The sequence below is a fragment of the Aplidium turbinatum genome, chromosome 12 (assembly GCF_918807975.1).
Source record: "Aplidium turbinatum chromosome 12, kaAplTurb1.1, whole genome shotgun sequence".
NCBI lineage: Eukaryota > Metazoa > Chordata > Ascidiacea > Aplousobranchia > Polyclinidae > Aplidium > Aplidium turbinatum.
Window position 1 is genome coordinate 19,372,378 of NC_137483.1, and position 72,089 is coordinate 19,444,466.

At 38.8% G+C, this 72,089-nt stretch overlaps 1 protein-coding gene across 1 annotated transcript; it reads right to left on the reverse strand.

Annotated features, from left to right (window-relative positions):
• Positions 1-35,007: 35,007 nt before the first annotated feature.
• Positions 35,008-38,139, reverse strand: LOC145780654 (toll-like receptor 8). The gene is made up of 2 exons (XM_082592278.1): positions 36,669-38,139; positions 35,008-35,762 (listed from the first exon to the last, which is right to left on the reverse strand). The coding sequence occupies exons 1-2, from the start codon at positions 38,137-38,139 to the stop codon at positions 35,008-35,010; spliced, it is 2,226 nt and encodes a 741-aa protein (XP_082448404.1).
• Between the last annotated feature and the right edge of the window lie 33,950 nt (positions 38,140-72,089).

Sequence of the window (72,089 nt, forward strand, 5' to 3'; positions counted from 1 at the left end):
AATTTCAACTTCTTGAAGGTAAAATTACATAAGGAAAAGGCAACTAAACTTACATAAATAAAAATAACTACAACAAATTGCACCACAGGGAACGTAATACATCAAGTAAATGCAGTGACGTTCGGTGGCTTAATAAGCACGAAGGGCGTAACCGTCAGGCGAAGCCCGAAGGTGTGTTGCCGAAGGCAACACTTCCAGCGGGGGGTCTGGAGGGCCTCCCCCAGAAATTTTTGAAAAACACTTCCAATTTGGTGCGCTCTGAGAGCATTTCCAAAACAAATCAAAAATAAAAATCTGTCAAATTGTGCTTCGCCTATGTCGTGATGATACATCCATTTAATGTTTAGAAGTCATGAACAATCTTAATTTTAACGTTGCAGGACCAAATCCAGTGTTAGACATGGAATAATAGTTGTCTAAATATTTAATTCGTCATGAATGTTCATTCTCAGATATTCAGTTAGGCCTACACTACAAAAACTAACACTTAGGCTTAAACATTACAACCGCAAGCAATTTGTACAAAAAGCTGGATAAGTTTGCCTCCTGCGTATAGAAGCTTAAGGAACTAAATATTGCATCCGCACCTGAACGTTCATTGGCGAAGTAACGTTATATCAACGCTGTAAAAAGGGCAAAGGCATGACTATGAAAGCTAGTAGGCTAAAGTACATGGCGAGGAGACATCAAAAAACAGCAACAATTATTTCGGCATTATGATGCTGTGCTCTGCACCGTGACGAGAGACCTTTCTGACGAGTTAGTCTATCCGCTCTAGCGAATGTTCGCATTGACGTCACTGGGAAAGCACAACTAACCTAACCATAACCATAACACATCTGATTGGCTAAGCAGCTGGTGACGTTTTGCAAAACAAGTGATAATTGGATAAAACGAAGGCGTTTTTTGACATTTTTGAATCTGAAAAAGCAAGTTTGATAGTTGCTTACCTGGAGCCTCAGTGATTGTTTCTGACAGAAGCGTTTGCGTTAATTGGCATTTATAGGCAAGACATGCGGTTTGGCGAGGACTTAGACTACTCACAAGCGTTACGAGTAAGTCTAGTCACGAATACACTAATTTTCAAGTTAAAATAGACGTGATAAAACTAATAAGAAGTTAAACCTAGAATTCAGTCATTATATTTTGCATAGTTTTCGCTCAGGTAAGCACTGCTTTCCTTGCTTTCCCTCACCGATCGTCACTGAGTAAATGTTGAGGAGAATGGACGCGCCTCAGCAAATAATTGTTTTTTTAAATTTGGGTTGTAGCGTTTGATTATCACTGCTTCCTGAATTTTAGTGTTAAATTGGGATTCTCCTTTGCGTAAAATTTTAAATGAGTAAGCAGAGAATTTTCGATCTGTGCAAAAAGAACACTCCATCATATGATCTTTGATGGCACTTTTCTTTAACTCCCTGAAGTTCAGATGCTCCCGTACTCTCGTGGTCAAATGTCTAGTGAACATAACCGATGTACCGTACGTCAATGCCAAATCACACGGACGTGTAAAACCAGGACCGTATTTAGCTGATAGGGGGCCCGGGGTGCTTTTAGATCGGCGGGCTCCCAAGCAGAAAATTTTTTCGCACCTATACGGCGCGAAAAACCACCTTTACGTCTACAGTAGCATTAATCTAGCACTGCACAGCATTTTGCAGAAACTTCAAAGGTTGAAAGAAAGAAAAATAATAACACAAAATCACATTTTTTCCACGTCGGATGGCCCTTCAAAAGAGAGGCCGGGGCACTTGCGTCCTGCACCCTTTTCCCCCTTAAATTCGGGCCTGTGTAAAACTTTATACGACATTGAAGCAGAGAGACAAATGCGTCCGGGACTTTAGTTGAAAATACGAACTAATTTTAAATGTTTTATAAGTAGGAAAATGTCCACATCAAATTTACTGTTCACAAAATTAGTGTTTCGCTACAAACTGTTTTCGTGCTAGTTATTGTTTTCGCCTTGATTTGTGTTTGCAAACAAAAAGCTAATTCGATTTTGTCATACATGACAAAAAAGTCGAGATCTATAGAAGATTGAGAGAGTGGACGTAGGGATGAGGATGCATGAGGTTCACTAGGCCAACTTTTAATCTGATTGAGAGAACGAATCCTGATGTATTGGCATTTGGCAACCAGTGGGTTGTGGGCCGTGAGTGCCTTTAATATTAATCAAAGGGATGGGCGTTGGCCTATTGTCACAAATCACTTGGCCGACATTTCTGAATTAGCCCCCCCCTTAAATTTTTTTCTGGGTGCGCTACTGCCTAACATAGAACTGATAACACCCAAGCAGGTGCACCCATTTTACTGACGTGTGCATTTTAAATTGCATGTAACAAATAAATTATTATTTATTGTTTTTGCGTTTAATTTACCTAGTTTTAGGGGCCGTGAGTCGTTGAAAAATCGCAAATGGACCGTTCAATAATTTTTTTGAAAACGTTTGAGAACCACTGCTTTAAATCGAAGGGTTCTTCCATGTCTGGAAAGCTTGTGACGCCGGCTCAGTCGTAAAAGACCGATGTCATAAAAAAAGACGACCCCAGCGATCAGAAGCTCATGCCTCAAACATTATAGGAGCTTTGCAGTAGTATCCAAGCACGCGAGACAGCAAAAGTTATAATCCTGTAATTTGTTATGTCGACATCATAGTTTTATTCATTCATCTACTATTTGGCCTCCATCGACTGTCTTAGATGTATCCACAAGTTCTGAAAAACTAATAAAATAATCCCTTTGCAAACTTCATGATATCATAACACAAGATCTGCATATGTTGTAAATATTTTTTATGCTCTCCTCTATAAATCAATTTTTTTTTGGTAAATTCCAACGTTATTTATGCCTCGCCATGCTGCTCTTGCCTGTCCGATCAAACTTGCGTTACTTTCAACGTGTCGAGAAACACGATCCTCCAATTATCTTGATGTAACTCAGAAGTATCGTCCTACTATTTTTCCTCTTGGTAACGCAGCCTAGTCATGTCTCCACTTTGATCGCTAGTCTTCCCATCTAGATCTAGAATCGAGGGTTTGACTCTCGGGGTGTGCGAGGTGTGCTTAACGCACTTCGAAGACAGATTTCGTTTTAGCGGCACCTAGTAGATAGAATACTTGTAGACAACAACATTTCAACAAGCGGAACTATTACTCCATCAATCTCGATAAGTTTCTACAAGTATAATAAACTGCTAAATAAGGCTTCTTAAGAGGCTTTTTTGACCAAAAATATAAATTCTCTCATTAAATCTTTTTCGAAGTAATCTATTTAGGGATTGATCTTGTTTCATACTCATTGATTTTGACAGCAGAATCCTAAAGATGGAAAATTGAAAGTAAGCCTCAAATTTAACGCCCATGTTTAATGTTTATTTTTCTCTGCATTTTCAAAAATCATCAGTCCAGTCACTTTTAATTTTGAAACAGTCGGCTTACATTTTTGTTGAGTTTAAATTTTTAACTTTTTTGCTTCCAATAAAAGTGCACACGTGCAAAACATTTAAAAGCAGCGTAATAAAGCTTTACAAACCTATAGTCAGGTAAAAGATTTTATTCAACCATCCTGGTAAAGCCCTCCAGGTGACAAAACACTTTGAATGTTGGGAGTCCGCACATATTGAAGGGGTTTGACTGGTTTAGATTGAGTAAAACAGAAGTGGGAAACGTACAACTCTTGTCCACTTTTGTGTGACCTCTTCTCTTCTTCCAGCTATTTTCATGTTTGACACTCATATGTTGAACAGTTACATGAGTAGCCTATATATTTGCAATAATTTTTTATATCGACGTGGCCGAGTGGTTATGAATGGCATACTGACCATAGTTATACAATCTCGACGGAAGTTCGGTTCCCACACAAGTCAAGGTCATCCAAATATTCATTAAGTTGGAGATTCAATTGCCGCTCAAGACACATGGACATGCATCCGTGATGATCCCAAACAAGAATAAAACTCGAGTAAGGCGTTTTCCATTTTCTTTCGATCCGAGCATCAATGATATTTTATATCTAATTGCACCTCATAGAATTGCTGGGTAGTGGACCGCAATATTCAGTTAAGCTACCTTTCCAAATTTGCCGAGGCATTTTCTCTCTCCTATACAAACCGTACAATTTTCGGGTTTTTCTATTGGGAATGCACTGGCCGTATAATAGCCTACTATTCAAGTTTTATTAACAACATCAGATCAAAGTATTGAAAATATTTTTGTATGCTTTGAATGCATTATATTGTCCAATAACTTCCTAAATCAATTTTTTAAAGCATTGACAAGCAGGCTTGATTCAGCTGAGAAGCTCCTACAAAAGGCTATTGATTGTGAGAACTTTTATGTTCAAACAGAGAAAGCTTCTTTGAGAGCTCACTCCTGTCAGTGTCGCATACTTGTAAAGACTTTGAACCACTAACGCATGCCCTGTCACTGAGTTTGACCTTTACAACCGAGTTTGGTAACGGTTTGACAGAGTTGAGTTTACGCTTGAAGTGTTTTCTGTAAATTATTCCGTTCATTATGTGCCACCTGGTGCCACTGAATGTAAGCAGTGCGTGAAATGCGTTGCTCAAGCGCACACCACGAGAGTCGAACCAGCGCTACTTGATCTTGCAGTTTCTTCGTGTGACAGTTGGACGTTTAAAATGATATCGACCTGGCCTATAATTAAATCTGAAGATAAAAGCTATACAAAATATGAAATTAAAAATACGTTATGAAATGCCCTGAGTCAGAGATGTTTAAGGTTCAAAAATCAGTGAAAAAAAAAAACGATTCAAAAGTAGGCCGATGCTTTTACATCAGAATATCACGTGTCGAGTCACATGACTGAAATCAGCTGAATCGCGAGTTAACATGTCACGCATGATTGCGTACCTCTTCGACGAGTGGGTAATGTTAAAGTGCCTACCTTTAGCCTGCTACTTTGAAAAGGTTGCCAACCACTGTCCAAGAAGCAAAGCCTACATATTTTGTACAAGACAATTTAGTTAAACCTCCGCTTTATCATCATCGAATTACTTCTCTTTCATGAAAATTTTGTACGCAATCACTGTAAACTCGCAAGCATATTTACTGCACGATATATTGTTTATATCTTCAGCTCATTATTATTCTTTCTCATCCTATAGCTTTCTAATGGTTTGGGCATTTATTCTTGTAACATTATTTGGTATATCAAGCAAGTGTCGAAAAATTGCAAAGTACTATGTTTACGGTCACAACGCTACAATGGAATATACTGTAGTCAAACTCCAGACAACCATTTTATCAGGTTCAAGTCTGGTAAAGATCTGGTCAGACCCGTACACAATCTGTTAAGATAAAGTGGTTGTCTGGGACACAATAAGAAAATTGAGTCGTGTCCTGGCTTACGCCTAGTTGTTGTCAGGCATGCGTTTAAGTGTCTAGGGAAAGATACAGCTACATGGTCTCAAGCGGTTTGGAACCAACGTTATTTCAAACATCGAACCAAGACTCTAACTTCTGGGCTGTTCAGCTGACGGATCGGGAAATAAATCGAAAAAAAAATTATTTGCTATTTTCTCACTTTTTTATTTATTTATGAGTTTTTAAAACTGGAATTTGTTCTGAAGCAACAGTGGAATAAGATAATAATGATCTATGTACTACGTTGTTAGTAGCAAGAAAAATTGAAAATGCTTCAAGCACAACATTAACATTATTTTCTATGTAGAGAAAATGATTTACGCTAAAATTGGTTACCCAGTCATCACAATCAATAGCCACTTCAAAACGATAATCTTTTTCAGATCGTCGCTGTACCGTTGAAAAATGGCAAGTAAAATCTTTTGTATGTATGTATTTCTCATGTACTTGAGACGTGTCTGCTTTACTACTGTCAATGATCCTTGCGACATTATGGAGCGGGCAATCTTATCAAAAGGTTATTTTCTGTCCAAAGATCAAAAAAAATATTTTCAAAGACATCGGATTTCCTTCTTGGATGACTGTTCCACTGAATTGCATCAACTGTGCAAACAGAGGACTAACAGAAGTTCCAAAGACCCTTCAGCAAAACATTTAGGTTCTTGATTTGAGATTAAACGCAATTTCGGAATTTACAATACGAGATTTCAGTATGTTGACAAACTTAACTGTCGTTGTTGCTACTTATAACAAAAACAATTTATCAAATATTTTTTTTCCAGGACATTCCGGATATCTTAATATAGAGCCTGGAACATTCAAGCAATTAAATCAGTTGAAGGCGTTAATTTTATCTGGTAATACTTTACATAGTTTTCCAACAAAACTTCCAAAATCTATACAATACATTGATATATGTTATACATCTATAAAAATACTAAGAAGATTGAACTTTGCAAATTTATCGAAACTAGAAGTGTTGCTAGCCAGAAGCGTGAGTGTCAAGCTTGACCTCAATTCGTATGATACCAATTTATTAATACAGCTTCGGTAGAGAGTTTGTCTTGTTGAACCATAGGCATACGAAGCCGAGCAACGTTATCAGGTTTAACATATTGAAGATTATTTATTTACAAAAAACACAAAACTACGCAACAATTAAATATCGAACGTTTTCGACATCACAAGATGTCCTCTTCAGGAATAATATACATAACTTAACTACATCTGAATAAAATACAATGGTTTACTAAATCTATAAACAGGAAAAGACAAAACTGCACAGTACTTCTGACTAGCTCAAACTCAAAGATAGGCTCCACAAGAATTAAAGGTAACTGCATCAAAAAGCGTTAAACAGATCACAGGATATGGTAGAAAGGCAAGGTGCGAAAAAACTAATTTTAAAATACAGAGAGCAAGAAAGATGAGCCGCAAGCATACAATTGTCTGTTCAAAAGTGGATTGTGACGTTTTATGTACAAGGCTTCCAAGATCTTAGTTTGATACTCAGACCTGCCTCTGGACATGATCTCAAATTGCTTGATAGAAACGTTGTTTTGACATTCTGTGCATGAGAAAATGTGATCTTTAATGGCGCTTTTCTGTACAGAATTCAAATTGAGGTGTTCCCCAGCTCTAGTCGATAAATGTCTTGTTGACATACCGATGTATGTCAGGCTTGCATCACGCAAACAACTGAATTTATAAAGGTCTGAGTATCAAACTAAGATCTTGGAAGCCTTGTACATAAAACGTCACAATCCACTTTTGAACAGACAATTGTATGCTTGCGGCTCATCTTTCTTGCTCTCTGTATTTTAAAATTAGTTTTTTCGCACCTTGCCTTTCTACCATATCATGTGATCTGTTTAACGCTTTTTGATGCAGTTACCTTTAATTCTTGTGGAGCCTATCTTTGAGTTTGAGCTAGTCAGAAGTACTGTGCAGTTTTGTCTTTTCCTGTTTATAGATTTAGTTAACCATTGTATTTTATTCAGATGTAGTTAAGTTATGTATATTATTCCTGAAGAGGACATCTTGTGATGTCGAAAACGTTCGATATTTAATTGTTGCGTAGTTTTGTGTTTTTTGTAAATTTATTAATACTTGAGCAAAATAGTAGGCCTACTCAGTTTATGAATTAAAACTTTTAAATTCTAAATTCTGGTGCACGAAATGAAGCTTTATCTATGCTGTCGGGCAGAGCACGTAAAGAGCGTCTGCCTCTAAACCAGACTCGTTGAGTAGCAATTAATCAATGAAAAATAAAAAAGCATCTACAATATGGGTGAACAGGATGCTAATCACATCATCTTTGGTTGCTTGATCTATTTTCCTCCTAACAAATAATTGACCTCCTCGCCCTTTAAGATTTTACAAGAAATTGGCTTCAAACCTTTCCATTGTGCTGATCACAAACTGCTTTGCCTTATTAGAACGACTACCGTGGTGATGGATAGAACTTTGCCAAATTGAAACTCCAACACAAAAATTTGTTCAGCGTTTAGCTTTATTTGAGTATGCAAGATAATTAATCAGAAGATAACGGTATACATAGCAATCGGTTACAACTGACATCACCTTCTAGTGACTTGCATTGGTTGCTCTATACTTACATGATTCAAGATTGTCCTCTAGGTTAATGTAAAACAATAAAAGTCTTTCGTTGACTTATCTTTCTTATAAAGGTTGGTTAAGTACATTATTCTCCAATTTAAGTACGTATCCCAGATAAGTACGCATTCTAACTGCTAAAAAGTCCGAATCCAAGTTTATCAGATATTTTTTATCTGTAAATTTTTGTTAAAGTGAACAACAGTGTATTATTGATCTGTATTTTTCAACAACTTACAGTCGCAAGTATGGAAATCATAAACTCTGCAATTTCAAAGTCTTACAAATTTGTGATAAGCAAAGTAAACTTTAAGTTATACAACTGTAATTTATGGAATGGACAGCTTAAAGGTGTTTTCTATTTCTAAAATCTGTAAAGAAAGAAATCTTCTCTGTAACGATATTTTCAAGACCAATCATGGGATATAAGTCTCTATCATATCAAACATACGAGACATAGCAATTTATTCATAGTGCCCAACTTCGTTATGGACCGTTGAAACGTATCGCCAAGATGCAACAGTATGCTTTCAATTAAGAGTCGAACTGATGGCCTTTATCAGCCAGACGCTCTTACTAAAATCAACATACACTATTTAGGATGCAAAAGCCTGAAAGTGGTTGATTGTGTTCTGCCTTCTGGAACAAGTCGTGTTACATTTACATTGTTTATACATCTGGTGATATTGTTCATACAATTCAAAACACATGAACAGAAATTCAACATTTAATTTACAGCATATGACATATAAGATAATGTCCAAGTTAAGTTCCAACAGTTTAGGGGACACAGCATTGTCTGGTCCGTGCACCAGAGCATTTCCCAACCAAATAAGGCCCAGAACATCCCGAAGAAGTAAATTGGCATCTACCTCCTTCTCGAGTGCATGCAGAATCCCCTGGTGGAAAAATACAGAGTTGCTGTTTTCTGTTATCTTTTGATTACTCGAATTATATTTTTAAGTTATGAGAAGGTGTTTGTATAATCTTGTAGGTCTATAACAAAAATGAATTTAACATTATAGAATAACGAAACAATAAGAAGATGCGCATTATCACTTTTTAACTCTCATCTAAATTGTATTCATTATAATTTTTATTCTCTGTCGTGTCACTTCGTCTCTCTAGTCCAGTGGTTTTCAACCTTTTTGCTGGAACGGAACCCAATGAAACACTCCAAAAGCTCGAAGAAACCCTGTTCAATAATTTAATTGCCTTATGCAAAAAACATCATTTGATTAATTAAATTAAAATACTCATGTTCAGATTTATTTATGGCAATAAAAATACAAACTGTAAAAAACCTAATACTGGCAAAACAAAATGATCTCTAACACGTTCATGGCGATTTGACCCACCGGTGTGCAAACAATTAAACTCTCTGAAAGAACTCCTTTGAAGCGAAGAAAACATGTCGACGAAATTTGGCGGGAAAGCAGAAAGTTAAAGGTAATCGTACTACCAGAAAACAACGAAAATTCGGGATCGCAGCGAACGTGTCAAAGTGTAGAAAATTTATTAATAGTGGTAAACCTAATCAATATTTGATTATATTTAAACAATATGCATATAATAATAAAATAGACTCTCGGATTTGAATGTAAACTTGCGGAACCCCTTGACTTACTGGCAGAGTGGCGGAACCTTAGGGTTCCGCGGAACCCTGATTGAAAACCACTGCAGTCAAATGGTGAGTGTGAACAGTTTTATTCTCTTTCACCTTTTTTTCTATTTAGAACACCTTAGATGGAAAAACACAAAATCTTTAGGAAATGACGTAGCTTATGGGTTAAAATCAGGGATGCCAGTGACAAATTTCCTATAAACTTATATCGTGTGTTCAAAAAAACCCAGATGAGGCAAAGAAAACCCAGATCCAGAAAAGATGTAATAAAGCGGTTAAAAGTACCTGCATGTGCTTTTAACACCACTTTATATCATTACACAGAAGCCTCATAAAGCTGCCAATTGTAACACGTATATATAATTAGGCCTAGACCATACAAATATACATGCTTCTGTTGGTAGTTATTATGGCATATAACTATACAAAAACAAATGGGGTTCCTGTTCCAACAGGGCCGTTGTTCGCCCACCAAGGTGCACAGCTGACATGTTCCTATGATTTTCAGCATTGCTTGGATCTATTTCTCCTAATTTTCTGTGCATGATGTAATCTTCTGTCGTCGTCGTCGTCGTCGTCTGAGCTTCTGGGGCCGAGGGTCTATCCTTTTACCACCCCAGATTCACGATGTTCCCGGACTACACTGGAAGGCTGCTAGAGAGCAGCCAGTCTTTAGTTTCATTATCCATGACGCGCAGACCTTCCACTCCGTTAGGTGGTTTGAAGATGGTACAGTCATTGATGATGTGGTCTGCGGTCTGTTCCTCGGCACCACATTCACAGGAGGAGGAAGAAGCCATTCCCCATTGGTGTATGGTTGAGCGGAAAAGCCCGACGCCCGTACGGAGACGGTTGAGGCGCACCCATGCCTGTCTCTGTAGTGTCAGGCCGATGGGGCGTGTGTCGGCGTCGGGGATGAATGAATGGAGTCTGGTGGTGCTTGACTTCCATTCAGAATTCCATTTATGGTCCGCCCAAGTAGCCGCAGAGATGTCTTGTTCATCAGCTTCGTTGATCAGAAGCTGAGCGGCTGGCACGAATGGGATCTTCTGTGATGAATGGGATCTTCTGTGAATGGGCACGAATGGGATCTTCTGTGAATCAATGTAATCTTCTGTGATGAAGAGACTCAAAACATAATAATCTATATTCTGTAGAAACCATAAAATACAACTTGTGCAGACGAAAATGCTCACAATGGAAGTTCAGGTTGACACTATTTACCGTACCTTTTTAAGAACATATTGCACAAAACGAGCATATGCTTTGTTCCACGATTAACAAGTGTACCTATCATAAAGCCATTTTGCATCATCAACCTTGTCAGTCTTACATTGAGACTGAAAATACAAAACCAGCGCTTCTTAATGCTCTAATATGCTGCTGATGACCTGTTCTCGAGAAAGCCATCGTGTTTGTTCTAGTTTTGGAATTTTATGTTGAGCTGTAGCCTATAGGCAAGTTGCTGACAGCAACTTTTTGAATCAAAGAAAAGTTACAAACCGAAAAACCTAGATTTACCCAAATTTAAGAAAAAATAACTTAAAACCCAGATGTGGTTAAAAAAAACCCAGATCTAGGTGGAAAAACCTAGCCCTGGCATCCTTGGTTAAAATGGTTCACTTGTTAGGAAGGAAAACGTGTTTGACATGATATTGGATTGCTACACTGGTAGTGAAATGAATTGGCAATGACCGAGAGAAGCAAGCTAAAAGTGTTTTACAACAGTGATTCTCAACGTGGTCCAGGTGGACCACTGGTGGTCCACCTGGAATTTCTGTTGGTCCACAGAGAGTTCTATAAATCCTTGATAAAACGTTCTGCAAAATTGTATCATTTTAATACAGTAAATTATGTAATGCATAGGCCTACAGGTGTAAGAAAATTATGTAGCTTGTATGTCAGCGTGACGTAATAACCATGCCTACTTCCTGATTTTCTGGAAATGCTACATAAGCATAAGCTCAGCAGTTTTTGAACTTATTTTACTAGTTGATGAGTAGGCTATTGAACTGTTCAAGGCATAGTTAGTGAAGTGCTGGCAGGCCTAATCAATAAATCATATGTTGCTGTAATTGTTGTGGTGTTGTCGGTGCACGAAGATTGCGTTTCTTCATGGTACAAAGTTTCTTTAGGGAGAGTAGAGCTATTCGCTGTTTCACTGAATGTTAATTAAATTATTTTACGAATGTCACATGTCATATTTTTTCAGACGCTAAATTAAGTAGCCTACTGTATTCTGCAGTGCTTTCAAATTAACAAAATGTTAGAAGCTCCTGTTGATAAGGCAAAACTGAGACATTACCATTCTAATGAAGCAATATGTGCATGATGTTTTCAAGTAGTAAAGGTTGAGTATGCAAATTAAGAGGGTTTGCTTCATCAGTTAACTAATTATTATTTTATTAAGGACTAAGATTGAACACGCCCTTGAGTTTTCTGACCTATATGCAATACAGTTTCGACCAGTGGCGTACATGAGGTGTCAACATAGCAAAGTGGTCCATCGGATATTTTTTTTAAAAATATGGTCGATGGGCCAAAAAAGGTTTAGAATCACTGTTTTATAACATCGCGAAAACATTTCATATTTTTTCTTGATTTTCAAGAAGCACGTGACCAAGTGTACCTGGGATCAGCGTCTGTGAGGAAGCAATAGCCTACCAGTTTAGAGGCTAGCAAGGTAGCGATGAGATTCAGAGTGAAGTTGGGATATTGCTCAAAGTGCCTACAATCAATTGCTGGAACTCTGTATTTGATGCTGTAGCACATTTGCTCACAGTATTTGACAGCCGAGAAAAAACGTGATGGGCTTCAGCGAGCATGCAACAATCTTGGTATAATAGCTTTTGCCAAAAGTGAGTGATGAATATTCGTTACTGATATTGCTACTGTATTTGCAAAAAAATTTATCGCTAAGTGCAATGTTAGTGGCGTATCTCAGTAGCTTGGCTATAAGTGAAAATTTGTTTGGTCTACGGTTCACCTCCGAGTGAGCGTCATGTGTTTGGTGCCCTGGCCCCCGTGGAAAGGCATGTTGTGGTAGCTACCTCTGGTTGGCAACAGGAATTTCAAATTTAGTTACGGCTATAACCATAAAATAGTTAATAAACAAGTCAAGCAGACTGTACTGTAATTATCTTAATTTCTACGAAAGTGAGTTCGGGTAATTGCTCGACAGTTTCACTACAACTCTTTTGTCTGTTATTTCAGTTGATGCGGCTTTCCTGAAAGAACACCATTTGGTAATGCGACTAATATGCCAATATCTGGACATTCTGCAATCAGAAGAGAAAGGTATACTACTACCAACCTTGGGCATGACGCGGAAAAGACTACAAGAACTTCGGGACAGCAACAGGGTAGCTGTTTGCTTGCCATTACTTGCCCGATTGTTGGAGTCTTTGGAAAACAGATTTGGTCATGTTTTTCGTGATAGTGGCTGCCAGCTAGCTGCTGCGTTTCACCCACAATTCAGACTTTCTTGGCTTGACAAAGGTGAAGAAATTAAGACGGCTCTGTATCTCAGAATGGTTAACCTATTACAGAACCACAGAGGTGTATGCTCTTGCAATACATTACCCCTACCCCCTCCAGTGCTGCTGTTGAAAGACTGTTCTCCCTTGGAAAGGACATTTTCAAACCAAAGCGAGCTGGACTTAGCGATCAACATTTCGAAATGGGAATGTTTCTGAAAAAAATTGATGTTGTGCCTCTTCGTTCATTTTAGATACCCGTATAAACATATTGACACGCCCTACTGCTTATATGCGGAGTGTCCTGTGCATGTCGTTTTTTCAATTTTTTATATTCGGTAGGCGGACGTTTTGAGCTTAGATTATGGATTTTTAGAAGCATTATAGTAAGTGGACACTGGACAGCTAGCAGAGTGGTCGCTGTTTTGTAGTTAGGCAATAGCTACGAACAAAGTATCATCTTGCCTTTTATCATGTATTTTTCAACTTGTACTTCATGCGAAGAAGAGTAGTTGTAGGTCAGTCCACACCCACTTTCTTTGAAAAGTAACTGTAACCAGTTACTTTTTAAAATACGTTAGCTGTAACTAGCTACTTTTTGAGCAAAGTAACTGGTGCCCACCACTGAATAGCTGTTTATTTGGTGATAAATTTCATACAAATATTGTCCTAAATGTGTCTCCACAAAGCATTATAATCCATTATTTGAGTGTAATTTTGCAAAAAATTTCCAGGGAGGCATGCCCCCGGACCCCCCTAGAATACGCGTGCCTTCGGCACGCTCTAGCCCCCCACGAGTTCTATTGCTTCCCTTGCTCAACCGACCAGGATACGCCACTGCCTCGTCAGGTCGCGGTTTTCCTCTGGGGAAAATAACCCTGGCTTTACGAATACGAACCGGATAATAATAAACAGTTACAACAAATATAGACATCATACGTTTGGTATGTTGAATTTCACATGAGATTTACAGCTGGTTAACAAATGAGACAAACTATGAAAGAAATGAAAATCATATTTAGCCTACCGGTTGTTGACAACCCTTTTTCCAGAATTCATTTACAAGGTGATACGCCTAAGCATTATATCACGACTTATTCGAATAGAATTGTAATTAACAAATACTCCAGAAAATCTAACATAACCTTTCATAAATTACGATCAAGAGTTCATTTCAACAGCTCAGCAAATGCAGTAATCCATTGCTAAACTGCTAAACAATTCTATCCATTAATACTTGTGAAACTGACACAAAGGAATGTTTGCGTACCTGAGCTCTTATTGCTGAATTTGAGAAATAATGCGAAGTTCTTCTATTTGAAGCCATGAATTAGGAAAAAGGCTACTCCTGATGCTGAATATAAAAAGCCGTTCGTTAACGTTAATGCAGAGTATTTCACAATACAACAAATCTTTAAGAAATTGACACGAAGAAATACGTTTACAAACAAGCGAGCCCATTTAGCGTAAAATCAACGTCAAACTGTGCTATGCCAATGTACTGTATACACAAATGTAATCTCACAATAATTAATCAACTGGAAAGAACCCGACAACACAGGCTATTTTCGATGCCTTGAAAGTTAAAATAACACAATTTCAAAACTATGGGCGCCACTATGACTAAAAGAGGCATTGACTCCTTTTGAGTCTGAAAACTGTCAGAATCTGAGATAGTTAACACACTTGTTTTTTCCGGACGCTGCAGACAAAGGGAGAATGTAAATATTCTCTGTAAACCAACAGACAACCTAATTTCCAGAGAGGAAAGTTTTGATTTTGCTTACACAACTTTTATTTTCACAAAAGTGATGTTACATCAAGATTCATGCAAATTTCACTTCGTGTGGATCTACATGCACTTGAGAGGTTACTGTTATTTTTTAATCACTTGTTGATTTATGCATATCAGTTTGACTCCTCGGGGGATCCTTCTCTTGTATCATGAGCCAACCCAACCCTATGGATGTTTGCTGGTACACCTCTTTATTTTCTTTGATTACATGTTCAAGAATTAAGGTAGTTTTGTAATTTGGATAATGAGCTACGTTTTCCAAGTATTTTGCAGTTAACGTTATTGCTTTCAGAAGCATCCAGCCGACAACTTCCACTGCTGCCAGGTCTAACTATCCGCTTAGAATACATACTGTATTTGCAAGTGCAGCCTGTCTTTCTTATAATTTAAAGCTCTTCCATTTGTTGAATACGGCTGCGTGGCCAAGTGCGAAAACATATCTGTACGAAGTTCGAAAGGACGCGGATTCAACACCGCTCTAGAGCACGCGGTTGTGTCTTGGCAAAGACACTCAATGACATGCCAAAATAAGAGGAGCAGCAGATTTGACCAATACGTTCCTTCACTGCTTCATGTTGTATCGCATCCGCGATCGCAGTGTACTGTATGTTGTCACAATGGGCATATATTAAAAACATGTTTATTTGTGATAAATTTATCTCGAATTAAAAGCAACTGTAAACGATGTATGTCCGGTTTGCTAGTAGGCCTAGATGTAAATGTCTTAATTAAACCATCAAACTGCAATGCGGTTCCTCATAAACAAAACCGTGGTGGCAGCATCGCTGTTGTCAACTGCAGCTTTATTTTCTTAGAACATTAACTTTATTTTTAGTGCATTAAACTTTATTTTCTTAGTGTATTAACGTCAACTCTAATTGTGCTTCAACAAATGCCAAGGAATATGAACTTTTTCTCAAACTACACTCTGTTAATTTCAGGGTTGCTAATAGGTAAGTGAAGTAATTTATCCTGTTGTGAGTAACTTTTGACAACTAGGCTACACGATTAATTTATTGAAGTGCTGTAGCTGACCATAGATCAAAAACTTAAAAAGATACAGTAACTGACTAAAGATAACAGCAAACAGCATCTCTGTATATTTCCAGCAAAATTAAAAAAAATCAACGCCTTTGTGTTTCTTTTTGCTCATTATTCTCAATGTCGTTCTGTTATGTTAACCCACAGGAGGTACTTGCAGATGCGGCCAGATCTGTCATATTTTGAACAGGTTGCTTGCTTGTTGGTAACAGCCTGTAGCGCACCCAGCATGGGGCTAAGGGGGAACAAGCCCCCCCCAAACTCGCCACCAAAAATGAAGTTTTTGTATGTTCTGCAGAATATCTAAACCGGACTTCATATTTTCTCTCCTGATACCGAAAGAAATATTTTCGTTCAGCAAAAGTAAACAATTGGATATGGGTATGGCAAGTGTAACTACACACGTGAAAGCTCTTGAGAAAGTTTTAAATGACGCGAGGCTGGATGCTGTCGAAAAGTTTAACGCAATTTACACGAAAGGTGCAAAATTATTTCTGATTTGTTTCAAGACAGCATTGCACTGAGAAGAATTGCTGAACATCAAATTCATCGGAAGAATGTTGTTGCGGAAACTCCTTAAGATTTTTCAGGACCGGTTACCGAGATTGACAGAGTGAAGTTACCAATTGTTGAAGTGTTGTTGCCGGGGAATTATTCCATTCACTAAGGTGCCGCTGAACGGAGAGTAGTTCTTAGAATACGTTGCTTAAGCGCACACCCCAAGAGTCGAACCAGCGCTAAAGCTTCTTCATTTACGAAGTCATGCACTAGCCAATTGAGGTTGGCTATAGGGTAGGGGGGTATCCTTAATGGAAGCAAGGGAAGCATTGCAGTGATATTTTTCAGTAAAACGATTTCGTAATTTCTTTACCTGAATACGAATTAAAACAGCTTCTAACTCCTGTCCCGGTATGATTTCAGCTCAGTTTTAATTTTAAAAAAGTTGGAGCTTACGGAAGCAAAGATTAGTATCGCATCCCTTGCTCTCGTTTTTGCAATACAAAGAAACAAGTGAGAAACAAAGGAAAAAAGCAGCGAAAAGTTTGTGCGATTTACGTTTCTTTTAACTAATCTGCGGAAGTAATTTTTGAACTGCTTACTCTGTCGCAAGGTTGCCAGATTGGCCAAATTCCTCGAAGTTGGCTTTTTTTAGAGTCTGTTGGCCTTAGAAATTATACATTTGGCCTTTTTCTATATTTGGCCTTGAATATGGCTTTTTTTAAAGTTAACTCTTCAAAATGCATAATAATCAATATTTCTCTTATATCGTAACCTTACCAGATGACACCATTTTCACCATTGTTCAATACATGTTTTATACTTGTTAACCCTATCTTAATACGACACGGGGTCAAATGAGGACGCCCCACTCTAGTAGTGAAATATTTCACAGAAGGAAATGTGCTAGAAATGTGAAATTTCTTGACTTTTAGTTTTTATTCTTTGCGAATTTTTTAAACCTACACTGGTCTTTTTTCTACCTTCCTGCCCTTCGCAATAAGCATTTTGTCCCAGGTGGCTAGACATTTTCATGAAACTGCCTACATTACAGCAGTTAATTGTCGTGGGAAGTTTTTTTCCCGCTGTGTGATCCAATTATCCAATATATCGTTTCAGGACATTCGTTCTAATCCTACCCCGAGGCATTGCTTTGCCGCAAAAGCGTAAAATAGGATTGTGGGTTTTAATTACAATCTTGTGTGTGTTCGAACAATGCCCTTAGAATTGCGACTGCTTTCCACATTTCGCTGCTTTCTAGATAGAATGAACAAGTTTTATTCCGTTCAAGAATGTCTGTCCCTGATATTTCGTCAACGCATTTCTACGTTGAATCAACGTGAAATGCTTGATCATTATTGTAACAATATGTTGCTTACTTGGTTGTAGCCTATCGCACAAACTCCAAATCAAACATTACGATTTTTCTTTTTATGTGCTCTACCCTTGTTCGACGACATTGCCGAAGTCATAAATACGCTTGTTTCTTAGAAGATGCTGAAGCCCAAATTTAATTATTTTTGATTTGATTCTTTTTGATGCATGTTGTATTCCCATAATCATAACAAAATTGCCCGATTATTGATTTCACAACGCCTTATCGTACCTTAGATTCTTGTAAGTATATTCACTTATATTTATCTCGTAGAGCGTCGATACAATATAATATAACCTTTATCATGCTACATACATAACGTGTTTTGTCAGCACCACGGTGTAATGAATTCTAGGTCATTGATTTTCGTTATGAGTTCATAGCGTCCCTACAATGAAGAATGAGAGGTACTTCAAGCGGTTCCATCATTGCTAAAATCATTATACGTTTCACATATTTGTGTAATCTGTTGTAAACGTCAAATTATGCCAATTTACTGTCATTCAACTTATTTAGACAAATATAGATGAGTTTATATCGGACAGAAAACAAAGTATCCTGGCTCATTTTAATTTCTTTGCGCAAAACTTATAAACTTTACAGCTATTCTACGTCATTTTGATGTCTCATGGCACTTTGTTATTTATGAGATGAAGAATACTTTGAATAAGACACAAAGCATTCCTGATTATTGAGGCAAACTCTTGAATTATGTAAAATCGTAATGATGAATTCCTCTAAAGGTGCGATATAGATTATCTGGCAGTATATTTAGCTCTGAGAGTACTATGAGCAACTGTCCAAATAAAACGACATCTACGATATGTTAGTATGCTAAAGACCAACGTTGCGTACATGAGTAATGCAGAAATGCACATAATACCATGGCGATATTACAAGTCAGGTTACATCATTAGGCTACATGAAAAAAATATGTTTTATGGCCCAATTAATTTGATAGTAAAAAGGCCAGAAGTAAAGTAATATACTGCGGAGCATAACCGTAGGATTTAGAGGAAATTCGGACTATGAATATCAAAGCTAACACATTAGCGAACATTTTATTCAAACGTTTCGAAAACTGCCTTTTTCATCGTCAGTCAAAAGTAAAAATGAAGCTATGTTTTCACAATGGCAAAATCGAGCGAAAAATGCGATACAGTAGTTGAGTCACCTCGGCTATCAAAATCAGTCACTCAACAACGATTCAACATCTGCCAACATCTGCCAACAACAACATCTGCCAACGTTGAATCAATGCAAATGGCTGACTCTGCCAGCAAGGGATAGTATAGCGTCTGAATAATAATTGTAACGAATGTGTGCTCTTTCCTCCAATTATTGTATTATTAAATTTAACTTCTTAATTGCTCAAAACACGAACAGTTGAAGAAAACAATCTTCTCACATCCTATGTTGGATTTATTTTTCTTGAAAAATGAAGTCATTTTGTTTCAGCAAGTGGCCCGTGTGCCTTATACCACAGTTCAAAATTATGGTTTCGAATGTGTATTATGATGCAAGGCAAACGGCAGATTTATTAGCAACCGAAGATAAAAGAGATGCAAATTTTTCGGATAGTGATGTTGATTTGCCTTTATCTGATGGTGAAGGTGGTCCGCTAACATCTGACAAGAGTAACGAAGATGAGGTCGTGACCGTCAGACATAGGCAGTCCCAACGTCGTAGGAGCCATGCCGTCAATTCATTAGATAGCGCCTTGGTTGAGGAAAATTACCATACATTGTTTGACCGGGAAGAGGAGGGAATGTCGGTGGTTGTTGACCAAAGAAGTAGAGTGAAAGTTGTTTGGAGTACCAAGCAACCATCAATAAGAGGAAGACAAAACTCTGCTAATGTGGTGCACAGTTTACCAGGAGTAAAGCGCGATTATCAATATGCAACGACGTCGTATGATGCATGGCATTTCTTATTTACAGCAGAGATGATCTACATCATTATTTCAAGCACCAGCACATGTATACGAGAGAGGCTATCGCGAATATCGGAGGCTCAACGAACTTCTTGGCATGCTTCACATTTTCAGCAAACTGATGCCACGAAACTAGACACATTCATTGGATTGTGGTATATTAGTGGACTACTCAAGCGAACATTTCAGCGAATTAACACCGCTTTTCCCATTTATATGGACATCCTTTAGTGCGACAATGTCGTTGAACCGATTCAAATTTCTGTCTGCAAATATTCGTTTTGATGATAAAAGCACAAGGGCCAATCGCTGGCAAAGTGACCGATTTACAGCAATCAGAGAACTTTTCCAATATTTTACTGGAAATTGTGAAACGATTTTAATAGTACCAGAAGACTTCCTTTCACTGGATGAGACTTTGTTTCCATCCCGCGTTGGTGTGTCCTTCAGACAATAAGCTTCAGGCAAAAAATAAGCCTGCTAAATATGATTTGTTACTAAGAAGCATAAATAGTGCGCGTATGTCATTCACCTATAGGTTACCGCCACAGCTTATGCGGGTAAGCCAGTAGGTGTACCAGGACCACACTATTTGACTTCCACTATGGAATATGTGGAAACGTTGGTACACAATTTGGACAGAGTTTCTTCGCTTCAAGGACGAAACATATCCCTTGATCGATTTTACACTTCACTTGATTAGGCAGAAGGGCTTTGGAACAAAAACATAACTTTAGTTGGAAAATGGCAAAGCAAGAGAAAAGGGGTTAGCGAGTTAAAATCTCTCACTGATTGTGAAGCCTTCAGTACCAAAATTTACTGGGATGAGTCGATAAACCACATTACCGTTACATCGTACGCAGTCAAACCAAAATCTACCGGTAAACGCAATGTTCTGGTCTTATCAACTATGCAGCCAATCCTTGGAGTAACCAAAGATGACGGAAAGAAAAAACCTGCAATAATCAAGCTCTACGATTTTACCAAGGGTGAGACTGATGTCGTCGACCAGAAGATGCCATATTATAGCGTCAAGCCGAAGTCAGCAAAATGGACTGTGTCTGCATTTTCTTACATTTTAGACGTTGCGCGGGTCAATGCGATGACCATTAGTTACTTGAACCGCGAGTTGTCCTTTTCACAAGCCAATGGAGACGAAAGTTTTGTGGAGGGGTGGCAGCTAACCATGTCATTAGTCAAACCACACATGTCTAGACGATTGGATGATGTACCTATTCTACGTGGGTCACTCCGCCATACAATGTCAAAATTTTTGGAACGAAACCATAGATTAACAGCAAACTCAAATTTGCTATTACCAGTGGTTTTCATAATGAAATAGCGGGCTATCATAAAATTTGTTCTTATCATGTTATCGTTGATTATGAGATGATATATTTTAATCACAGTATTTGGTCATCACCGTTTTATTCAAAAGCGGGGTATTTTTCTATCTATAAATTGATCGAAATATTACTTATAAAGCTGTGCGGTTCAATTTCATTACCATTATACTTGACGATGCTAATTTACTACACTTGCAATACGGTCTGTTTTGTACAACATTTCGCACAAGTTATACTTTTTTTGTGACTGAAATTTCTTGTCTTCGAAGAATTTTGATAAGTCAGTTTTTCTCAATGCAATGACGAGCTGCATGTCTTCATTTTCAATAAACAGTGCCTGGATGACATTATGTGTTTCCATTTTCGCTGATAGGCATTACTTTCGCAGATCAAATGTTTGTACTGTTTCAACGTCTAACGACGGTGAACCGTTGTAAAGCGGCCGATATTTCCTGCGAAAGTTTTGCGTAACAAAAAAGCATTCATTCAAGAGGAATGCAATTTGAAACAAAAGCATGACTTTCTTAGGTTGTATCGCAACACCGCTGAACGTTGTATCGACATAAGCAAAGTATCTATAAGCTGTTAGCACTCACAATGACACGATAAGACATATCAAGCTGTGCTTATTTCTCTACGATGAGAATTGGGTCAGGACAAGAGCGGTAAACCAGAGTTGACCTTTCGCTGCTTGATATTTGAGCAAACAAATTATATGGTAGATTATAAATATTAGTGCAATTGCTTTGTAATGTAAAAACGCCCAAAAATTCTTTATATTTATGAGGAAAAGTAAATTTTTGTTTAGTTTAGCATTACTCCATGTTGTAATTCAAAAATATGCGTTCGAACGGTCAATTTTGAAGCTATTTTCTGGAAATTAGAATAAAAACCGACTTTCTATCGGTTTTTCATCTCAAACACTTTATTTCAATAATTTTGTTGGGTAAAATTTTAATTTCTATACGCACAATACACATGGCTATTATCTTGCAAAATATTGTGGTTCTGTGATTTTCATAGCTCCCGTTATTAGCGATTAATTAGCACGGAGCTAAAATAGCCCGTGTCGAACTTTCCGCGTACGAAAAAGGGTTAAATACTCCTAATGTGGCGGATTAAAACTCATCCGCTACAGTCCTTTTATACTTGCTATTTTTCGGCTTAGGTTACTTTCAGAATTATTTTTGGTACAATTTATTAAAATCCGCTACAAGTCATAAAATGTATGTACATTTTATTATTTTTAATAAAAACAGGTAAATATCCATTTAGCCATTTTTGTCTAATATTTTCCTTGTTTTGGCCTTTTTTGTATTATTTTAGCTTTGAGACCTTTTCATAGTCTGGCAACTCTGCTCTGTTGGGTATTGTGCCAGTGGGCTCAACGAAAGGCGCTGTTAGAGTTATAATATCGGCCTCGTAAGCAAAATGTTGAGCCTAATGTTGGCTTTACACTGTTATCCTGGATGGATAGACTTTGGCATGCATGAGACAGGATATTTGAGGTCTAGGCTAAACTTGACTGAAATGAATACTGGCTTAAGCTAAGCTACTACAACAGTAGGCATAGCTGTAACTGAGTTTTTGATGTTCTTTATTTTAGCCGCATTTTTTTCCCGTTCGTGTCTAAGAGCTGCCTTTAATAAGTTAATAGCTGTTTATCTGCTAATAAATTTCATACAAATATTACCCTAAAAGTGTTTCCAGAAAGCACTATAATCCGTTATTTGAGTGTAATTTTACAAAAATTTTCCTGAGGGAGCATGCCCCCGGACCCCTTAAAAAACACGTGCCTTCGGCACGCTCTAATCCCCCACGAGCTTTATTGCTTCCCTTGCTCAACCCACCAGGATACGCTTCTGCTATAGGGCTATTCGTTATATGATTTCACTGAATTACTCGGGTTTCGTTAGCAGGGCCTCCGAGAGAAATCACGACTGGTCGGGAAACGATACTAAAAGTGGGCCCCAAAAAAACATTTTTCAACGAAAATGCAAGTGACGAAGCATTCAATCCATTCCGAACCTTTTGCAATGCAAAGTTGCGGATCACAGCATCAAATAATAAAGATTTTGCAAGGGTATTTGATGCACAACATACATAAACTGTTCACTCGGTTTTGAGTCGTGGTGGTGCGTAAACAAATCTTACAAATTTCTGTGTGCTTTTTCGTCGTATGACCTGTTCTTCTGGACTATATGTTTGGGCATGATGTCATCAGCCACTCGACAGTCTCGTCATCCAGGGCCTTCAGTACTGTGTAGGAGGTGGTCGGGGTCCAGTGCGCGACGAGCAAGGAAAATCATGGCTTCTTTACGGCGAAGCTCAGCAGGTTGGATGCCTGCAAGGATGGGAAGGCAGTCCGTTGGAGTGGGACGCAGGCATCCAGTCACAGTGCGTAGTGCGTCATTGATAGCGGTGTCAATGTGGCGGGTGTGAGAGCTGCGGCACCACACTGGTGCGCAGTACTCAGCGGTAGAATGGACGAGGGCCAAGGTAGCTGTGCGAAGGGTTTTCGCATCAGCTCCCCAGCCGGAACCCGCCAGCCGCCTTAAAAGTGCAACGCGCGCAGATAGTTTTTTGCGCCGTGACTCCAGGTGTCGTCGGTACGTGAGTGACCTGTCCAGGGTTACGCCGAGGTAGGTGGGTTCGGCGCAGTAGGGGAGGTGTTCGTCATCGGTGGTAATGTTGATCTCACGTTTTGCTTCCTTGTTGTTTAGGTGGAAGGCCGCCGACACTGTCTTTGCCTTGCTGAGCTGTAGCTTCCATTTCTGGAGATATGTTGATATAGTTGACATGTCCTGGCTTAGGTTCCTCTCCATTGACTGCCAATCTCCGGCTGGATGCAGGAGAGCCAGATCGTCTGCGTAAGCATACTTCCTGGAGATGGTGTCAGGCAGGTCATAGATGTAAGTGTTAAAGAGGAAGGGAGCCAGGACAGAGCCCTGTGGGAGGCCGTTCCTGAGTCGACGTAGTCTACTTCGTCGGCCGCTACCGGTGGAAAGGGCAAAGCTGCGGTTTTGCACAAGTTCCATAATCATATGGACCATGTTCCTGTCAGGAAGGAGACGGAGTAGTTTGCAGGTAAGGCCGCTGTGCCATACAGTGTCGTAGGCAGCCGTGAGATCGACAAACACAGCGCCAGCCTTCTTTTTTGCCGAGAAGCTGTCCTCGATGTTTTGGGTCATCAGAGTGACCTGGTCTACAGTTGATCTTTCGTGGCGAAAGCCGGCTTGTTCCCGAGGGAGCTGAGGGTATATTATCGGTTCGACACGGGCGTAGATAAGTCTTTCGAGTATCTTGAAGGGGATACAGAGCAGAGAGATGGGGCGGTAGCTCTTCGGATCCCCTGGGGGCTTCTTCGGCTTCGGGACTGCAACCACTAGGGCTCTTCTCCAGATTCTTGGGATGCGCAGGTGACGCAAGCAACAGGAAAGGAATTCTTTTAACCAGGACCTCATAGAGGGGGCAGCTTGGAGTATTAGATCCGGGCATAGGTGGTCAAGGCCCGGGGATTTGCCTGGCTTTAGGTGCTGGAGGGCGGAAGCAAATTCTTCTGGGGTAAACTCACCAGAGATGTTGCCCTCGACAGGTGTTGGGACCTTCCAGAGGTCCGTCATTTCCTTGGGGACGGACTTGTCTGATTCACGGTCTCTCGTTCTGTGCACTCCATTTTTCACAAGTTGTGAGGCGATGGCATTTGCTGAAATGGGGCATTGGCGACGAGAGGCACGTGATCTGCCAGTGAGGTTGTTGAGTGTACTCCATGCTGTGCGGCTGGAGTGCGTGAAGTCGATTGAGTCTATGGCTTCTGTCCAGCGCTTCTTCCTCTTTGAATCCAATCTTGCCAGCAGGGCTGTTGCTGAGTTGGTGGTGGCGGTACCCTGGGGGGAACGGAGGAAGTCGCGGTAAAGCCTGTCGCACTCCACATCCCAGCAAGGTATGTAGTTTTTCCGTCGACCTCGCGGGATGGAGTCTTTTGCCGCAGATATGATTGCATCACAGAAGTCCTGGTAGGCTTCATCCACTTTGATGGTGTGTGGGGATGGGAGGTACTGCGTAGCTTCGTTTGTGAGGAAGCTGTAGTATTCCCAATCGGCCTTTCTGAAGTTCCATCGCTTGACAGGCTTGCTCGGAATAGGTGTGGCAAGCAAGGGGGCAGTGATTAGCGAGGGTCGATGTTGAGACCTTGGGAACTTCTCTAGCACACGTCTGTCCGACTGGCGATCATCGGGGTCATCACTTGCGAAAGCCAGGTCTGGGTTCGTGCCAGTGTTCCAACGACCGGAGTGGAAGCTCGGTGCGCCCTTAGGATCGTATAAGAGGGCGAGGTTGTTGTTGGTTGCCCAAGCGGCCAGACTTTCTCCGTCGTTGTTGATGGAGTTGTAGCCCCAGTCAGTGTGGTGGCAGTTAAAATCGCCAGCGTAGAGGCTGGGGTGGGGGAACACTGTGATGGCTGTTGATGTTATCCGCGAAGGTGGGGGCTTGTAGACATTGACGATGTTGTAGCCTGCTACATCTACACAAAGCCACTCGATCTCCGATTGAGCTTGGAATTGGTCAACCAAGGACCAGCTCAGCCGGTCATGGACAAACGTGGCGAGGCCGTGTTTTCCTGCTTCAGGTTGCGCCTGCGAGTGTGAAGTTGGTTATTACCAACTTATCCACAGATGTACAGTGAGTCTCCTGGAGGAGGATGATGAGGGCTTGATGCTTGGTGGCCAGGTGCTCGATGATGTTGAGCTTGCTGGCCGTGATGCCCTCGGTGTTCAGCTGCAGTACGGTGGGTCGTCGGTACTTTTCGACAGTGCGAGCACTGTCGTGCCCTGAAAAGGGCATTTTCCTACCCACTCTGCGCTGAACAGTCTCATTAGCTCTTGTTTGACAAGCTTCGTTTCGCATACGTATTTTGTATAATTTCGTATGTTACTGACGGGGAGGACCACGTGAAGGTGCTTGTCTTCCTCTGTGTGCTAAAACCACGTTTTCAACTCGCTACTGTTAGAGGTAGGCCTACTGGTTTAGGTAACAAATTTTCAAAGTAACAAACATATTTAGAAAAGTGTTTCGAAAGTTGCAATCAATGATTTTCTTGAGTAGATATCATGGGGTGATGCGTTCCGATTTGCAGCTCAAGTTTGCTGGGTAGCCTTCTTTCAAAAGTAGCCTACCAACCTATCCAAAATGTCATTGTTCTGAAACTTGTTTAAATTTGTTCCACATGCCTACAACCAGGCTAGACATCAGACATACAATGATATTTCCATAGGACTTCAAACTTATCGATATCTTTGAGTTTGTTGATACATTTGTGAATAAACTACCAACAGCTAGCGAATCCCTTGCAACATAGCGTAAAGTAGAATAAATTTCGTTTGTAAGATTGAGCTGGTGAAGCGGAATTGTTGGAGCGTTCCTTCCCCAGAAAAACATTTTTTTTTAATTCGTAGTTCCTATAACAATTTAAGCTTGCGAGTAGCCTACTTTCCAGCTTTTTGTAACTTTGATTACATCTTCCTTTAACTTCATTAAATTCATCAGCTTATTGTCCATTCGTCGTCGTCGTGTGAGCCTCCTCTGGGGCCAAAAAACATTGAACAGTTCTTTATTGCTGCATAAATAGGTTAGTAGAGTGAATCTCGCTTAGGACTGTAATCTACATAATGCAGAGAAGCAGAGGTTTGAAACTGCTCAAGTAGGCTGCTAGAAAATGGTAGGCCGATAGCTTTCTTTAGAATTTCCTATCTGGCTTGGCTGCAATTGAAAATGACATAAGCTTAGTCGATCAATTACACTACTCAAAAATGGTAGAATATTTGGACAACACTACACACCATGAACTCCAAGTCTAGTGCATTTAAGCAATGACATCTATAAGCAGAAAATAGGCAAGAAGGGTTTACTTCCTTCAATCTTGCTTGGACACTTTTCCAAATATGTTGGATCCATTATCATATGCCTGGCAAACGCAGTTTTTCATGTCAAGGTACAGTTGGTCAAGCAAACATAATACACGTTTATTAGAACAACATAACAATGATCGAAAAATACTTGTAAAGTTGTAACTACGCATTTCATTCAAAAATTTGTTTATTTTTAAGTTGATAAATTTTTTTTTTAGTAGTAAAAATGTGCTCCCTTCAAAAGTGACAAAACGAAAAACTACTCGTTTTTCCTTTACAATGTTATGCTAGGGGGTAAAGTAGCCCGACTTCCCCCCTCTCGGAGCCCCTGTTCGTTAGAAGTTGTGGGAATCGGTTAGTCATAAATACCATCTTGATTCAACTTAAAATATACAAGTGAGCCATGAAATCTACATTTTTGAAAATATTTCCGTGAGAGCTATATATTGTAAAGCTTTAACTCTTAATGCAGACATGTGCAACGAGTGGCCCGCGGGCCGCACTGCGGCCCACCAGGTGGTTCCGTGCTGCCCGCGTGGTGCTCAGCAAAATCTTATAAGTTCATACTAGCCATTACCATTTGATGCAGTTTACATCAAAGCAATGGAAATTTTCGTACGCTGTGTACAAAAATATTACGCTTTGTGACGCAAGAATGCTGCGTTGCATAATTTCGTAATGGCATTGTGCTGTACCGTAGTTGACACTTGATGGAGTTGTTGGTGCAACATAGATAGTCTACTGTTGAAAACGATTTGGTGAACTTTTATGAAAACTGTTAGGGGGAAGCATCAGAATCTTGGTGCAGTGGGGCTACGACACGGGGCCAGTTGCATGTATCTGTGGCACCGAGCCCCAAACAACGCACCACCTTCTTGCTTGCCCTCGGCTTGCCACCCGGTGCAGTAGGTGGGACCTGTCAGTGTATAACTCCGTTGCGAAAGAATGTGTCGATCTGTGGTGTGCCAAGGAAATTTAGAAGACTCGATAGAAGAAGATCAGAATCTTGTCGACCATGCCTTAAAAACCATTTCGCTTTATGGAAGCACATATTGCGGCGAGCAATTTATCTCTAGGATGAAATATTGCAAAGGAAAGCAAAGAGGCCAAATATCGGACTAACCTTTGAAAAGTCAACTTCGAGTTGCTTGTAGTTCTGTAAAAGCAAATATTCCAAAAGTTTGCAAAGATCTGCAACAGCAAAAATCACATTAGTCTGTGATTAAATACGCTTGACTAAATTTAGTTTCTTCATCTTCCATCGACAATTATTCACAGTTTTTCAATAAACTGTCGCACAAGTGTGTCGTGGACTGCATTAAATCTATTTCTTAACTACATAAACTACTTTCATGGGAAAGTACTTTTATGATACTAATTTTTTCTGACAAAATGATGTGGTCCGCGTAATCATTCAAAATTTTGTACTTGGCCCTCCAGTGAAAAAGGTTACACATGCCTGTCTTAATGGAACTAACATGTAATGGCAGCTGATAGGTTGTAAAAGTTGGGTCACGTGTTTACTGAAGATAAGAAAACAGCAGGGGAACTGGGGAGCCTCGTTCAGAACATTTTGAAAGATTGCATTTAATTTAGTGCATTCGGAGCGTATTTTCAGCTCTAAATTGTCATGAAAAGTTTCAATAAGACTTTCTTCGAGCCAGATTCCGTCACGAAAAGAGCCTTATGCGGCTCTCGAGCGATGTGTTTCCGACCCCTGGCTTAAAAGAACCGGTTTTGAAATTCTGATCTCCGCTTCCCCAGAATTTTTCCCACAATTTTCACCCTCCGGGCATCATATTTCTCCATCAGTAATCCCTCGTCCTTCGCTGGTGGACCGAACTATTCCATGCCCAAGTTGCCGGTTTCCTCATGCTATCCCCTGGCGATGACGGGTGTTATATAAGGCGATTATTTGAGGTTTTTAAAATCTTGCTTATTTTGTTTAGTGCGATTGGTTACTCATACGATGGCGCTACTGATGCGACTAAAACTTCAAGCATACAGTAGATTGAGTTCAAAATTACATCAGGTTCATCTGCTTGTAATATTCATGTTCTTGAATATTACAAGCAGATGAACCTGATGTAATATTCATAATATTCATATTCATGTTCAACACAATGTTACATTAAAATTCCTTGTAGTCTTTTCTTGGAATGTCTATAAAAAGTATTTTATATTTATGCCTCGTTTTGGGAGGTAAATGAGCTATCAATCAAAATATCCACATCAGTTAACGGGACAGAAAAATTGTGCCAGCTGTAGGTATTGGTATTGTAGATATCATTTCACCGCTTGACGGCGATAGCAATCAAAACTTGAATGATGACATTATCAGTTATCTTCAAAACTTGCAGGAGGAGTTTGAACGATATTTTCCCGAGATTAATACTGGCAGCATTTTGATGAAAGTAGCGAGAAATCCTTTTGTATGTAAAGTGAAAGATGTTCCTGAAGCCATCCAAGAAGAATTTATAGAATTAACAAACAATTCTTTTGCAAAGGAGGAGTTTCACTCTTGCAACCTGGATAAGTTTTGGGTTAAAATATAGCATTGCTATCCAAGGATAGGCATTCAAGCTCTGAATGTTCTGGTCATATTTTATTCAACTTATCTATGCGAATGCGGCTTCTCTGCATTGCTTACTATCAAATCTAAAGCACAAAACCAACTTCATATTGAATACGATATTTGCTGTGTATTATCTACTACTTTACCAGACATTGAACAACTCGTTGCCAAAAAGCAAGGGCAGCCGTCGCATTGAATATAACTGATGGAATTTGTTACTTTCGTTTTTTAATAAATGAGTACCATTTTATATATTGGGGGTAAATCTGATATTCATCTTTGTTAAAAGGGTAAAACATATAAAAAGTATTAAGAACCACTGCTCTAAAACAACCTACATTTTAATAAACAAAGTGCCAAAGCGTACTGTTGAAACTAGTTTCAGGTTGTGTATAAACCAAACAGCGATAGAAAGAGTGAAAACAATTAAGTATCTGGGAATCCATGTCGATGAAAATCTAACCTGGTCGTCACACATTAAACATTTGTCGCTGCAGATGGCTCGATATTCTGGAATTTTTTATCACCTTTGTAGCTATGCATTGGAGGAAACATTGCTCATGTTATATTATAGTTTAGTATACTGTATAGTCGTGTTCAATACGGTATTGATATATGGGGAACTGCAAATAAAACGCTAATCAAGGAACTAGACATCAGACACAATAATATTATTCGCGCAATCACTAGAAGTACAACATTCAGTCACGTCACTAACTTATACAAATCTTTGAATATTTTACAACATGAAGATTCTGGAGTGGAAGGTCTGCGTGTCATGGATAATGAAACCAAAGACTGGCTGCTCTCTAGTAGCCTTCCAGTGTAGTCCGGGAGCATCGTGAATCTGGGGTGGTAAAAAGATAAACCCTCGGTCCCAAAGGCTCACACGACGACGACGTCGAAAGTGAAGATATTTACAAACTCAAAACTGCCAAATTTATGCATTAAGTTTCCAATAAAAATCTACCACCTGTATTCCAAGATCGTTTTATAAAGCTTGATAATATTCACTCGCACAACACTCGACAACTAAATAAAATGAAGTATTTTCTTCGACAAATAAACAAATCCGTGCCACACAATCTTTTGGCACATCAGGGTACTACATTGTGGAGTGAATTGGATGAATGTATGCAAAGCAAACACCTTGCTTTGTTTAAAAAACCTTTATAAATTACCTTGTTAAATTCGCATTAAGTACACTTTGTCAGTTTAATCAGTTTAATCGTATCTACATGTAGGCTATCCTTGTATTTGTGTAATTTGTGTTCTTACACGATATGATTCATTATATGCTCATGTTTTCCAAGCTGATCTTGATTCAATTTCCTACAAAACCTTATATATTTCATTTCGATTTCAAAGCTACTGTTCAATCATGTTGTTTATTGATTCAGATAAAGAAAAATTTGTAATGTCTGACGCTGCAATGTATGATGCCTGATGTCAGGCAGCACCTTGACTGGTTAACCACAAGGTTGTTCGGTGCTGCCAGACCTTTCTATTGCTATATTTTAAATTTAATGTAATTCTGTTTCTTTTTCTCGACTCGTATTAGAAAGGCGAATAAAGAAACATCTCTCTCTCTAAAGTCTCAGCTGCTAGCTTGTACTATTGTAGCAAACCAAACAAGAAAATCGAAAGCTGAATTTGTTTGCAAAAAGATTTGAATCTAAAGAAGGTAAAAATGAAATAAAACACAAACTTTTTTACAGATAGACAGCAAGGCGGCAAATAAAGGATAATTTTTACTTCCTTGTAGACAGGCCCAGGGTATATTTGACTTGTTTACATCACGTTTAATTGCAGACTTTCCTATTCCGATGTTTTGAAATGATATAATGCAGTTGATCTCTTCTTTCTTCTTACAGAGAGGTTCAAGACAAAAATGGCCTCGACTGGCCACCGAAACTGTTTGACGAATTAGAGCCTGTATTTGGATATTGATTTGAACGCCTTTCACCCTACAAGTGACTTTTTGTACACATCATTCAAATGAAAGTTCGGTGTGGTTTATATTGATGGAAAGTATTGTTTAAACTTGTTGACAATTAAAGTGTTTTTCACCAACGACAAAAGTTTTATCACATTCTCAATCTCCTATATATCGATGAGACACTGGACATGAATCAAAGATACTGGTTGATCTTAGACGTTTTCCTTAGTTTACTTGTTTGCAGATGTAGGCAAAAAGTAGCGCCTCTCCCGCTACCGCTACTTTGGAAAAAAATAGCGCCGCTACTGCAGACGTTATTCCAACTAAAAAGTAGCGCCGCTACCGCTACTTTTACCAAAAAAGTAGCGGCGCTACAAAAGTAGCGTGCAATTTCCCACCTCTGCTTGTTTGTGTTAACTTAGTGTTTTTATTAAATGCTGTATTTCTACTAAGAAGTGACAGATTTAATTTATTTCAAAGGTTAAAGATTTGACCCAAGTAGAGGAGTTTGACTTATTATTTACCGATGTTCAACATATATTGCAAATATGTTGTATCTGCTGATCTGCTTTTAATGCAATGCTCGAAACAACAACTAAAATTATCCCATCTCTCTGATAGTTTTTTCAACTGTTTTTTTTTGGTTAAATTTGGTTAAAAAAAATTCGAAACAATCTGATTGTAGATTTGGATTCATCGCCCAAAAGTTATCCTGAAACGTTCTTCAGTTTTTCAGCTACAAGAGTTTTGTTGGACAGTGTTATTCTTGAATCTTTTTTATCTCAATGCTCTGTTTTTATGAAACTCGAAGACAAACACAATGCCTTTTCATAAAAAAAACTTTCAAATCAGTGATTCTTTGTTGAGTGAATAACTTTCAAGGGATTAAGTTTTTTCAATCATTAGCCTACTGTATCTTTTGCGTCATCAAACGTCGGAACTACGTCAGTGTAATTCAAACAAACAATAGTAACTTTGCAAGCGTTTTGCAAACTGCTTATCAAGCATTAGGAAAGAAAATATTCTTGTGCTTTAATTGTTCGTTTAGTGGCCAACTATTCCCAACTTGCTACTTTGCAACACTGCGTGATTCAGACAGTTGCCGGTTGTTGTATGCTTACGTTGCACAATTTTGCATTTCCTGCATTGGGTGTCTGCAATTTGATTGTCAGCATTTTATTTCGTGAATTGAGCTAAATAATAAATATCTGCCAGAAGTTTTTTTTTAAACCTTGTAACATTAACTTTCATACCACGAGTTTGGTGTTATCAACGAAGTGGCCTATAACGCGGATAAAACGCAAGCAAGCTTGCAATATTAACAGATGGAAAATTCCAAACTTCTTTTGTCCTTACACTGGTCAAAGAAGATTAGGCATTTAAGAATTGTTTTTGTTGAATATCAACAACATTTGTTTCTTGCATTTATAAAACAGTCCGTATGTTTGCACCGCACGACAACACAATGTTTTGAGTTTTGACAATTACAATCAATACAATACAAATTTTAAAACTTATGATGACCACCCAGTTTTGTGGGTTTTTTGCTTGGCAAAAGTACAAATACATGTAAGTATGCTTGGCATCATGAAAGATAATATCAATACATGTTACAATGATGACACCAACAGAAAAATTTATTCCAAGTTTGGTACATTTTCAAGTGCTCAACAAATGCAAAACTATAGAGCATTAACCTAATCATTATATCTAACCTATCAATAAGTCAAAGAATACTTTTTTAAACAAGCTTTGCGTTTATACAACGTACAGGTGCATTAACCATGATTCAATATTAACTATGGTTTGGACAATTGGCAAAAACAAGAAATGGTTGTAAATCTTTTTGTGCTTACAGATCTTTTTCAAGTTATAATCAAAATTTCTTGCCCCAAAAGCTACACACATTGATCCTGAGTAAAATTGTAGCCACATTATTATTTTAGTACTTTTTCGTAAAACCAACACTTTCAAGGACAGTCGTCGTCTGAGCTTCTGAGGCCGAGGGTCCATCCTTTTACCACCCCAGTTTCACGATGTTCCCGGACTACACTGGAAGGCTGCTAGAGAGCAGCCAGTCTTTAGTTTCATCATCCATGACGCGCTGACCTTCCACTCCGTTTGGTGGCTTGAAGATGGTACAGTCATTGATGATGTGGTCTGCGGTCTGCTCCTCGGCACCACATTCACAGGAGGAGGAAGAAGCCATTCCCCATTGGTGCATGGTTGAGCGGAAAAGCCCGACGCCCGTACGGAGATGGTTAAGTCGCACCCATGCCTGTCTCTGTAGTGTCAGGCCGATGAGGCGTGTGTCGGCGTCGGGGATGAACGAATGGAGTCTGGTGGTGCTTGACCTCCATTCAGAACTCCATTTATGGTCCGCCCAAGTAGCCGCAGAAATGTCTTGTTCATCAGCAGCCGAAGGACAATTGCAGTCCTTCGGACAGCAAAATTTCACTGGAGTTCTCAAAAGACTAAAGACTGTAATTTAAACCAAAATGAGAACCACTGATATAATATATACTGTATACGGTGAGATAAAAGTAGACATGTACGTACACCAATATAATAATGCATATGCACTGAAAATATAGCCGCTGAAATATAATAAAAAACACAAAAAGTACGATAATATATCTTAAGGAACAATTTGCACAAATAACACAACACAAATGTTTATTTCAGTTAATGTTGTTAGCCTATTACATCAAGCAATACTTTAGTGTCACACAAATTGTATTTCAATCAGGCCGAATAAACAAGTCCAGCACATTCCTTGAAGACTAACTGTATAAGCATAAAATACCTGAATCAACGGTGTCCAAAGTGCAGCCCTCTGCTGCATACGGCGCGAGAAAACACCATCTGTGGCCCCATTTGGGCCCTAGAATATACAATCCTAAAACTTAGGCCGTATTTCAAAACGAAAATGAGTGAAAAGTTTAGTGAGGACTCCATGACACGTCGTGTAAAGCAAAGTGCGGCATATGGCTAAAAAAAACTTTGAGTACCGGTACGGTACTCTTGATCTATTGTAAATTCCGGTACAAGGCATCTTTAAAAAGCGGTAATATCAATCTCATGTAAAGTCACGTGAGCGGTGGGATGGCGCAGCGGGTAAGGCGATTGCTTTCCAATCATGCAATCCTAGTTCGATTTCCGCTTAAGCTGGTTGTTGAAAAACACTGCTCACCTCTACCCAGAGTGTAACAAATTTGGTGGACTTAGTTGCTGAAGGAAAGGCGGCCGAGAGAAAGGAACTGGCCACTCTCCTCTTGTTAGCATGTAGGCTAAGATTTTTTTAAACTAATGAGATATGAGACTGGCAGAATTACGGCTTGATTTCGTATTTGACTTATGTTTGAAAAGTATTCTGGCCAGATTTCCACTTACTACCATATTCTAATTCTGCTAAATTTGAGTTGACCTAACCTTAAGATTTCACAGCTTGCAATTTAGCATGGAAATTTATAAGCCAACCAAAGTCTTGTGACCAATTCTATATTGCTTCTTTCAAAAAAATTTGAATTAAATTCCACAACATTGGCAAATCAGCGTCATCATTTGGAACTTGTAAAACTTGATGTGGATTTGTTTTTAGCTTTTTTCTTATTAATCCTCCAGCTTGAACATCATTCTCAAAAGTTATCAAGAGACTTCGATCAATTCCTGACTCATATTCAAGATGTTCCAATACAGAAATCACATACATCCCTTCAGGACTGTTAGAAAAATCTTTTGTCAAAATCAAAATAACTTTCCTACTGGCTTCAATCCTTTGAACAAGTTGTTTCGAAGGAGACGATCCACATTGAACTTCCCTTCCAACTACTCCAAGGTTAAAGTATGGAGGTTGATCACAGATGTTTGGTATCAAGATGTTGTCAACCCAATCTGCAACATTTTGATTTGTTTGATCATAAACTACAAATCCATGATGAACAAATATTTTCGGTTTTCGATTACTTGTTTGTGCTTTGTCTTCGTTGTTCGTTGGACGAGGACGCACATATTGTGTAGCATATGTTTCTAACCACCTTTTCCATTTTTTAGCAGTCAGGATGAGAGAAAAAAGAAGGAAGTTAAAATAGACAGTTGTAAAACAGGCACATAAAGCTGCAGAAAAAATATTTTGACAAGAAACGTTCGACGTATAAGTAAGCAACGAGTGCCCCTGTAAAGAATGTGGCGATTGACATTGAACACATCCTCCATAATATTGATCAATGAGCAAAGAACACTGAGGCATAAACCCTGGGTAGGTGCTTGCACTAAATTTGTTTTTATCAAAAATTGCCCGAAAGTTATAGCTCAGTTGACAATCACAAGCTAATGAATTCCACCTCAGATCAAAAACATTGAGTTGATTCAATAAAGAAATTGGGAAAACATCGATTCCAACGTTTTTTATGTAGTTATTGCGCAACAACAATGTGCGCAGTTTACTTGAATTTGCAGAAAATATTCCTGGTAAAATTTAATTTATCCTGTTGATCGAAAGATCTAGAACTTGCAGCTGTGGCACCAAATAGAAAAAATTCTTATTGAGCGAAGTAATCTTGTTATCAGAAAGTAAAAGTGTTTCCAGGTGTTTCATGTGTTGTAAAGATTTCAAAGGTATTTTCGTCAAGAAGTTGTGGCTCACATCAAGATACACAGCGATTGGGTTGTTAAAAGTCATAAATTGGTCTCCAAGCTGACAGAAATGAAGAGTGATGCTTTTTACAAAAGAAAACTGATTTATTGCTTCCGCTACCGCTTCAAAAGTGACAGCATAGTTTCCAGAAAAATTTATTTCCACAACATTGTTTGGGTGTAATAGTTTCGTGATACCATAATTACCAGGAATTATATAGAAAAAATACGTTCTTGTGTAGGCATATTGAAAACTAACAAAATTTTCAAAACTTTCCATAAATGCCAATGGGTTGTATGCAATTTCAACCGATAAACTTGTACTGTTAATGAAAAGAAAGTGAAGATTACTTAAACCTTGAAACGCATTTCTCTCTATTATTGTAATAGGATTAGAACGTAAATCAATTGAACAAAGATTTGGCATTTCCATGAAAGGACGATTTGAAATTATTTCTATGGAGTTTGATGACAAATCTAATTTGTGCGCAAAAGAAGTAAAATTAAAATTTATGTTTTCCAAACGAGTTATCTTATTCTTTGACAAGTCTAAGCTGCCTCCTTGAACACATTCGCTTAAATTGATTCTAGATTCAGCCGTCACATGAGAAGGGTTGCTGTTTAGGAAATATGTTTTCTTCAAAAGTAGTTTAAATCTTTTTCCCATGTTTGCTTGAGTCGTAGTTGTTTCAAACTGAGCAACATTGTTTATTCTGTTGTGGGGAAGCTCAAGCGATGAAAGGTTTTGAAATTGATTAATGGAAGTCATATCAAAGCTAGTGATATTGCAATAACCCAGGTTTAACGTCGCTAAATAGGACAAGTTTTGTAAAGCTGTTAAACTATTATAAGTCACAACACCAAAATTTAACGATACCGGATTTACACCCTTTAACTGTTGGTATTTAGCTGTTAACCCAAATGACAAATGCTTCAGATTTGTCATTCGTTTGTAGACATCACCCAACACCAGTGACTGACTAGCTTGTCTGTTTGTTAGAGATTGAAAATCATTTTCAGAATGACAAACTGCATTCCATCCTAAAAACAAAGATTCCATTTGGTAAATGGGTACAAATGTTGGATTGGTCACGTATTTCCACAAGCAGTTGCCAAATAAGTTTAAAATTTTTAATTTTTTATTGTACTTGAATATATTTTTAGGTAGAAAACTAATATAGTTTAAAGAAACGTCCAATGTTTCTAAGTCTCTCAAAGTATGGAATGCTTTTTCGTCGATATAAACAACTTTGTTTTCTGCCTGAGCCTGAGATAAACCAAGAAATCGAAGAAGAGGTGTCTGAATAAAGTCAAAGGCCCTGATTCTTAATATCTTGTTAATTCTTAAATCTAAATAAAGCAGATTGGGTGTTAATGCTTTCCATGGAACTGCACTGAGTGAATCCAACGGTAATTCTAAATATTGCAATGATTTTCTAGCTGAATAAAATGGTTCGGTATTTGGAACAATGTAGGACGATTTGCAAAAGTTTAATCGTGGTTTTAAACACGCCATGTTGGCTAACAACACTTTCAAATTTGATAAATTAACAAAGTCCGTTTTTTTAAAGTTTTTTATGGATATTAAACTCATGAAAACAAGTTGCGACGAATTTGGAAGATTTGGCGGAACACTAGGCAAAGAATTTCCGTTTAAAACCAACATTTTTAACTGGTTTAATCGCTTAAACGTTCCAGGTTCTATATTGAGATACCCTGGTCGTCCCGGTAAAGAGTAGTCTGTAACATTATTACAGTTAAAGCTAATGTCGAGAACAGTCAAATTTGTTAAATCATCAAAATCTTGTCTTGTAAATCGACGAATTATATTTCTGCTCAAATCTAGATATTGAACGTTTGGTTGGAGGATATTTGGGACTCTCGTAAGTCCTCTGTTTGAACAGTCAAGAACATTCATTGGAACTTTCATCCAAGATGGGAATCCGATTTCCAAAAACATGTCGTTCAGGTTCTGGATGCCAAGGTCTATTGACATTATAGTTTGAGTCATGACGTCACAAGGGTCATTGTAACAAATAAAACACGCATGTTGCAAACATGCCAGAAGTAGTAGTACACCGAAAATTTGCTTTGCCATTTCAATTTCTGTAAATAATGATCATCTGAAATTGTAATTGCTTTGATGTAGTTGTTTATTGCGGAAAATGTTTAGCATAATTTGACACTGGTATATTCAAAATGATCTGGTGTTTACCGAGGCTTCTCATATTTTATTAACGCTAATAGCTATATTAAACGGCTGGCTATATTATCCGAACTTTAAAATCACTTAGCCTAAAGACAATTAGAATATCATTCAGTATAGGAAGAAGCATAAAATAGTCAAAAGTCAAAACTGTTCTTTTAAATTTATTTCAAAGCTCTGGTTGTCCACCTGTGTTATATCTCATAACACTTAGGAATGTTTCATTCTGACGATATGCTCCTAAAAAAGTTACAACAAAAATACATAAAAACAGCTGAATGGTGTGGAGAAAAAAAGGAAACAGAAAAAGCATTGCTGCGACAGTACGTAACTTAGATTACATTTTTTGTTAGTTATTTCAGGATATCATACTTGTAGTACGTGCTCTCTGTATAGAAAACGAAAAGTCGTTATCAAAATAATTCATGCGCATTCAGCTTACAAGCAACTGGATTAACTCGAAAGACTTTATCTTTATATGCTTGCATAGTTTCCTTATTTATTTGCATCGACTTGATGCCTTAGCTTTTCCAATTTTATTTCTTTATTTTTATGCTCACATAAAACCAAATGCGGAATTTGAATAGCACCATTGAGCGGTCATCATGACTAACATCACGGCCGTTCTACGTCACTTTAACATCGTACAGTGCAAACGTAATCAAATTTTTTATCAGATCAGTCACGGTTGCCCCAGTGTGGATATTATAAAAGTAAATTTTGAAAGGCTTAGATGTTCATAAGGAAACGTGTTTCACTTTTGCCCTTGACTTCAACTTTTTTGCTTGTCTTCAAATGTGGGAGATTAACTAACTGCACAGCCGAGTGGTAAGAGCCCTGTTACGACACTCGAAAGGGCACCGGTTCGACACAGCTCAAAAGCATTTGGCTACTGGCAAGGCTCTTAAAGGCATGTCTGAAAGTGGACAAAAAGACTGGCTTCCTTTCCTTCCCGTCTGTTTAATCTAAACTTTCGATCACCGAGAGTAACCTTGGGTACGGCAATTAACTGAGCTACCGCCGTCTGACGCATGTAGCAGTTAGCAGTAACGCTTTCTTCATTCATTCGATCATTGGTGCAAGCATTGGTATTGCAGCAATCCAGTAGTTCAATAATATGGCTATGAAACCTTTTTTTGAGATTTGGTAATGCAGACTTCAGTTTCCCCAGCATAGCTTCTGAACCCCTAGTTATTATTACAGGCTTATTACATGTTTTTATTATTACGAATACTTTCCATATTTTTGTATGTAGGCAGAGGCATAGTTAGGAGTGAAAAAGGGCCAATAGCCCCGGCTCTTCCCGAAATATTTTGATCATAGTTTCACACTCTTTTACAACTAGGGTTGAGACCCCGGGAAATCCCGATCACGAAATCCTGGGATTTTAACCAGTTTTTCTGATCCCGATCCCGGGATTAATTTTAATAAAATCTCGGGATTTCCAGAAAACAACTACAACAGCTTCTTCGTCGTATGAGCTGTTCTTTGGGACTATATGTTTGGGCATGATGTCATCAGCCACTCGACAGTCTCGTCATCTAGGGTCTTCAGTCCAAGCGTTCCATGTGGTGGTTGATGGATTGGGCAGTCATGGACGACATGATCTACTGTCTGGTCTGTGGCGCCACACTCGCATCCCGGTGAGGGAGCCGCAGGCCCCATCTGCACATGACTGAACGAAAGCGACCGACGCCGGTTCGTAGGCGGTTAAGCCGGACCCACGCAAGTCTTGCGAGGGACATTCCCGGAGGGTGGGGATCGACGTCGGGTAGGAAATCATGGAGTCGGGAGGTGTTGTTTTGCCACTCCATGTTCCATGTGTAGTTCGTCCAGTGTGCCGCACTTATTCCAAGATCTTCAACGTTGTTCAGAAGCTGTTGTGCGGCGGGCACAAATGGGCGTCTTGATTTCAGTCGCTGCTGTCCTCCAGGTAGGCGCTGGAGTGTACTGTGGAGGAGGTGGTCGGGGTCCAGTGCGTGACGAGCAAGGGAAATCATGGCTCCTTTACGGCGAAGCTCAGCAGGTTGGATGCCTGCAAGGATGGGGAGGCAGTCCGTTGGAGTGGGACGCAGGCATCCAGTCACAGTGCGTAGTGCGTCATTGATGGCGGTGTCAATGTGGCGGGTGTGAGAGCTGCGGCACCACACTGGTGCGCAGTACTCAGCGGTAGAATGGACGAGGGCCAAGGTAGCTGTGCGAAGGGTTTTCGCATCAGCTCCCCAGCCGAAACCCGCCAGCCGGCTCAAAAGTGCAACGCGCGCCGATAGTTTTTTGCGCAGTGACTCCAGGTGTCGTCGGTACGTGAGTGACCTGTCCAGGGTTACGCCGAGGTAGGTGGGTTCGGCGCAGTAGGAGAGGTGTTCGTCATCGGTGGTAATGTTGATCTCACGTTTTGCTTCCTTGTTGTTTAGATGGAAGGCCGCCGACACTGTCTTTGCCTTGCTGAGCTGTAGCTTCCATTTCTGGAGATATGTTGATATAGTTGACATGTCCTGGCTTAGGTTCCTCTCCATTGACTGCCAGTCTCCGGCTGGATGCAGGAAAGCCAGATCGTCTGCGTAAGCATACTTCCTGGAGTTGGTGTCAGGCAGGTCATAGATGTAAGTGTTAAAGAGGAGGGGAGCCAGGACAGAGCCCTGTGGGACGCCATTCCTGAGTCGACGTAGTCTACTTCGTCGGCCGCTACCGGTGGAAAGGGTAAAGCTGCGGTTTTGCACAAGTTCCATAATCATATGGACCATGTGCCTGTCAGGAAGGAGACGGAGTAGTTTGCAGGTAAGGCCGCTGTGCTATACAGTGTCGTAGGCAGCCGTGAGATCGACAAACACGGCGCCAGCCCTCCTTTCCGCTGCCCTCCTACAGCCAGCCCTCCTACAACAGCTGATGTAGCGCCATATCGCTTGATGCTTATATTATTTTGGTTTTAAAGCAGCTTTACAATATCAGCTGGTTGTCTTGAACACTCCACATTAATGTGATAATAATACTAGACAAAACAATGAACTACCCAATCGCTTCTGTCGTAGCATTAGTGCAACAGAGTATCTTAGCGTTAGAAAGAGGGTTGTGCCATTGTGCCGTTAGGACAGTTTCTGCTATTTCTGCACTAGCTTTTTGCAAAGGAGAAATTAAAATTTAGCTCAGAATGGCGAATTTTGAAGATGTAAGTTCATAGAGAAAATCCGAGGTGTGTTAAAACTTTTTGTATTGTAAATCTACAGAAAAGCAAAATGTTACTTGTGTCAAGCCATTTTGAAAGCTTCAGCGTCCAGTACAAGTGGACTAATAACTAAATTCGGAAATTAGCAAGGACTTGAAACAAAGCTTTAAGTTTCGTATCGACGAGCGTGGGAATGTCGAACTGGTTCACCTTTTTGAGTACCTTAAGAAACTTTCCTACATTGATCAACCGCACGATCAGCTTGGTCATAAAATAAAACGTTAGAAACTCGCTGTCCTGGCCACGAACGTTCTTCAAAGATTGTTCCCAAGCCCAACTGTTGAATTGGATCGAGTCTACTGAACAGCATGAAGATGCCATTACAGAAAATATTAGCCATGACACTGAAATGGCTGTAGCTCAAGAGTTGCATGCTTCCGTAGCAGAAGATGAAAGTGAAGAAGCACTAAACTGTGATGTCGCCGCTGGAGTAATGCAAAAAGAAATGCTGCTATATGAAGCAAGCAAAAAAGGCCACAAAACGTGAACAATTTATATGCAGCATTGAAAAGTATCAAGCCAACATCTGTTGAGGCTGAACGTGCATTTTCAGCTCTTGGATATTTTGCCTGCAAAATCAGAAACCGTCTTAACGATGATACTCTTGATGCTTTAATGTTTTTGCATCTCCATTACAATAAATAAATGTGGTTTGTGTAGCTTGCACGTGTATTTTCCTACTTTGCTAATCCCGAAAAATCACGGGATTAAGAAATAAAAATCACGAAAAATTTCGATCCCGGGATTTCAAATTTGATCCCGAAATCCCAACTCTAGTTACAACATCATTTGACAAAGATTTACTATTAATTGCTCAATTTTAAGGTAATTTTTTCTAAAGTTTCTGGAAGAGCTTCAGACTCCCATTGGGTGCTTTGTATTTTGTGACTCGTTGCAGGACTCATATTTGCAAAAATCACAATCCTATTGGAAATTACATGGATCAATTTTGATTCAGCTCAAGTGGTGTAGAACTACAAAAAAATGTTTGTTGTACAAATGAAACAACCTTTTGTTAGACATAATAACTAGATTTTTGAGGACAATATTGAACGTTAACGCGAAAGGCCTCAAATAACCAAAGAAATTTTGCATGAAGCTCCTCAGTGAATTACTTTTGACCCATTTAAGCATCTTAGAGTAACGTAATTCTACGTTTGCTTTTTTGTTTTTTTTCATTGTTTTCATATAAATAAGCCAATTATGCTCAGTGTTGAGTTATGACTACGTAGTCTTGTTGCTTGCTAACCGCGTGATAATTTTTGAGGAGTCTTAAACCACTTAGCACCACCACAACTGGTTTAAAATAGCTGAGTTGGCAATTCGAGAATCAATAAGAACAGCAATGATTGGTTGGTTGTTTATTTAGTTTGGTTGTTTGTTTATTTTGAAATTTGTATTTCGGCTTATTTCACTAAATATTCGTGGTTATGGAAATCACTATACTAGACTAAATTCTTATTTTACTGTTAGGTGGCTGAAGTGGCTATTTTACCACCAGAGAGCTTTAGTGGGCCTGGTACCCAGAAGGGGGCCCAGTACATTACCATCTGACGACTGAAGTGGCTGTTTTAACCTATGATAGCAATTCCTTTAGATCTGATTCTTGATAATGTTTGAAGTCGCGGGAAATCTTTTAAATCCGGGCCCTTTAAATATTCCGGGCCCGGGTCTAAAAGTACCACCTAGACCCCTCTATCCACGCCCCTGCTGTTATCTTATATAGTAAAGTATTTCACTCAGACCAATAGAAATAGCATTTCAATAGAAAAAGTATTTTACTCAGACCAATAAAAGAGGAAGCAGGGAAGTGACATTTTAGTCTTTGTTTCAGCTGCTCCTCTTATTTTGGCATGTCATTATATGTCATTGTACGTCTTGTCATTATATGTATTTTCCGAGACACAGCCGCGTGCTCTGGAGCGGTGCAAAACCCACGTCTTTCGAATGTCGCGCAGACGTTCTCACCACTCGGCCACACAGCCGATATGTCTGCCAAGAGTAGAGATTTCTTTAAACAAGTTCTGTAGTAGTTGTTTATTATCAACAGTTAAGGAGCACCAGACTGTCTAGGAATGACAAACGCAGTTAAAAACGCTGCGCTAAAATATTATTTTCCATGTGCGATTTAATCTGAAGTCCATAACACAACAAAACAAGCATTTGCACAAATACGGTTAATATGGGATAATCAGAATGCAAATCAACCTAATGTTGCACGCACATCGCCTAGTGTGCTGTCGGATTGTGTGCGCGTACAGGCAGAGGCTTAACCACAATAAAATTTCAAGGAGAAAAATAGTTATTTTGGCAAATATGAATAACTTCGGTAACGAGTCACAAAATCCAAAGCACCCAATGGGGATCTAGGGCCTTCCAGAAGACTTGGAAAATAGTACCTTAAAATTGTGCAATTAATAGTGAATCTTTGTCCAATGATGTTGTAACAGAATGTGAAACTTTGATCAAAATATTTCGGGAAGAGCCGGAGATATTGGCCCCCTTTCCCCTTTAACTACGCCCCTGCCTACATAAAAAGATATGGAAAGTGTTCGTAATGATAAAGACATGTAATAAGGCGGCAATAACAAACTTGTGTTGATTAGCTATGCTGGGGAAAATGAAGCCTGCATTACCAAATCTCAAGAAAAGGTTTCATTGCCATATTATTGAACTACTGGATTGCTGCAATACCAATGCTTGCACCAATGGTGAAATGAATGAAGAAAAGGATAATTCTAACTGATAGCTATATGCGTCCGTCCGCGGTAGCTCAGTTAATTGCCGTACCCAAGGTTACTCTGGGTGATCGAAGATTTAGATTAAATAGACGGGAAGGCAAGGAAGCCAATCTTTGTGTCTACTTTCAGACATGCCTTTAAGAGTCTTGCCATTAGCCAAACGCTTTTGAGCGGTGTCGAACCGGCGCCCTTTCGAGTGTGGTACCAGGTCTCTCACCACCCGGCTAGGCAGGTAGTTAATCTCCCACATTTGAAAACAAGCGAAAAAGTTGGACAAGGGCAAAAGTGAAACACGCTTTCTCATGAACACCTAATCCTTTCAAAATTTATTTTGTAATATCCACACAGTGGCAACGGTGATTTATCTGATAGAAATTATGATTACGTTTGCACTGAACAATATAAAAGTCACGCAGAACGTCTGTCCTGTTAGTCAAGATGACCGCTCAATGGTGCTATACAAATTCCGCATTTGGCTTTATGTGAGCATAAAAATAAAGAAATAAAATTGGAAAAGCTAAGGCATCAAGTCGATGCAAATAAATAAGGCAACTATGCAAGTATATAAAGATAAAGTCTTTCGAGTTAAGCCAGTTGCTTGTAAGCTGAATGCGCATGAATTATTTTGATAACAACTTTTCGTTTTCTATGCAGAGAGCACGTACTACAAGTATGATATCCTGAAATAATTAGTATAAAATGTAGTCTAAGTGAGGTAGCCTAGTGTCGCGGCAGTGCTTTTTCTGTTTCCTTTTTTCCACACCATTCAGCAGCTTTTACGTATTTTTGTCGGATTCTGTTTAGGAACATATCGTCAGAATGAATCATTTCTAATTGTTCATGGGATATAACATTGGTAGACAACCATAGCTTTGAAATAAATTAAGAAGAACAGTTTTGACTTTTGCCTCTATGCTTCTTCCTAGACTGAATAATACCTCTAATTGTCATTAGGCTAAGTGATTTTAAAGTTCAGATAATATAGCCATCTGTTTAATATAGCTAAAAGCGTTAAATAAAATATAAGAAGCCTCAGTAAACACCAGGTTATTATCAACATAAAAGTGTTAAATCATGTTCATTCACCGCAATAAACAAATATATCAAAGCTGATACCAGTTCAAATGACTATTATTTACAGAATTTGAAATGGAAAAGAAAATTTTCGGTATACTACTATTTCTGGCATGTTTGCAACATGCGTGTTTTATTATTTACAATGACCCTTGTGACGTCATGACTCTTACTATAGAATCAATGGACCTTGTCCAGAAAAACCTGAAAGACTTCTTTTGGGAAACCGGATACCCGTCTTGGATGACAATTCCAATGAATGTTCTTGACTGCACAAACAGAGGACTTACGAAAGTCCCAAATATCCTTCAACCAAACGTTCAATATCTAGATTTGGGCAGAAATATAATTCGTCGATTTACAAGGCATGATTTTGACGAGTTAACAAATTTGACTGTTCTCGACATTAGCTATAACTGTAATAATATTACAGGATTTGCTTTACCGGGACCTCCAGGGTATCTCAATATAGAATCTGGAACATTTAAGCGATTAAACCAGTTAAAAATGTTGGGTATTATCTGGAAATTCTTTGCATATTGTTCCGCCAAATCTTCCAAATTCATTGCAACTTGTTTTCATGACTTTAACATCCATAAAATAGTGCTTGACTGACATTTTTTGAGATGTTTTTACTTTTTGCGGTTTCCTAATGACATAAAACTTTTTTGTTGCCTTGGGTAAGCAGTAGCAAATGCGAAAAAGTAAGTTGAAAAACGCAAAATCAGACTGTTTGAAAAATTAACAGTCTGACTAAAATCTTCGAAATAAAATTTTCTTTGTTTTTCAACATCTGAGGATTTTAAAACCTATTGTGTCATCTGAGGAAAAGAATAAAGAAAGCGTAAAAATCTAATTTTCAGAAAATTTTATTTAAACGTTCGCCCAAAGTTAGAAAAACCTAGAAATTTCTGCAAAATGTGACAAATCAGGCCGTATCTTTAGGTGGCCATGGAGAGACTTAGAAACATTGGACCTTTCTTTAAACTATATTAGTTTTCTTCCTAAAAATATATTCAAGTATAATAACAAATTAAAAAGTTTAAACTTATTTGGCAACTGCTTGTGGAAATACGTCACCAATCCAACATTTGTTCCCACTTACCAAATGGAATCTTTGTTTTTAGGTTGGAATACAATTTGTTATTCTGAAACTGATTTTCAATCTCTAACAAGCAGACAAGCTAATCAATCACTCGTGTTGGGTGATGTCTACAAACGAATGACAAATCTGAGGCATTTGTCATTTGGGTTAATAACTGAATACCCACAGTTAAAGCCAATAAATATGGTAACGTTAAGTTTTGGTGCTGTTACTAATAATAGTTTATCAGCTTTACAAAACTTGTCTTATTTAGCGACTTTAAACTTGGCTTATTGCAATATTACTAGCTTTGATATGGCTTCCATTATTCAATTTCAAAACTTATTATCGCTTGAGCTTACCCACAACCGAATAAACAATGTTGCTCAGTGTGAAACAACTACGACCCATACAGACATGGGAAAAGGATTTAAACTACTTTTAAAGAAACAACTTTAAGGATGGGATGATGAGCACCTTCACGTGGTCCCTCCTGTGAGTAGCCGAGTTCAATTACAAATGAAAAGGCGAAACGAAGCTCATCAAAAAGTCAGAGAAAATGACTACATTTACGACGTTTCACAGCGAAAACAGCCCTTTTCAGGGCATACGGCCGTCCCAGCTGGGACAAAGACCGGAGAGAGGAGGATTCGGCAGGGGTCTTTTCGAATCCTCCAGCTGAACGTCGAAGGGCTCACGACCAGCAAGCTTGGCATTGTGGAGCGGCTGGCCCACGAGCACAATGCAACCACTGTTCTCCTACAGGAAACTCACTGTACAACAGTGGGAAAGCTAGCAATCAACAACTTTTCGCTAGCCGGATACACTCTTAGCAGGAAACATGGCCTCGCATCTTTTGTCAGAAGAAACCTGTCTTGGAAAACATCAGATTCCTCTCCGGAGAACTCCGAGACAGAGTGGCACTGCATCAATGTAGAGGGGCACAACATCATTAACATCTACAAACCCCCTCTCTCGCAAATGTCTGTTACATCACTACCTGTGTTCCCCGCCCCATGCATCTATGCTGGAGATTTCAACTGTCAGCATACTGACTGGGGGTACAGTAACACCAGTGCGAATGGAGAATGCTTAGCAACCTGGGCTTCTAACAACGACCTGATCCTCCTTCAAGATCCAAAAGGCTCACCAACTTTCCTTTCAGGACGATGGAACACTGGTACCAACCCAGATTTAGCATTTGCGAGAACCAACAATAACTGCCAACTCCCTGACAGAAAAGTACTGGGAAAGTTCCCACGGTCACAACATCGACCCTCTCTTATAACCTCCACTCGTCTTGTAACACCAATAACGAGCAAGCCAGTAAAGCGATGGAACATTCGCAAGGCTGACTGGAAGCGCTACGGCACAATTACCAACCAGTACGCTAAGGAGCTTTCTTCTCCAGACGCTACTAACGCGGACAAAGCCTACCAGGACTTCTGCGACCTAACCATCTACGCTGCAAAAAAGTGCATTCCTCGAGGCTGCAGAAAATTCTACATACCGTGCTGGGATAATGAATGTGAAACACTCTTCCTCACCACACAAGCCTCCACTGGCAACGCATCAGATTTAGCGGCCAGCAAGCTGATCACAAGGCTTGATAACAACAGACGAGAACGATGGGAAGAGACGGTCCAAAACATTGACTTCACCCACTCAAGCCGTAAAGCATGGTCCACGATAAACAGGCTAACTGGCAGGTCCAGACAACCGCTTGGAGAACGCCCCATTACAGCCAACTCTATTGCATCACAACTTGTGAATAATGGGGTATACCCCTTAGGGGATAAAAGCACGGCTCGCCAAGTGGCTAAGGAAGTGTCTGAACTGTGGAAGATTCCAACACCACCTGAGCAAAACATATCCCGAGACTTCACCCTCGAAGAATTCCAGAATGCTTTAAACCTCCTAAAGCCAGGTAAAGCACCGGGCCCAGACCATATATGCCCAGAGTTCATCATCCACGCCGGCAAAGCACTAAAATCTTGGCTGCACGATTTCCTCTCTTCCTGCCTGCACCACCTAAAAATACCCAAAACTTGGAGACGAGCTGACGTCATAGCCATTCCAAAGCCCAACAAGCCCTTGGATGACGCTAGGAGCTACCGTCCTATCTCACTCCTATGCATACCCTATAAAATCCTTGAAAGGCTCATCCACACCCGAGTCGATCCAATCATCGACCCACTCTTACCACCAGAGCAAGCAGGTTTTCGCCGTGGCCGATCAACTGTAGAACAGGTCACTCGCATGAGCCAAGACATAGAGGATTGTTTTGAGGAAAAGAAAAAGGCTGGTGCCGTATTCATTGATCTCACTGCAGCATATGACACAGTGTGGCACCGCGGCCTCGCCTGCAAACTTCTTCACCTTCTTCCCGACCGGCACATGGTCAGAATGATTTTGGAGCTTGTCTACAACCGCAGTTTCACCCTCACCACCGGACGCGGACGAAGAAGCAGGCCAAGACGCCTCAAGAACGGTGTTCCCCAGGGATCTGTCCTGGCTCCACTCCTTTTTAATGTTTACATCCATGACATTCCACCAACAACATCTAAGCTGTATGCCTATGCTGACGATCTGGCTATGGTGCATAACGCTTCGGAATGGTCTCCACTGAAAAGGACCCTAACTCAAGATATGGCTAAGATGTCCGACTACCTCCACAAGTGGAGACTTAAGCTCAGTAAATCTAAAACGGTGTCGACTGCTTTCCATCTAAACAATAAGGAAGCAAAGCGTGAGTTGACCATCAACATCGATGGAAACATTCTGCCCTTCAACCCCACTCCAGTCTATCTTGGTGTTAGTTTGGACAGGACTCTCACGTACCGGCACCACTTGGAATCACTTCGCAAGAAAGTAACATCACGCGTTGCCCTTATTCGTCGACTGGCAGGTACGAGCTGGGGTGCGACAGCAACAACTCTGCGCACCACTGCTCTGGCTCTTGTCCATTCCACCGCGGAGTACTGCGCCCCTGTATGGTGTCGTAGTGCTCATACTCACTTGCTCGACAAACCCATCAACGACGCCTTGCGTATTGTATCAGGATGCCTGAAACCTACACCTACTGAATTTTTACCAGTTCTTTCAGGCATCGCCCCTGCTGAGCTTCGCCGCAAAGCTGCCACACTCTCCCTGGCTCGCCGGTCACTGGAGCCACACCACGCGCTCCACAGCTACATCACCAGATCGGTAACAGAGAAACGCCCCAAATCGAGAAACCCTTTGTCGCTCAAGCACAACCCTTGCTGGAGCACAACACCAGTGCCTCATCCTGGATCGCCAATACCTGGCAAGAGGAGTGGACAGACAACACCTCCAGACTCCACACCTTTGTTCCCGACGCTGGACCCATGCCACCAGGAAAGGAGCTTAGCCGACCTGCCTGGGTACGGTTGAATCGCCTCCGCACGGGTGTTGGGCGCTTCGCTTACTTGATGCACAAATGGGGCCTATCAACATCTGCGGCATGCAACTGTGGAGCAGAGGAACAGACAACAGATCACATCCTATACCACTGCCCGACGTTTACTCCTCCAAGGGCAGTTGGCCTGTCAACGCTGGAGGACTCTACAATCAAGTGGCTGCTCGAAGAATGCCCCGACATTTGACCCCAATGAAATGTAGTCCAAAAACAACCTCTCATACGAAAGAAGAAGAAGAAACAATTTTTCCTAAACAGCAACCCTTCTCATGTGAAGGCTGAATCTAAAATCATTTCAAGCGAATGTGCTCAAGGAGGCAGCTTAGACTTGTCAAAGAATAAGATAACTCGTTTGGAAAACATAAATTTTAATTTTACTTCTTTTGCACACAAATTAGATTTGTCATTAAACTTCATAAAAATAATTTCAAATCGTCCTTTTATGGAAATGCCACATCTTTGTTCAATTGATTTACGTTCTAATCCAACTACAATAATAGAGAGAAATGCGTTTCAGAGTTTGAATAATCTTCAATTTCTTTTCATGAACAGTACAAGTTTATCGGTTGAAATTTCATACAATCCATTGGCATTCATGGAAAGCTTTGAAAATTTTGTTAGTTTTCAATATGCCTACACAAGAACGTACTTTTTCAGTATGATTACTGGTACTTATGGTATCCCGAAAATATTACACCCAAACGATGTTGTGGAAATAAATTTTTCTGGAAACTATGCTGTCAGATATGATATGGTAGCGGCAGCAATAAGTCAGTTTTCGTTTGTAAAAAACATCACTCTTCAATTCTGTCAGCTTGGAGACCGATTTATGACTTTTAACAACCCAACCGCTGTGTATCTTGATGTGAGTCATAACTTTCTGACGAAAATTCCTTTAAAACTTTTGCAAAACATGAAGCATCTGGAAAAACTTTTACTTTCCGATAACAAGATCACTTCGCTAAATAAGATTTTTTTCTATTTGGTGCCACAGTTGCAAGTTTTAGATCTTTCGATCAACAGAATAAATTATATTTTACCAGGAATATTTTCGTCAAATTCAAGTAAACTACGTACATTGTTGTTGCGCAATAACTACATAAGAAACGTTGGAATCGATGTTTTCCCAATTTCTTTTCTGAATCAACTCAATATCTTTGATTTGAGGTGGAATTCATTAGCTTGTGATTGTCAACTGAGCTATAACTTTGGGGCAATTTTTGATAAAAACAAATTTAGTGCAAGCAGATACCCTGGGTTTATGCCTCAATGTTCTTCAATGATTGATCAATATTACGGAGGATGTGTTCAATGTCAATTGCCACATTCTTTAGAAGGACACTCCTTGCTGACTTATACATCGAACGTTTCTTGTCAAAATATTTTTTCGGTTGCTTTATGTGCCTGTTTTACAACCGTCTGTTTTAACTTCCTTCTTTTTTCTCTTATCATGACCACTAAAAAATGGAAAACGTGGTTGGTATCATATGCTACACAATATGTGCGTCCTCGTCTAACGAACGACAAAGACAAAACACAGACACGTAGTCGAAAACCAACTATATTTACTCATCATGGATTTGTAGTTTATGATCAAACAAATCAAAATGTTGCTGATTGGGTTGACAACAACTTGATACCAAACATCTGTGATCAACCTCCATACTTTAATCTTGGAGTAGTTGGAAGGGAAGTTCAATGTGGATCGTCTCCATTAAAGCAACTTATTCAAAGAATTGAAGCCAGCAGGAAAGTTATTTTGATTTTGACGAACGATTTTTCTGGCAGTCCTGAAGGAAAATATGTGATTTCTGTATTGGAATATCTTGAATATGAGTCAGGAATTAATCGAAATCTGTTGATAACTTTTGAGAATGATGTTCAGGTTGGAGGATTATTACGAAAAAAGCTGAAAACAAATCCAGGTCAAGTTTTGCAAGTTCCAAATGATGATGGTGATTTGCCAATGTTGTGGAACTTAATTCAAAATTTTTTGAAAGAAACAATATAAAATTGGTCATAAGACTTTGTTTGGCTTATAAATTTCAATGCTAAATTGCAAGCTGTGAAATCTTAAGGTTAGGTCAACCATGGCCTCCTGGAGATGCGACCTGATTTGTCACATTTTGCAGATTTTCTTGACTGATATTTTTTGAGGTGTTTTTACTTTTTGAGGTTTCCTAATGACATAAAACTTTTTGTTGCTTTGGGGAAGCAGTAGCAAACGAGAAAAAGTAAGTTGAAAAACGCAAAATCAGACTGTTATTGAAAAATTAACAGTCTGACTAAAAGCTTCGAAATCAAATTTTCTTTGTTTTTCAACATGTAAAGATGTTAAAACCCATTGTGTCATCTGGATAATCTGGGGAAAATAGTAAAGAAAGCGTAAAAATGTAATTTTTAGAAAAAAATATTCAAACGTTCGCCCAAAGTTAGAAAAACCTGAACAATTCTGCAAAATCTGGCCGTATCTTTATGTGGCCATGGGTCAACTCAAATTTAGCAAAATTAGAATATGGTAGTAGGTCGAAATCTGTCCAGAAGTACTTTTCAAACATAAGTAAAATTCAAAAAACAAGCCTTAATTCTGCCAGTCTCATAACTCATTAACTTAAAATAATCTCAGCCTACATACATTTCATTTTGCACAAACTTGAAATGAAATGGAAAGTTGCATTAGCTTATATGTGAGTCCCATTGAATCCAAGCATCGGAGGATGAGAAGATAAGATTCGCATTATACTGAGCCTTCAGCACTAGCAAGAGTGGGGTGGCTAGTTCCTTTCTCTCGGCCGCCTTAACTTCAGCAACCGCCTTTACCCAAGTTATTACACCATGGATAGAGGTGAGCGGTGTTTTGTCAACAGCCAGCTGAAGCCGGGAGTTGAACCAGGATTGCACGATTGGAAAGCAAGCGCCTTATCCGCTGTGTCATTCCACCGCCCATATGAGCTTAAATGAGATTTATATTACCGCTTTTAAAAGATCCCTTGTCCCAGAATAAACAATAAATCAAGAGTACCGTACCCGAAGTTGCTTTACCGCACTTTCATTTACACGAGTCTTGGAGGCCACATTAAACTTTTCGCTCATTTTTGTTTTGAAATTCTGCCTAAGCTATAGGATTGTATATTCCAGAGCTCAAACGGGACTACATATGGTGTTCCCTTGCGCCGCATACGACAGCGGGCCGCACTTTGGACACTGCTGATTCAGGTCTTTTATGTTTATACAGTTTTGTCTTCAAGGAATGTGCTGGACTTGTTTATTCGCCCTGATTGAAATACAGTTTGCTTGAGTCTACAGTAATGTTCTATGTCATAGGCTAACAACATTAACTGAAATAAAAAATTGTTTTGTGTTACTTGAACAAATTGTTCTTTATGACATATTATCGTACTTTTGGTGTTCTTTATTATATTTTAGTGTCTATATTTTCAGTGCCTATGTATTATCATATTAGTGTACGTACATGTCTACGTTTATCTCATATACAGTATATATAGTATATTATGTCAGCGGTTTTCATTTTGGTTTAGATTATATTCTTTAGACTCTTTGAGAACCCCAGAAATATTTTAGTGTCCATGAAAGTGTTGGTTTTAAGAAAAAGTACTAAAAGAATAGTTGGGTTACAATTTTACTCAGTGTCAATGTGAGTAGCTTTTGGGCAAGCAGTTTTGATTATGCCTTGAAAATTATCTGTACTCACAAAAAGATTGGAAACCATTTCTTATTTTAGCCAACTGTCCCAACGATAGTTAATAATGAGTCAATGAGTCATGGTTATTAACCATTGGTTAATGCACGTAGTGTAAGTGTAAACGCAAAGCTTGTTTAATAAAAGTACTCTTTGGTTTATTTATAGGCCAATGCTCCATAGTTTTGCATTTGTGGAGTACTTAAAAACGTACCAAATTCGTATCAATTTTTCTCTTGGTGTCATCATTGTAACCTATATTGATATTATCTTTCATGTTGCCAAGCATACTTACATTTGTACTTTTGTCAGGCAAAAAAACCACAAACCTGAGTGGTTGTCATGAGATTAAAATTTGTATTAAAGGATTGTCGAAATTTAAAACATTGTGTTGCCCTGGGGTGCAAAGATGCGCGTTGTTTTATAAATGCAATACACATATGTTGTAGATATTCAACAAAAACAATTTTTAAATACCTAAATTTATTTGAGCATAAATGATAAGAACAAAAGAAAATTTGGATTTTGCAAGCTTCCAATTAATCCGCGTTATAGGCTACTTCATTGACAACACCAAACTCGTGATATGAAAGTTATTGTTACAAGGTATAAATAAAAACTTCTTGGCAGATATTCATTATTTAGCTCAATTCGTGAAATAAAATGCTGACAATCAAATTGCAGACCCCAATCCAGGAAATGCAAAACTGTGCAACGTGAGCATACAACAACCGGCAACTGTCTGGATCATGCAGTGTTGCAAAGTAGGCAAGTTAGGAATAGTTTGCCACTAAACAAACAAGCAAAGTACAAAAATATTTTCTTTCCAAATGCTTGATAAGCAATTTACAAATCTCTTGCAAAGTTATTTGTTAGAATTGCAATGATGTAGTTCCGACGTTTGATTACGCAAAAGATCTAGTAATGATTGAAAAAATTTAATCCCTTGACAGTAATTCACTCAACAAAAAATCACTGAATGGAAAGTTTTTTCTGCAAATGCGTTGGTTTCTCTTGGAGTTTCGTAAAAACAGAACATTGAGGTACAAAGTATTAAAAAATGACACTGTCCAACATAACTCTTGCAACTGAAAAACTGAAGAACGTTTCAGGACAACTTTTGGGCGCTGAATCCAAATCTACAACCACATTGTTATGAATTTGTTTTAACCAAATTAGCCAAAAACAGTTGAAAAAACTATCAGATACATGGGATAATTTTAGTTGTAGTTCCGAGCATTGCATGAAAAACAGATCAGTAGATGCAGCATATTTGCAATATTATGTTGAACGTCGGTAAATAATAAGTCAAACTCCTCTACTTGAGTTAAATCTATAACCTTTGAACTTAGCTAAATCTGTCACTTTTTGGTAGAAATACAGGGTTTAATAAAAAAATAAATTAACACCAACAAGTAAACTAATGAAAACGTTGAAGGTCAACCAGTATCTTTGATTCGTGTCCAGTGTCATATCGATATATAGGAGACTGAGAATGTGATAAAACTTTTGACGTTGGTGAAAAAACACTTTAATCGTCAACAAGTTTGAACAATACTTTCTATCAACATAAACGACACAGAACTTTCATTTGAATGATGTGTACAAAAAGTCACTTATAGGGTAAAATGCGTTCAAATCAATATCCAAATGCAAGCTCTAATTCGTCAAATAGCTTCGGTGACCGGTCGAGGCCATTTTTGTCTTGAACCTCTCTGTAAGAAGAAAGAAGTGATCAACTGCATTATAATCATTTCAAAACATCGGAATAGGAAAGTCTGCAATTAAACGTGATGTAAACAAGTCAAATATACCCTGGGCCTGTCTACAAGGAAGTAAAATTTAACCTTTATTTGCGGCCTTGCTATCTGTAAAAAAAGTTTGTGTTTTATTTTATTTTTACCTTCTTTAGATTCAAATTGTTTTTGCAAACAAACTCAGGTTTCGATTTTCTTGTTTGGTTTGCTAAAATAGTGCAAGCTAGCAGCTGAGACTATAAATAGAAAAAGAGAGATGTTTGTTTATTGGCCTTTCTACTACGAGTCGAGAAAAAGTCACAGAATTACATAAAATTCAAATACAGCAATAGAAAGGTCTGGCAGCACCGAACAACTTTGCGGTTAACCGGTCAAGGTGCTGCCAGACATCAGGCATCATACATTGCAGCGTCAGACATTACAAATTTTACTTTATCTGAATCAATAAACAGCATGATTGAACAGGCGCTATGACATCGAAATGAAACATATGAGGTTTTGTAGGAAATTAAATCAAGACCAGCTTGGAAAACATGAGCATATAATGAATCATATCGGGTAAGAACACAAATTACACAAATGCAAGGATACATGTAGATAAAATTATTAAACTGACAAAGTATATTTAAAAAGAATTTAACAAGGTAATTTTATAAAGTTTTGTAAACAAAGCAAGGTGTTTGATTTTTATACATTCATCCAATTCACTCCACAATTTAGTACCCTTGTATGCCAAAAGATTGTGTGCCACGGATTTGTTCATTAGTCGAAGAAAATACTTCATTTTATTTAGTTGTTGAGTGTTGTGCGAGTGAATATTATCAAGTTTTACAAAACGATTTTGGAATACAGGTGGTAGATTGTTATTGGAAACTTTATGCATAAATTTGGCAATTTCGAGTTTGTAAATATTTTCTCGTAATATATTTAAAGATTTGTATAAGTTAGTGACTTGACTGAATTTTGTACTTCTAGTGATTGCGCAAATAATATTATTGTGTCTGATGTCTACTTCCTTGATTAGTGTTTTATTTGCAGTACCCCATATAGTAATACCGTATTGAACACGACTATATACTAAACTATAATATAACGAGCACTGTTTCCTCCAATGCATAGTTACAAAGGCGATAAAAAATTCCAGAATATCGAGCCATCTGCAGCGACAAATGTTTAATGTGTGACGACCAGGTTAGATTTTCATCTACATGGATTCCCAGATACTTAACTGTTTTCGCTCTTTCTATCACTGTTTGGTTTATACATAACCTGAAACTAGTTTCAACAGTACGCTTTGGCACTTTATTTATTAAAATGTAGCTTGTTTTAAAGTAATTTAAGGAAAATTTATTTCTTAGTAGCCAAGCATCAATTTTATGTAGTTCAGAATTAGTTTCTGTTTGTAAAGGATCCAAGTCTTCACCACGTAAAGCTAGATATGTTTCGTCCGCAAAAAGCACGGTTGAAAATTTACGTACCTGTAGAGAGTTTTGACGCAGGGCCGGTTACCGAGATTGACAGAGTGAAGTTTCCGTTTGTTAAAGTGTTGCTGCCGTGGAATTATTCCATCAATTATGTGCCGCTGAATAGAGAGCAGTGCTTAAAATGAGTTGCTCAAGCGCGCACATCAAGAGTCGAACCAGCGCTGCTTGATTTTGAAGCTTCTTCATTCACGTAGTCATGCGCTAACCAAGTGAGCTATATGGGCGGACAGTTTATCATTTATTAGCCAAAATCAACGCTATACTGTACAGTACCTTTATATATTGCTACTACATTTCAGAAATGGCTAACAAACTATTGATCGCATGTATGGTTTTGATGTATGTGCAACCAGCTTGTTTCATCACTGAAAAGGACCCATGTGACATCATGGATCATGGATCATGTATCAGGATCATGGATCATGGATCATGTCCGCCCCGATAGCTCAGTGGTTACGCGCCGGGCTCAAGATCACGCGGCGCTGGTTCGACTCTCGGGGTGTGCGTTTGAGCAACGCATTTCAGGACTGCTCTCCATTCAGCGGCACCTAGTGAATGGAATAAATTCTCGGCAACAAGACTTCAACAATCGGAAAACTTCACTCTGCCAATCTCGGTAACCGGCCCTGCGTCAAGTGCCTCTACAAGTATGCGAACAAGTACCAGGAATAACCTATCAAGGCTTTGTCAGTCCGAGGATAAAGATTCAAAACCAAACCAAACCAAACCAAACCAAACGGCGATATCAGATGGATTTTATGGATATTTTTTAAAACGAAGATCAGAGAGAAATATTTGAGAAAATTGGATATCCATCTTGGTTAATTGCTCCTTTAAATTACACTAACTGTGCAAGCAGAGGACTTACAGCAGTTCCAAAGGTTTTTCAATCAAATATTCAGTTTTTAGATTTGAGTTTGAACATTATTTCAAATCTGAAAACACGAGATTTTGACATGCTGACAAATTTGACTTTTCTAGACCTTGGCTATAACAAAAATAATTCCACAGATGTTCGATTGCCTGGACCTCTCGGATATCTCAACATCGAATCTGGGACATTCAAGAAATTAAACCAGTTAAAGATGTTGGTTTTATCTGGCAATTATTTGTATAGTTTTCCATCTAATCTTCCAACATCTATTGAACATTAGGGTGGATCGAAAAACCCAAAATTTTTATTTTTCTAAGCTAGTATGTGAAAAAGGTGCGAAATACCCATAATAACATACATGCAAATTTTTGTTTGGTTTTGACAATTTTTTGATCGCCCCCCGCAAGGTTTTAATTTCCCTAATATCGGGTTGGAGAAAGTCTCCCGCAAAATTGGTCAAATGCATAAATACTGTGTGACTCACTTATGCGCTTTATGATGTCATAATAAGCGACTTGTGTTCAAACAGATAGGCTACAATTGACCGTTTTATCACCATTGCTAAAATACTTGGTTGGGTATCTCAACAATTAGCTGATGTAGCATTTGATTCTTCAAAAGAATTCTAGATACAAAAGAAGCTTTATAGTAGAATTATTGGAATTTGCTTGCACTGCAGGTTCCACAAAGTTTAATAAAAGTTATATGCGCTTCTTACAGATTAAAAGGCAGTTTACTTAGACTAGTATGGGTAACTCTTCTGGGCGATGGCCTAGTTTTATTATTACTTGGTACTCCCTTCATCAATCTTCACCATTCAGTTTGACTGCACTGGTGAATGTAGCATTGATCTGGCGATGCGAAATCCAGGATGCTTGAATCACTCAGACACTCACGATGGCTGACTACAGCTAATTAATAGAACCCTTAGATTATATGTCAGCGATAAAAATCCGTATGGGAGACGACAAGCATTGGTTATGTTCATTATCCGTGTTTATGCTCCAATGTGGTTCACAATAAAATCACATTCATCTTGCAAAGATGGAGCTAGACACATTCACCAAATGATAACCACATCACGATATCTTTGTCAGAAACACAAGAAAATTATCGACCCAGTTATGCAATGCAACTCATGCTTTGCTCATCCGGAAAATATAGGCCTAACTTTGGCTATAATAACTTACCATCGACCACATATTCGAGAACTAGGCCTGCGTGGAGTGATGAAAGCTAGAGCTGCAAAACCCAGGGAAAAAATACAAAAATTTAAAGTTCCCTCAAAGCTTAATTTTGATGCAGTGAAATACTTCGAATTGATTAACTGGACAGATCTTCCTATCACGGAGCCTCCTGTAATTAAAACAATGACGGATGCTGAGCTCCTGCAATTCATCATGATAGATGTGACTCCCACTGTATTTTTTCCCGAATTTCCATGTCACACGCAGGCTGTTAAAAGGCTCGTGCAAGCTGGTTACCGATGCATCTAAAGCAGTTTGTGGACCGACATATCGAGACGGCTTCATTTGTGCCCGAATTGCTTCTCGTCAGTTAATGCCAACATTTGAGTCTAAACGTGACTTTACTCACTTCAACTTGTAACTGTTTGTAATATTGCTTGCAGTCTTTGTATGCATGAGCGCATAAATTAATAGGAAGTGACTTTGCCAATGGGCCACCTGTCAAATCAGTCATACAAAGTTTAAGCTTGTGAGTCTATACTCGGCCATCTGATGGTGATGGTTAATAGGCGTTTACCTGTTGGAACCGCGGGTGGTCCATCAGCCAAGTCACTTTAAAATTAATATGCTGAAAGAGGGTGAAGTCAAAACTCTTAAGTACACATATTTTCATTGTATTTGAACCTTATATTAGAACCTTTTGCCATGTCTGCAAAGCGAGTTAAAATCGAAAAAAAATTTGCCATGCAGTTCTTGTATGTATAAGTGCCTAAATTTGTATGTCGCGGGGGGAGATCAAAAACTTGTTCAAACCTCTTCAATTTTTTACATTGTGTTATGGTGATATATTGGCAACTTTTGCCATATCTAGCTAATCAAAATTGAGAAAAAATTTTTTTTTTGCCATTTTTGATCCACCCTATTGAACATATCGAAATCTCTCATACATCTATAAAAGTTTTAAAACAGTCAGACTTTTCAAACTTATCAAACTTAAAAACTTTGGTAGCCCAATACGTATGTTTATTGTCCGAAGAAAAAACCATGCAGTTCATCATTTATCCTTCCAAATACGGAGCCATTTCATCTAGTTAAAAAGACACTACAATTCCTAGATTTAATCTTTGCTTCGTTTTCTCAAGTCCCAAGAAATACATTGACTCCTAACCTGCTGTATTTAGATTTAAGCGATAATTACATGTCAGTAATCAGGAGTTTGGACTTTGCAAAAGCCCCCCTTCTTCGAGTTCTTCGTTTGAGATATATCGCAATTAATGAGTTACAGGTTGAAAATAACTCGTTTAATGTTTTGAAAGATTTAAAAGTCTTAGGGTTGAATGTAGAAACTAAACTTAAGCTGTCCTTAGCCATAAGAACTACTTAAGTATTAATCATGTCTTAAAACTGTATGCAGAAACTAAACTTTTGACTAAGCAATACTTAAGTTCTTATCAAAATGTTCAAAAGTTAAGACTGCTACTGACCAGTCTTAAGTTGTGATTATTTCTGGCAATGCCTAAAGTTATGGTACACGTTAGGCTGATACGAGGTGATGGGGGATTGCTTTTATACTGGTAGAGTTGCTCCGTTCGCTTTTGGTTGATTTTCTTTGGAATTTTTATTTTTAATTCCGATGGAACACTTTGACGATGAAGAATTCGCATCTCGATTCCGCTTCACCAAACAAGCAGTCCTTGATTTATTTGAGTTGATTAAGGATGACACTTCGTTGAACGTTAGAAGTCATAGCGTGCCACCGCTGCAGCAGCTATTAACTACTTTGAGGTTTTACGCTACAGGAAATTTCCAAACTACCGACGGCGACCTCATGGGATTGCACCAAAGCACAGTTTGCAGAGCAGTGCACAGGATTTCAAAGTGTATTGCTAAAAGAAAATCTAATTTTATGAAGTTTCCTACCAACTTGGCGGAAGTCAAGCAAGCTTTTTTTGCTATTGCTGGGTTTCCTTTAGTTGTGGGTGCAATCGATTGCACGCACAAACCCATACAGTCACCAGGTGGAGACACCGCCGAAGTTTTCAGAAACCGCAAAGGTTACTTTTCTGTAAATGTGCAGGCAATCTGCACAGCAGATCGCATTTTTACGAATGTTGTTGCGCGATGGCTTGGGTCAACTCATGACTCCAGAATTTTTGAAAACAGCGTCATACGGGACAGACTCGAAACCAATGAAATAAACGGTTTCTTGTTAGGAGACAGTGGGTATGCATGTAAGCATTACATAATGACGCCAGTGCTGAACCCAGCTAACGATAGGGAACGAAGATACAACAGGAGTCACATTAACACACGTGTTCGAATCGAACAGTCACTTGGTGTCCTGAAGCAACGCTTCAGGTGTCTTCGCGTTCCACTGCGGACACATTTCAGTAACTCCTTGGTAATAATAATAGCAGTATTCTGTCTGCACTATTATGCAGTTAAACGTGGACAACCACTTCCAGAAAATGTTGTTGAACAAGATGACTACAATCAAGGACCAGAAGTAGATGATGCTGCTCCTTTATCTTCCTCAGCAACAAGCTTACAAGGACGTGCGGTTCGCTTGCAGTTAATAAACCAATATTTCCAATAAACCAATACTTTCAGTTAATAGACCCTTTAGCAAGAGTTTATGCGACTATGCATGCTTGAAAAAACTCAGATTCATGGTAATAAAAAACTGGTATCAGGGAGTTGAAGTGGTTTATTATCATCGTTACCTTTAGAGGTTACAATGATGGTTCAGCAAAGGTGACCACATTTAATAATGAGGCATGTAAATTCACTGCAGGGGGTAACTACTATTTGCAAAAATGCACAAGTATTGTAGACTTCAGTTATGTAAATACAAGAGGAAAATACTTCACTGCAGTAAATTTTAGCGCGCTAATCAAATTGGGGGGGGGAGGGGGGCCTCGAAAGCGCGTAAATCAAAGTGGGGGGGGGCTGAGCAACTGCCCTATTTGCCCATTCTTATATCCACCACTGCAAACGGCTGTCGCTCCCAGTGACCAGTATGTAATTTGCAGTACTATGTCAAAACTGGATCGCTTTATACATTATTTTTAATTCTTGTTATTAGAAAGGGTTATTACAGCATAAAAATGACCAGAATTAGAAGTTTCGTATGCGCAGGTGCTGCTTTGCAAGTCTAGTGTCGGTGATGTATCAGCGACGACGTAAGAAATTCTTACGCAATGCGTCACGTACGTAGACTTAAGTCATTGACTGAAAACTTAAACAGAACTTAACTAAGAAGAGATTAAGAATACTTTCTGCAACAGGAAATCGACCAGGACTTAAACAATGCTTAGCTAAGTTCTTCTTAGCGTTAAGCAGTTCTTTAGTTAAGTTTAGTTTCTACATTCAACCCTTAGATCTTTCTATGAACTCTATTTATTTTCTTTCCAAAGATATTTTTAAGTTTAATACTTAACTTCGAAAGTTAAACTTATTTGGTAACTGCTTGTGGAAATACGTGACCAATTCAATACTTGTTCCAATTCGCTCAATCGAATCTTTGTTTTTGGGTTGGAATGTTGCATGCTTTGCTGAACATGACGTGCAGTTTCCAGTAGTCAAAAATAGCAAATGTTCCTTAAAGCTTGGTGATGTTTACAAACATATGACTAAGTTAAAGCATTTATCATTTGGGTTACCAACCCATGATCAAACTTTAGAAAACATAGAGTTCTTGTCGTTAAATTTTGGTGACGTCACGAGCGATAGTCAATCTACTTTACGGGATTTGCCTCACTTGACAACATTGAACTTAGATTACTGCAACATCACTAGTTTTAATATGGCTTCACTTCAAGGGTTGCAAACACTTTCAATCCTTACGCTTTCCCACGACAGAATAGATGAAAAATGTCAATCTATAACAACTAACAGATTGAAAGATAAGTCAAGATACTTTCAATCAATCTTGAAACAAGATTTTTTGTTAAAAACCAACTCATCATATTCAACTGCAAACGACAAAAACGTTTCAAACGAATGTGATCAAGGAGCAACCTTAGACTTATCCCATAACAAGATTACTTCTCTTGAAAATATAAATTTTACTTTCACTTCTTTTGTGCAAAACTTGAATCTGTCATCAAACTCAATACAAGTGCTTTCAAATCGATCTTTTATAGCAATGCCAATGCTTTGCTCAATCGATTTACGTTCTAATCCAATTAAAATAATTGAAAGAAATGCGTTTCAAGATTCAACAAAGCTTTAATTCTCTTACTAAACAGCATAAGTTTGTCATTGAGATACTACCCTATGGCATTTACTCAAAGCTTTGAGAATCCTCTTAGTTTTCAATACACTTTTACGAGAAACTTTTTTTTTGATATGCTTACTTACGCATACCCTCAACCAATCCAATCAAAACAAATTGCGGAAATTAATTTTTCTGAAAACTTTGTTTACGAATACGAATTAGTAGCGGAGAAATTAAGTCAGTTTGGTTTTGTAAGTGTTGTTCTTCAATCCTGTCTGATGAAAGATTCTTTCATGACTTTAAACAGTCCAAATGTTTTGCATCTTGATGTTAGCCACAATCTCTTGACGACAATGCCAATAAATACCTTGAAGCACATAAAACGTTTGGAAAGACTGTCGCTTTCAAACAATAAAATATCATCTCTTAACACACCTTTTCTCTATTTAACACCCAATTTACAATTTTTGGATCTTTCATTCAACAAAATAAATTACATTCTACCAGGAATTTTTTCTGCAAATTCTAGTAAATTAAACAATCTTTTGTTGCAAAATAACCACTTAACAAACATTGGAGTTGACATTTTTCCTTTTTACTTCTTGGATCAACTTTTTGTTTTAGACTTACAATTGAATGCAATCAATTGTGATTGTCAATTGAATTATAAGTTTGGGTCACTTTTTTTTATAAATATCAGTTCGATGATAGAACTTACCCAGGGATCATGCCTCGGTGTTCTCAAATAATTGATCAATATTATAGAGGATGTGTTCAATGCCAATCGCCGCATTATTTACAAGGTCAATCCTTGTGTCATGAAACTAAAGATGATTTTATTCATAAAGTTTTAACCAACTTAAAATGCGGCCACCCCAACTCAAAACATACTAAAAATGAAGGCAGGTAGCTCACAACAACAAGCAACACAAAATAGAGAACAGCCAGAAGGACAAAACACGCCAACGAAGTAATCATTAGAACAAGGAGCAGTACAGAAACAAAGTACGTAGAAATAACGTAAAACAATATATTATAACATTTACCCACTCTAAAAGGTAATGGGATCCCCATATCTAACGGGAGGAACCCCCTTGGTGGACCTAGACGATCTTCTTGGATTTTCATTGAAAAGGCTTGATCGGGTTAGGTCACCAGTCGTTGTTGATTGCGGATTGATTGCTGGATCGCAGTCAATTGCTTGGTCGCGAACAACTTCTTCGACTTGATCGAAATTATTTCCCGGTGAAGCGCCACTGCAAGGCAACCTATCACTCGGTGTGAATGACTTTTCCTCTGTGTCCGATGATTGAGGAGAATCCACAATATATTCCGATGATTGAGGAGAATCCACAATATCCCTGTAAGGGGTATTATTAGCAGGATGCGGGGCTAAGTCTCTTAGAGACACGTTAGACTCTCTGCCGTCGCTGTATTTGATCCAAACGTATAACGGTTGGCTTCGGTTAAGAACACTTTCGTGACTTGATCGTCGCGTTTGCTAGACCTGTTAAACTTTCTCAGTAAGATTGGGCCAGGAGTGCTTAACCAATCAGGAAGGGACTTCTCGTGTGACAACCGTCTAGAGAAGTTGAAGAATCGCTCATGCGGGGTAGAGTTTGTTGATGTACACAGTAGCGATCTCAATGCGTGTAAGGCGTTCGGAAGGACATTTTCCCATTTGCTTATAGGCAGGCCGAATGACTTGAGGTTACATTGTACCGCCTTCCATATTACTCCCTTGTAACGTTCAACGTGCGAATTGCCTTGCGGGTGATAGGGTGTTGAGTGGCTTACAGCTACACCCCTTTCCAACAAGAATTGTTTAACATCCCTAGACATGAAACTTTGGGCTCGATCAGTGTGAATAAAACTACAAGTACCGAACATTGCAAACAGTTGAGAAAGGCACTTGATTACTGTGCCAGACGACGGATCAACACAGGGAAAACAAAACGGAAATCGCGAATACTCATCAATGACACACAATATATATATATATATATTACGAGAACATGATGGTAAGGGGCCCTTAAAATCTAAGTTTAGCCTCTCCATGGGCTGAGTCGCTTTGATTAAATTACTCTGGACGGGTTTAAAGAAACGTGGCTTAACTTCAGCGCATACATTGCATGATTCACATATTCTTTTAACATCAGTTGTCGAGTAAGGTAAATTTTTCGAACGCACATAATGCAACAAACGAGTTAAACCCGGGCAACACAATTCTTTATGAATATCCATCAAACGTTTAATGTTTCGAGCAGGTACCGTTGCGCAAAATGCTCTCGATAAAGCGTCGGGTGCTGTATTGTCTTTGCCGGGACGGTAACGAATAGTATAAGAAAAGGATGCCAGTTCGAGGCGCCAACATAGCACTTTATTGTTTTTGACTTTGGTCCGCTTCTTGCTGTCAAACATGAAAGCTACTGATTTTTGGTTTGTAATTAATGTAAAATGCCTTCGAATCAGAAAATGGGACCATTTTCTTACGGCTTCAATAATACTCGTAGCCTCCTTTTCCATGGCAGGGTAGTGTAGCTCGCTCCCTTGTAATGACCGAGACATAAATGCTACCGGTCGCCCACTTTGATTTAGAGTAGCCGATATTGCTACATCTGATGCGTCACATTCTACGGTAAACGGTGAGTTCTCATCAATTGCTTGAAGGGATGCATTAGCAATAGCTTCTTTGAGGAATTGAAAGTCGCTTATTTGTAACGTGCTTAAAGGAAAGGCATCAACTCCCTTTAGCCTTTGTATTTTGTCAGAGAAGCCCGGAACCCACTTAGCGTAATAGGCAAACAACCCAATTGCTCTCTGTAGCGATTTTTTAGAAGTGGGTGGTGGTAAATCCCAAAGAGCTTTTAAACGCTCAGGATCGGGCTTAATTTGTCTATTTCCTACGCAGTAACCCAGGATGTTAATGTTCTTCACACCATAGACGGTTTTGTTATTATTGAGCGTCATATTACGTCGTTTCATGGATTGTAGAAATTTTGCAGCGGTCTTCTCTAGTTCTTCAGAATTACAACCGCCAATGATGACGTTGTCAAAGTACACGTACGTGTTTTCGAGTTTGTCCGAAGCAACAACGTTGTCCATTATGCGTTGGAATACTGGGCCACCATTTTTAACACCAAACGGCATGCGATTAAATTCAAATAATCTTCCACCGGCTTGAAAGGCAGTATAAGGTTTATCTTGGTCAAGCAAACGAATCTGGTGGTATGCTGATTTAAGATCATAAGTCGCAAAACTATTGTACTGTGCAAGACTGTTCACGATGTCCTCGATGCGGGGGATGGGGTAAGCGTCGAGTTCAGTAAATAGATTAATTGTTTGCGAGTAATCGACGCAAAGTCTTTTACGTCCAGACTCAGAATTTGTTACTACGACTACTTGAGCACACCATGGCGAATTACTCGGCTGAACGATTCCTTCAGCAAGCCAATTGTTAACTTCTGAATCGATAAATTTTAGGTCATTGTGACTGTACCTCCGAGATTTAGTCGCTACGGGTTTGCAATTATCTTTCACACTTGAAAATAATGATGGACACTCTACTTGGGCGGCGGCTACGGCACATGTCCCAGACATATTATGTGAAATGATGAGGTCATTTTCAGGACCAACCAATTCGAAATCTAAACGCTTATGCTTGCTTTGAAAATCTAAACCAAGAATTATATCAGAGCATAAGTTCTTTAGAATATAAAGTTCAACGTTGTTATACGTGCGATCAAGAATGTTTAGGTTTACTACACATTTACCTAGAACTCGACTTTTGGCTGACATTTGAGCCATCTTCACTTCGAGCCTTGCCGGAAAAACTTTGAGGTTTAAGTCTTTAACTGATCGTTCGTTGATAAAACTTTTAGAACTTCCGGTGTCAATTAGAGCGGACAGTTCATGACCAGCAATGTTTATAAAAATTGTTGACTGTTTCAAGTCATTGTTCACAGTTTTTGCTGAACAGACATTACCTTGAGAGGGCGTACCGGTACTGGTCGCTGGACATTGAATATCAATCGATGCTGCCGCCGTGTTATTTGCTTGATGGCCAGAGCTGTTCCCGTTCTTTCGACAGACTATTGCCCAATGTCCTTTCTTGTTGCACTTAAAACAAACTGATGAACGCGCTACACAGTTCTTGCGGTTATGAGAACGCTTACTCCCACAGAAGTAACATTGATGTTGAGTATAAGTGGCTGATAGATTGTCGGATTTTTCGTTGTTGTCACTAACGTTTATGTCACTCTTAGAGGCTGACGCTAACACGTCCTTTTCAGAGAAATCAGCTTTGTGGCTGTCGTAAACTTCAAAATCTTTGGCTTCTTTTTCTGCTTCAGTTAACGATAACGCTTGGTTGAAAGCCGACTCAAAATCCAAAGTTTTATTCTCCAAAAGACGCTGCCTGATATTCCGCGAAAATATTCCATTGATAAATGCGTCTCTCAGCATAATATTCTTATGTTCTGCTGCAGACACAGCTTTAAAATTGCAGTTCTTTGCTAAATTTTCTAAATGGTGCCGAAACGTATGTAAGGTTTGATCTGAGTGCTGCTTTGTAGATGCCAGCACATGTCGCGCATATATTTCATTTGGTTTCTTGATATAAATTTGTTCCAAAAGCTGCATGGCTCCTTCATAAGTCTCGCATTCATCAATGTATTCAAAAACTTGGGGCGAAATCATGCAGATCAATGCTTTTAATTTAAGACTTAAACGGTTGGCTTCGCCTGCTTCGTTTTCGGCAGGCCCCTGTTGTAAGTGCTCCTGAATATAGTTCTCAAAGACTTGTCGCCAGTGTCTAAATTCTCTGGCCGCTTGTATATTGCCAGGCTCAATGTCTAATCGCTGAGGTTTTAACAACCTCTCCATCCTTTGCGATTTCTAGTTGAAAATTTTAAGTTGGTTAAATTGTCATGAAACTAAAGATGATTTTATTCATAAAGTTTTAACCAACTTAAAATGCGGCCACCCCAACTCAAAACATACTAAAAATGAAGGCAGGTAGCTCACAACAACAAGCAACACAAAATAGAGAACAGCCAGAAGGACAAAACACGCCAACGAAGTAATCATTAGAACAAGTAGCAGTACAGAAACAAAGTACGTAGAAATAACGTAAAACAATATATTATAACACCTTGCTTACTTATTCATTTAATATTTCTTGTCAAAATAACTTTTCTCTGGGTTTGTGTCTATGTTTCACAACATTTACTTCTAGTTTTCTTTTCTTATCGTTTATCTTTTCAAGTAAAAAATGGAAAAGGTGGTTGGCAACGTATGCTACACAATCTGTGCGTCCTCGTGAAGTAAAGAAGCAGACATCAAAATTTAACGGAAAGCAACGTACATTTGCTCATCATGGATTTGTAGTTTATGATCAAACAAATCAAACTGTTGCTGATTGGGTTGACAACAACTTGATACCAAACATATGTAATCAACCTCCATATTTTAATCTCGGAGTAGTTGGAAAGGAAGTTCAATGTGGATCGTCTCCATTAAAGCAACTTGTTCAAAGGATTGAAGCCAGTAGGACAGTTATTTTGATTCTTACTGGCGACTACTCCACTAGTCCTGAAGGAGAATATGTGATTTCTGTATTGGAATATCTTGAATATGAATCTGGATGTAATCGAACTCTGTTGATAACTTTTGAGAATAATGTTCAGGCTGGAGGATTAATAAGAAAAAAGCTGAAAACAAATCCACATCAAGTTCTACAAGTTCCAAATGATGACGCTGATTTATCAATGTTTTGGAGCTTAATGCGTGATTTTCTGAGAAAATTAGAACAAAAATAGACAAACGATGTTGATGTGTCAGGATGCTACATTTCATGTCTTGCATTGTGACCAGTGTTGGTTGAGTTTGAAAATCTTGAAGTAGCAAAAGATGAGCGTTTGTACAAGCAACTTACAAACGTGCATATACAGTGTAGTTTTGTCACGTTGTCCAAGAAATCTCTCGCACAAACGCAATTTTTGCTTTAAGAAATTTCTTCAAACAAAGCCATAAATTTAATAAGCACATATAAAACTCTATCTCTACTTTGGCCTTAGCAACCCACAAAAAGAAATACAACAGAATTAAAAAAGAACGCAAACGTTTCCTACAGGTACTTGTGTCCTCATCAGGAATTACTTAAACTAGGCTATATAAATAAAATTAAATTTATAAGATAAATTTGACCATGCACTATAACTGCAACGACACTCTAAATGAGCTTCCTCAAATGTCCGGTCTAGCTAGAACAATAGTTTCTGAAATTTTACCGGATAAACAAAGAAACTGATAATTGAATTGTTATATTAAGTCAAGATCAAAGTAACATATATATGGTAGCAAGAACGTGCCCACTTGAATATCGGTTGCAACAGTTGATATACCGAAAAATTAATCAATTTTAGATTGTTTGCTTAAGATTCGAGTATTTCCGCAACTACCGTGTGTAGTCGTAACAATGAGGAAGTGTCTGAAACTATTACCTCCTGCTGAAAACGCAGCCATGTTGGGCGATGGTCAGATGTTCGCGTTGCCTCCGCATGAGAAACATGACATTGTGCTTTTGCATTGAATGTTCTGCATTGTTTTCATCATCGTATACAGTACATCCTCTTCTGCTGCCAAAACACGATCAACTATTCTATATTCATTCGTATGTTCATAAAGCTTAACACCAGCCATCAATATCGGAGATAGGCTGCTCGTGTCGGTTACATAGTCGGGTGGTGAGAGCCGTGGGTGCAGCAGGTGAAAGAGCGTCAGTTAAACACCGCTTATGAGCTTGCGGCAATATAATTTCTGCGCTCATGTTTGAACTACGTAAATTGAAATTCAATTGTCACTTCACAATGTCGTGTTTAAATGTCACAAGAAGTATGACTTCTATACAGCAAACACATGCAATTTATATTCACAATTCTTTATCATGCGGTCAAAGCTCGATAACTCGAAATTGAAGAGACCGAGCAAACTGCTTCGAGTTATCCATAATTCGTGTTATCCCTAGTTCGTATGCATTAGGGACGGTACAATACGAGACGCGCAACTCCGTTGTTCCTTCAACATTAGAAGGGTCAATTGCCAATTTGACATTTTTTTACGCTTTACTGTTGGCTTGCTTTCAACTAAAAACCTTAAATTACTTTAAAACCAACTTCACTCTTCTTACATAACCCATAAAAAGTAAAATATTTTGTAAATTACAAAAAAACGTAACCCTTCTAGTGTTGCGGATAAGCCGAAAGCGGATGAAGTTTCGCATCCCTATGATCTACAATCCCTAGTATGCATGCATGTATTGATAAGCGTTTTCCATGGACCAATCAATCTCCTTCGAGATAGGGAGAGTTTCGAGTTAAAGAGCTTCGAGTTATCGAGCTTTGACTGTAATCTCATCCCGGCGAGTTTTAGTATTTTGCATTAGGCGCATTGTCCACCCCAGCAGGCATTATGCAATCTTTCCTTATTTTCCTTTTTTGTGTTTTTGAAACGTTTTATGCGGCTCTAATGCTTGATGTTTTTATAGGTTTGTACTTGTTTGAAGAAGCAAGCTTAAAGTAAAATCTACGATTTGACGTGTTCTGAAGAAAGTACACCGGTGTCAAGATGTCACTGATATAAGTCTTTGTCCGTCCGAGGGTAAAGATTCAAAACCAATCAACTAAAGTTAGAGATATAATCGATAATGCTGAATAGAGGTAGGCTAAGTTTCTGGAACCATTGTGTAATGTCTACCTGGTGTCACAAAAAGAGGAATTTTTGACTAGAGGCTCAAACGAAAAAGAACTTCAGTTATGATATTGGGTGAAAAATCACAATTGTTTTGAGTTTTGCAATTTGTTTCAAAAATTCAGAGCAAGGAAGTTTCGATTGCTGATTTTAGTGATTGTAGGTTTGTGTTCTACGAATTCAGACACAGATGAAAGTGATTGAAAACAAAGCGTTGAAAAATACTGACTTTAAAACCATGGTAGCTTATACGCAAGAAGTGCAATTATGCAAACTGAGAGCGAAGTCCTCAAAACGTGTATTGCCGCAAAGCTAGCTAGTCAGCAATGTCTTGGATCAATCCCAAGTAAAAAGCTGCTGAATTGATTCTGATTACTCCGATGAACATTTTGGTCTATACAATTTTGCGGAAGTGAAAGTTAGTTAAAGTACAGTGGCGATCTCCAGACCATTGCTTGATTGGTTGACTGTAATGTTCTGTTTAATTATAGGCCTAGTCTATGCATGGTGCGTTGCTACATTGCTGTTTGATGTATTACGCTATTTCAATGCCTTTAAAGTTGTTGCATATTTTTGAAATCATTGAACAATTTCTTTCAATGAGGCAATCGATCATTGAACCATATAACCAGTTAATACATTATTGCGATGGTCGATCCTTTGCCAATAAAACAACATCGCTTTACCAGCCTTAACTTTGCAAATAAAAATTGCATTTTTCCATTTTAAGCATCGTCAGTGCTGATCAGTGTCAAACGTCTGGTCGACTTGAGTTGTCAAGTTGAATATACTAAAAACAAAATTAAAATAAAATAGTTTAATAGAAATTCAATGTGGTTTAGTAGAAACTCTAAATTAATAAAATTTACTGTAATGCTTATCGTTTAAGCTCCGGCCACCTCAACTAACAAAAACAGCAAAAGTGTGTTGGATTCGATGATGTAAAGCACGTTCAATAAGCAAAGTCGTCGGCATAGACGGGTGGTGAGAGCCCTGGTAGCCTACGCACTCGAAAGGGCGCCGGTTCGATACAGCTCCAGAAGATTCTGGTGGGTCTTTGGTTGGGGACTTAAGGGCATGCATGAAGGTGGTTATGAAGATTGCCTTGTTTGTTTTTTGAATCCAACCACCGGGCGTAGCCTGGATACGAAAAAAAATCTGCAAAGTTGGAAAAATGTAGCATTTACCTTTGAGCGCATTGCATCTGAA

What these genes read in the sequence shown, in the direction of transcription:
- LOC145780654 (XM_082592278.1), bottom strand. Translation starts at nt 38,139, where the DNA reads ATGTCAATAGACCTTGGCATCCAGAACCTGAACGACATGTTTTTGGAA. An exon ending in GTCAAAGAATAAGATAACTC is followed by an intron (nt 35,763 to 36,668) that starts GTTTGGAAAACA and finishes GCACCTACCCAG; the next exon opens with GGTTTATGCCTCAGTGTTCT.